Here is a 72,089-nt window from a genome sequence, read left to right as displayed (position 1 = left end):
GTGTTTTGGGTCTTGATATTTTTGTTTATGTACTGTGTATAGCTCTTCAGTATGTATTTTAATGATTGTGTTTTTACATTGTGTAAAGCACTTGCGTTAAAAGTCCTATATAACTAAACTATGGCCTGCTTCTAAGCATATATCAGTATAGTCGGAGTGAGCGGCGTTACGACACACACTTGTGTTTCTCCACAGGTGGAGGCGCCGTTCATACCAAAGTGTAGAGGCCCCGGAGACACCAGCAACTTCGACGACTACGAGGAGGAGGACATCCGCGTGTCTCTCACAGAGAAATGTGCAAAGGAGTTCTCAGAGTTTTAATCATGGACACATCAGAGCAAATATACACACATGTACTTCTCTATATATGTGTATATATGTGTGTGTGCGTCACACGACACGTCAAATAAGGGTATCTTTGCACTCTAAAGACATGGGATGAGCAAAGAGCACATCACCCTTCCTTCATTCCTCCATCCATCCATCCATCATCCGGCTTTAGAGAGGTCAGAGGTCACTCTTAACCGTCACACACTGGCACATCTCACTCCTGTAACTCACTCTCGTCCTCTGTTAAACTAACTCGGTTGTTCGGCGTTACGTTCCCCATTTGAAAGATGCTTTAGTACGATAGTTAAAATACGGACGTGTGTGAGAGAAGCAAACACACACACACTCGAAGGCCGATTCAGCATTGTTCCTCTTTATTTCGTTGTTCACGGCAGCGTCTCTCAGTGTTGTGATTGGAAAGCTAGGCGTTGCCCATTGGCATTTCTGGTGTTACACGTCGTTTTCTTTTCTTTTTACCTTAGACCAAAACAACTGACAACTTTCTTTTGTTTTGTTTGTTCGTTACATGTGCAAATCTGTTGAATTCAGAGTGTATTTCTGTTATCTGAAGCACCGTGTGTGTGTTGAAAGCATGACCAAACGCATCATGGAGGTGGAGATCCCGAAGTTACAGTGATCTCGATCGCGGCGGTACAGCGAAGGTCCAGTCTCATGCATATACTGACAGATGTTGTTAGCAATATGAAATATATCTTATTTTACCACTTCATTATGCAAAGGTTTTATTCTCAAGTGTAAGATAGAACCGGTTCACTTTGATCATTTTAACAGTGCTGTTTATTATCTGATATTTAAAACTAAGAGAAACAGCCAGTGTATTGGTCCGGTGTGCTGTGGGATGAGGATCGGGAGCCAGCAGCTTCAGTCCTGCACACTTCCAGGAGGAGTTCACTTCAGAGGTACAATCTCATGATCACTCACAATAACATCAGGCTGAGTGACACCGGGAAATACAGTCTGAAAGCCTTGACACGTGGGAATAAATGATGCGTTACGGTGAATCGACAGGATTTGACCATCTCTGTATAATGGGTCTATAATCAGTCTCTTCACTCTCGAGCGTTAGTTCAGTTCCAGCTCATCAGTCACTGTTCGAGTGATTGCGATGCGAGAGAAATCACTTCCAGTTTAGTGTCCTATTAGTTTTCTTCTATTTCCCACATATATCCCTGTCATGATCTCTGTGAACACGGATAGGCGAAGTTACTCGTACTCAAACTCTTGCGCCATTGCTTCAAAAATGCACCTGCCCACAATGCATTGTGTCTTAAATAATACATAAACAGTAGATTACTGTTGAAAATGGGCTGTAAGTTAACAGCAGTTGCTTACTGCGCAAATTATTGCCCAGAATGCTTTGTTTTCTACAGTACATTACTGTTTTAGTGGAAAACACTGTTACTTTCAGAATTTGGTCGTTTTTACAGCAATTCTTTCCAGTTTACAGTGCTGGAGAAACCAATTAAAAGCTTTGTGAACCTAAACAACATGCAAGTGAAACAAATGAGGGAGGATATAATCCCTGGCCTCAAGCACATCACCAGTGACCGCTCACCCAGGACAGACTGCCGTCTTTCTGGCTAAAAATAAACATTTATATACTTTTAACCACAAATGCTCGCTTTAATTTCCCAATTTCGGTTCCAAAAAGGTTCTCATTTTCTCCTCCAACTTCAAAATCGTGACATCGTTGTTTTACCTTCTATTTTATTTTGTGAATGGCGTTTGACTTAGTCTTTGCACGTTGGCTCTGTAAACACTGGGTCTGCACTTCCTCCTACGTCCCGCTTGACCTTTCAGCGTGATTACGTAATGTCTGTCGCATCACAGCTCGTGTAAGACCAGCATTTGTGGTTAAAAAGTATATAAATGTTTATTTCTTTATAAAATGTCAGATAAATTGTCTAGATGAGACTCTTATTCCTCGGCTGGGATCGTGTCGAGACTTTGAAGCTGCACTGAAACTCACATCTGGACCTTCGACCCGTTGGACCCCATTGAAGTCACTATATGGAGAAACACCCTGGAGTGCTTTCCTCAAAAACCTTCATTTCTTTCGACTGAAGAAAGAAAGACATGAACGTCTTGGGTGACGTGGGTGTGAGTAAATTATCAGGAGATTTTAACTCTGAAGTGAACTACTCCTTTAACTCGAACCCTGATGATGACTCTCCTTCCTGTAGCTTTCTAGTGATCCTGAAGCCCTCGATCAGGTGTGTGTGTGTGTGTGTGTGATCCTCCAGGACTGAAGCTGCTCACCCCTGGATATGATCATCACAGCGAGGCACTTATCAGTTACACATCAGTTACTTATGTTCACGTTTTTGTCACCGTTTTGAAATCGTTAATGTTGAAGCCGTTTTGCAAAGTTCTCTCTTAACTGAAAGTTGTAAAACTGCCAAAACTCATGTTTTTTTCTTTCCGTTGTTGCTGTTAAACTTCTGTCGTTCGTTCTTCTTTTGTTCTTTTCTTTGACCGAATGTAGTGTTGAAACTTCTAGGTATGCATATTGTTTGAAAAGTTTGAGGTACATTCTCACAGACATATACTAAGAAACTGAATATGTTACAAAGACAGCGAGAAAAGCCGAGGTCAGCGAGCCTCTTCTTTGTATCACATATAATCCAGTTATTGTTCAGCTCATACTGCGTATATGCATTATTTCTTATAAATGTTTTTATTTATACACATATTAGAGAGATGCTAATAAATTTTATTTTTAAGATTGGTTGTTCTTTTCAATGTGTGCAAATGATCTGTTGCTTTTACATTACATCAAGTGGGGATATTTATTTTGCCTTTAAAAATCACCTTTTCAATCATTGTCAAGATAGCATTGTCTCAAGCTAAATATTACATTTTAGTACATGTTGGCATATATCTACAAAACTACTCCATTTAAATCAGTCGGTTTAATACAAGTCTACTGGAGAGATGCTGTTTATTCACATACAAACATTGATCATGCACATATATAAAGCACATGTAAACAGAAGATGAAACATGATGATTGTGAGCCATCACTCTTTATTAAGTCTGAAAACCATATACGGTAATCCTTGTTCACAATCATCAGAAACATCAAGTTCTTCATCCTGAACGAGCCACAGATGCAGGACGTGACGTCACAGCAGGTGGAGGTGTGGACCGATGTCTTTCTGAAGGCACACACACACACAGATGACTGAACACACTCCAGAGTACATCACGGGGACAGATATCCACGAGTGAGTGATGACTGGGCTAATCAAGGGGATAATCCACCAGCCGGAAACTGAAGTCTCCCCGGGCGCCGCCATTGGCTAGCAAGCCTTCTCCTGCTGTTAGCATCCCATTGACTCCCATTCATTTTGGCGTCACTTTGACAGCGAATAACTTTACATCTGAGGCGTTTAAAGACTCCATTTGTCCATTATTTATTTCTAAAGAAACACGACAATGTATAAAATGCTCCATTACCTTGTATCTTACGTTGTGGCCCCGTAGAAGCAGTTTTTGTAAAAATAGGCTAATGATTGCTTCATAACACGCGACTCTCTGTCGCATAGAAGAGAAATGACCGTAAAGACAGATGTAGAAGCTCACGCGCAATCGGGGGACGTGGAGGCATAAAGTCAAGGGAGAAGCCCATAGAGAGTCATAAAGTTGCTCCTGCTGCTCATGGACAGCTAATACTCACGATCTCCGGCTCTGCAAGATTCAGAATGGAATGATTCAGATTCCTCTTGGCACCGCTACTAGAAGACGTACAACTGTCAGTCAGGTTGCTCACGTCACAACTACGTCTTCAAGCTCAGTTTGAGCATGCGCAGTGCGCTCAGGGGCGGACTTAACCATTAGGCCTTTTTCACGGAAGTTAGAGCGCACATCCGGTTCAGCGTTTGTTGTGTAAAGCGACTTCCGGTCGAAACAACAATGGCTGAAGCAACATCGAGGTGTCACTGTAGCGTCCCTCATTGCACAACTAATAAGCAGCGACAACCATATTTGAGTTTTCATGCTTTTCCAAGCGACGACTGTCAGACAAAGAAGTGGATGCATGCTATTAGACGCGTAGAAGGCCCACTGTTTAAGATCCTTAGAGGCAGCACATTTGTTTGTAGCCGGCACTGTACCGACGCTAATTACACTGCCGCTACTGGTCGTAAGCGCCTCAGAAAAGGGGCTGTCCCCTCCCGATTTATGTGGAACAACTGGGGAGAAACTTCACGAGAGTCGGTTTACAAAAGAATTCGAGTTCAAACCATAGAAACCTTTCCTATTCCTTCCTCTAACGACACACAAGACGACGAAATCGATAGTGAGGTAACAGCTGGAGCAGATCATGACTATGCATTCACTCCTCTTCCAGGTATGTTTAAGTTATGCATTTCTGAAAACAAATTATGAAGCAACTTTCCCGTTCTTTTTTTATTAAAACTGTTATTGAAGCCTTTAGTACATTTATGTTCCTTCACTTTCAAGACATATCATTTTAGTTCATTTTGACACAAATTACTGTTACAGGAAAATATCACCATACTTTATTTCTCCACATAATGCTGCCACACAGGGACGTGCACAGGGGGGTTGCCCGGGCAACTGCCCATATGCCCTTCTCACTCAAGTTGCCCTTCCGAGAAAAAAATTCAATCGTACAATGGATGCAGAATTTCACGTAGGCCTAGATTAAAAAAAAATCGCAAAGCCTCATTTACTTCCATTCGGGCACCGAAAGTGAAAGTCAGTATGAAGGGCAAACGCTGCACGCGACCATAGACTGCACGCGACCGGCGTAGGGCCACGCAAATTACTTAAGGCCACGCCTCCATCTCGTGTCATAGTCATAGCGCGCCGTCAAATGTGTAGCTACAACATCCACGACAAAATGAAGCGAAACTATCCTTCTGGTCACGAAAAGAGGAAGAAGAAAAAACCCATGAGAGTGAATTGCGGGAACAACAATCAGGTAAACTTGTGTTCTTCTCTCCTCTCTAAGTTTGATGTCAGCATAGTTTGATGTTTTTCGGTCTTGCTAACCTAGCTGGGCAGGCAGTGCATCTCTTGCATCACTTTGTGCCTGACAAAAGTGAGAGTAAAATACAATTATTTATTACGTTTGATTTTGATAAACGACAAAGTGCAACGGTGTTTGTTTACTGCAGCTCGGAAAACATAATCGCGTCGCGTGTGTTATCATGGGTTCATATGCGCGTGCAAGAAATGAAACTCGCATTTTTCAAGCAGAAATATGTGGAGACCAGACATACTGTACAATACATGCACGTGAATGATGCCACTCCCAATCAAAGTACACATTATACTTTTAAAACAAGACACTGGTTATCTAGTCTCAGTGTAGTTAAAAACTCTAAACAACTGCACTAATTATGCAAGATAGAAAGCAATGTATTGACAATTTGACATTGATTGACTATTGATTTATAGGCTATGTTGAATTTAAAATGTTGATTAGCTGGACATACTGGTCAAAATGGATGCAAATCCCTCAGTAAATAATAACCATAAATCAAGAATTGCTTCAACATGCATTTATACAAAATTAAAAAAATCATACTGATGCCGAAAATGCCCAGGCTGTAGAAAGAACCAAAGTTAATCCCAAAAGCCAAAGCTCAGGGTTATAATTTATTATTTTCTTCTTATTTATGTTTACGTTAATATTCACTTACTTAATAATATTCACTTATTATCTTAACATTCTATAGAAAATACTCTATTCAATAAATACTGTGTGTTTGAACCTCATTCTGTTCTATATTGTTGTACTTATTCTTTGACTGTTTTGTTTAAAGGAGGGAGGATTGTATTGGGAGCACTGAAGTGTCAGGTGTGACTGTGGCAATGGCAAATGGTTTACATAGCTCACGGCATCACGGGTCAGGTAGAGGCCCCTTAGCAGAATTAGGCTTAGGGCCCCAGGGGGAGGTCAGGATCGGCACTGGGTTTAGCAGTCGATTCTGTTCCCTACCGGAATTCCTGTTCCCTTTACGCAATCATACTAAAAATCATGCGTAGTTGCCCAGATGAGCAAAAAGCACAATTGAATGTACGGGAAGCCAAAAGGTTAAAAAAGGATTGTTTTTTCCGAAATCTAAGCGTTTTTTATTTTTATCAGAAGCGAGTTTTTCCCCATCTGTCAAGAATTCAATCCACATTATTTATTAAATTTTTTTTTTTTTTTTATTAAAAAACAATAAACAATAATATGAGGAACTCTTTTTCTCATGTGTATTTTGGTGACATTTAACATATTGTTAATACATTTTGTATACTGTTTACAAAGTTGCATATCATAAACCTGTCATCTTTGACGTTTGCAATCTTTATAAATAATAATAAGACCATAATATGAGGCATTGCGTTTGGACATAAACACGGTCAGATAAGGCAATTTGTTTGGGCAAAATTCAACTGAATATATTCCTTCATATACCCCGTGAGTTTTGGGGGTAGTGCCCTTTTTTCAGGTCAGAGCAACTGCCCCACAAAATTCCTGTGCACGTCCCTGCTGCCACAACTGAGCAGTAATAAAATTAAGATAAACAAAGTCTTAAAATGATCTAAAATGACTACTACAATAAACATTTGTTTTGAATCATAGTAAATTCCAGATAATTATACATATGAATTTGTAAATCAGACAGGTTGTATCACTGCACAACAACTTTGAGATATGGACACAGGGTCTGAGTGGGCAAAAGTTCTAATTTTGGGTATAATATGTAGTTATAATAATATTTGTTTACGTAAGTAATTAATAATTGTTTTGCCACTATGTTAAACTGTTATTTTTTTTGTATGAATCTAGGTGCACAGGATGCAGCAGCTGCACGAATACAGGATTTGGAAGCTGAAGTCAGAAAACTGGAAAGTGAGGTCATGCAGCTGAGAATGGGCCACTCTCTGTCCCAGTTTCAGAGATTCTGTGCTTCAGATGAAGACATACGTTTTTACACCAGGTTTCCATCTGAAGAGGTCTTCCAAGCATTCTGGAAGGCTATTGAGCCCTCAGCATCCTTGCTAGTCTACTGGTCTAAGGCCCAGAAGAAAGAACAGGCAACTGCAGCGGAAGCTTCTCACAGTCATCACCGCAGCTTGCCACTGATTGATGAATTTTTTTTGTACTGCTGTCGTGTTGCTGCAGGATTGAAGGAGAAAGTGTTGGCTGACATTTTCAAAGTAAGTGTCTCCACTGTTAGCCGCATCATCATAACTTGGGCTAGCTATCTTTACCTTGTCCTTGGATCATTGCCCATATGGATGAGCAGAGCGCAAGTGAATTACACCATGCCAGACAAATTTAGGCAGTTTTGTCCAGAGGTAAGGGTCATCATTGACTGCACAGAGATAAGATGCCAGAATCCATCTTCACTCACGCTCCAGTCTGAGGTGTTCTCTTCATATAAAAACACCACTACCTTCAAGGGGTTGATCGGTATTGCTCCTTGCGGAGCAGTTACTTTTGTATCCAGCCTGTACACAGGTTCCATCTCCGATCAAGAGTTGACGAAACAGTCAGGGATTCTTGACTTGCTGGAGCCAGGTGATGCTTGTATGGCTGACAAAGGATTCACCATTGAGAAGATGCTGGCAGAACGGGGGGCCAAACTCATCATACCACCTTTTAAAACAGCAGCTCAGTTCAGCAAAGAAAATGCAGAGAGAACACAAGCGATAGCTCGTCTTCGAATTCTTGTTGAGAGAGCCATCAGAAGAGTGAAGGAGTTTCACATCTGGGACACCACTGTACCTTTAACCTTGTCTGGAACAGTTAACCAGCTGTGGACTAACTGCTGCTTGATGAGCAATTTTCAGTGGCCGCTTGATGTTAAAGGTCACAAAGGGGTATGTCCGTCATAGCCTTTTAATTTTAAAGGGTTAGTTCACCCAAAAATGAAAATTCTGTCAGTAATTACTCTCCCTCTCCCTTTTCCCCCCGGTTTCACAATTTCACAGTCTCAGACTAAAATGCATGTATAAATGCATATTATATATATGTATATATATATATATAAACTACTTAAATGTTCTAATTGAACTAAATCCTGGCTAAACTCTGTCTGTGAAACCAAGCCTTCATTTCTTATCAAACCTGCAGAGAATGTGGCTCCTCACGCTTCCTCATCGACCTATAACACCTACACCTCACGATAACCTCCCTGTTTCTCACACTCGACACTGAATATTGCATGAAAAAATGAACAATCACATTAATATTATTTTAATGACACATTTTCTTACTATTTTTATCTATTTAACTTGTTACTCCTCAGTCTACAATGTAAATAAAGGTAAGTATAGAAATACCACGTTAGCAAAAGCATGCTAATGTGTTCGTTACTTACCTTCGTAATTAAAGATGTAATTTTCGTGGAAGAACTTGTACCCTTTGTTGAGTTTTGAGTGCGGAACGATTGAATGAAGCTCCACAAGTCGAAAAACATCCGCTGATGTAATTGCCGGTAGATTCTTCAGGGAAGTTGTGAAGAGTAACGTTAGCGCTCCTGACTCCATTTCACCGGAAGTCGCTTTACACAACAAACGCTGAACCGGATGTGTGTTCTAACTTCCGTGAAAAAGGCCTATAGGCTTTATGCCGAGCGTCACGTGACCAAGCCGGAAAACAGATCACATCGCTTCCGATTCAGGTCTTTTGTATGTGCTTCATGATTTTTTTTGCGGTTTTACTCAAGATAACTTAAAAGGAGCACGCAAAAATGAGCATAACCAATGTCCCTCGCATGTGCAGATTGATATTTAAAAGTTTTTTCATTTTTCTTCTTCACACTAACGTTTAGATATTTAAATAGCATAAAACACCAATAACAAAGTGAACTCAGTAGGTTAGCTGATTACCTTAAAAATCCATAGATATCGTAGTTAGTTCTTACGGCCATTAACACTTTCTCTGACAAGCGGATGCAATGAGACCTGTTTTCCGGTTTGGTCACGTGACGCTCGGCATAAAGCCTATTGCCTTGGGCCCCGAGTTACCTAGGGGCCCCCAAAATGCCCCATTAAATTATGCATAAGTTTTTATTTATTTTTTACTTTTCGCAAATTATATATTTCTATAAAACATTTGCGAAAAAAGGCATCAAATCATTAGTGTCGCAGACAGGAGGGGCCCCCACCTCACTACATTGGACTATTCCATTATCTCACTTTCTGCGTGCGAAAGTGACAAGGCTAATGCGCCAAAAAACTGACGGAGAAAAATAAGTGATTAACAGACAGTGTACAGAGTGACAGACTGAGTGTACAGAGTAGTAGAGTAAAAATGAAGCGAAGCTACCCAAGCGGTGCTGAAAAAGCAGGAAGCGGGAGGAAAGCAAAACGTTTTTAGCAAAATTGCAGAAGGTAACAAACTTTTTTGTGATGCCCGCTGACAATGACAACAATGCTAACGATATGTTACAAGTCCATGGCCGTAGCCAGCTATGAGGTGACCGAGGTCTGGAACTCTGTCATTTTTTTACATTCAAAAATAAAATGTCAAGCTCTCTGAATGATTAATCAGCCGTTTAAACCACCTCATATGAGTGTTTGCAATTCAAGTTGCTGCGAGAAGCTAGCGCAGTGAACGGGGCTTGAGAGCGCGCTGTGAGTGAGGGCGCGCGTGCAGCCTCCGTGTTGCCAGATCCACCTAATGGAAAGGTGGCAGTAATCTCCTGGACCGGTTTTTCTGATTTAATGTGACACTTTAGGAAATTATTAAGGTGGAAAGTTGCATTTTAGGGTTAGTGATATATTTACCTTATTTCCAAAACACAAGCTTTGAACTTATTTCGGATTATTATTATGTTTCGTTTTTCTTGTTTTTCGTAGCAATATCTGGCAACATTTTACTGTCGGCATTAATTTAAAAAAAAAAAGCTTATAGACAAACTGTAATTGCATAAAGCTACCACATTCAGTAAGACAAACGCAATGATCATCGTGATTATCTGTAAGAAATGTATAACACTATCAAAAACTATAGCATAATACAGATCTGTATGAATGAAATTTGCCAAATAACTTACTGGCCAGCAGGAAGACGGCTCATGCTGTTTAGTTAACCTTTCACAAAGTCATCATAAAAACATTAATTAAAGCAGTGTTTCTCAACTAGCAATCTATTCAGTCAGCATATTTGTGTTTGATCTCTGTGAATTACAGAAATATAAGACTTGCAAGACCTACTTTTTTTTCTATATTTCTTTGCACAAAACTATCCAGAAAGTGCCATGTAATAGTTTATAAAAAAAAAAAAAAAATCTGAATTCTCTTTTAAAGATCGGATGGGGGGCCCCATACTACCTTCGCCTTGGACCCCCAATTTGCTAAATCCGCCACTGAGTGCGCTTGGCAATCAGGAAGCGAGTGCTTCTATTTGACTCAAGGGGGTAATCCATCGACCGGAAGTTGAAGCCGGCCGGGTGCCGCCATGTTGTAGCAGAACTTCACTTGCGTTAGCATTTCCATTGACCGTAGAAACAGATTTAGTAAAAATAGGCTAACGATTGCGTCATAACCACTCGACTCTCTGTCGCGCTGTACAGAAATTACCGTACAGACAGGAGGAGAAGCTCGCAGGCAATCGGGGGGACGTCCCGTCAAGAGAGAAGCCCATAGATAATGAGTCCATAAAAGCAAAGGAATTCTTACTCCTGCTCACTCACGCCAAAGAACTCTTTGCTCAAGTTCCCCGTCTCTGCAAGATTAACGTTGGCAGTTTTCACGCACAGCTACTAGAAGATTAACGTCTGTCAGACAGGTTGCTCACGTCATCAAGCTTAGTTTGAGTCGGTCTGAGTCTGCGCGTCAGGAACGGAAGTGCTCAAAAAATCGCTAAAAATGGGCTTCAACTGTCTCAACTGAGTTCCAATGAGATGGCTCTGTCCACTTCTTATACTGTCTATGGTTTGACTTCACTTTTCTCCGTTGAAGCAGTCTATGGGGTCGCTGTGTCCATTTCTTTTACTGTCTATGGGGCTAATAAACAGTTCATGTGACAGTAAAAGCGCGTTTCCGCCACAGAATAAAACAGTTTAAAAGATAATTCTGACCTTTTTTGTGTCAGATTTGCGAGATGTAGAGTCGCAATTCTTTATTTTTTATCTGTGGTTTTCAATCTTACACAGTTAACCTTGCTTTCTAGAAACATTTACTGGTCAAACATAATTCTACATAAATCTTAATTGCTGCTGGTAACTTTTTAATGCTGATGGTTGTTTACCTTTGTGTGTGTGTATGTGTGTTATTTATTAACCCTGTAAAGCCTGATATATGAAATAATGGTGAGAAAAGTCTAATGTGCTTTATGTTTTGTATCCCCGTGGGTAACAGGCTTCTACAGCTCATATACAGTATTAATATGGAGCTCATACTCGTGGGGGGGAAAAATTCAGATTTTGTATATTTTCTTTTTAAATGTTTTGGAGAAATGACGAAAGCACAGAAGAGTTTTTTTTTTTTTTTTTTTTTTTTACATTTAATCATATTTAGGAGACGCTTTTGTCCAAAGCGACTTACAAATAAGGAGAAAATAAAAGCAATCAAATGAAAAAGAAATGTAGTGTTGCGACAAGTCTCAGTTACTCAGCGCAGTGCATCATGTAGGCCTACATGTAACAAGGTTTTCTTTTGTTTTATAGAAGAATAGATGCATTAGTAAGTGTTAGTGTTAACGGGTCAAGTCAAGTGTTGACAGAAGAGATGTTGTGCCTCTGAGATGATGGCCACGAGGTGGCGCTCAGAGTGCAGAGAGAGAACCGTTGATCTGCACAAATGCATCAAGTCTAAACCCCAGTTGTACGTGCGGGGCATGATGTCACTGCGGTACATTGTTAAAGGGGTCATATAATGGTACATGCAAGTTGATTGTACTGAAATGTGTGTTGGCAGTGCCTGTACACAAACATCATAAAATGATAAAAATTTGGGCGGGTGGACCCGCTCTCTGAAAAGAAAGCAATCCGTGAGCGCAGAGAGGAGAGAGACATAGCTACTTTTGCAGTGAGAGCAGCACGTCTCGGTGAGTGCGGCTTCTGTGTGGGATTTCCCCGGACAGCACTGTGCTCATTCACTGTTCTGCTTGATTGCAGGAAGGCACTCGTTCTGCTGCTTGGCTTGTGCGACTGCGAGAAGGCTTCTTCGAGAGATGAAGGAGAATAAGGCCTTGTCCACACGGACACGGGTATTTTTATAACCAGAGTTTTTCCTCTTGAGTTTAAAAAAAAAATCCCGTCCACACATGCTCGTCTCAGTCTACATGAAAATGCAAAAACACGCTATAAAGCGCGGTCAAGAGCATGCCACACCAGCTGGCGGCGATATAACCCTTAACCGTAAAGCCACGTTGGCCAATCAGAAGCCTAACAAAAAGTTATTACCGGTTCCGGTAGGCGCAAATCAAACGTCAAACACAGGGGATAACGACGCACACTCTGACGTCGCAAGGCAAAAACCCCGGTTTCACTGTCTACACGACAACACTGTAACCGGCGTTTCTGAAAATCCTCATCCTGGCAGGGGTTTTCAAAAATGTTCGGTTTCAGTGTGTTTTCGTGTGAACAAACGGCCGAACCGCGTAAAAAAAGTCACGGTTATAAAAATACCCGTGTCCGTGTGGACAAGGCCTAAATCTGATTACTATGGCAGATCGCCGCTCTGTTATAGCTGTGCAGTGGCATTGCGCTTTTGCATTAAAGGCTTCAAAATTCGGAGAAAATAAGTTTCCCTATAGCGTCTAACGACGCAATTCGAGTAAACATTTCGAAAGGGAGCCTTGTGGTTTTGTAAAAAAGTCTCGGTCTTGGCGACAATCTTTCTGAAACATGTCTAAAATAATGAACTGAGACTCAGCGAATACTTATCACACAAACATGAAACATGTCTTGAGAAAGCTTTAACTGTGTAGGGTCTGCGTGCGCTGCGACTAGTGGTCGACCGATATAGATTTTTTGATGGCCGATGCCTATATCTTAGAGAGCAGGGTGGCCGATAAAGCCGATATATATATACACTCACCGGCCACTTTATTAGGTACCCCATGCTAGTAACGGGTTGGACCCCCTTTTGCCTTCAGAACTGCCTCCATTCTTCGTGGCATAGATTCAACAAGGTGCTGGAAGCATTCCTCAGGGAGTTTGGTCCATATTGACATGATGGCATCACACAGTTGCCGCAGATTTGTCGGCTGCACATCCATGATGCGAATCTCCCGTTCCACCACATCCCAAAGATGCTCTATTGGGTTGAGATCTGGTGACTGTGGAGGCCATTTTAGTACAGTGAACTCATTGTCATGTTCAAGAAACCAATTTGAAATGATTAGAGCTTTGTGACATGGTGGAAGTAGCCATCAGAGGATGGGTACATGGTGGCCATAAAGGGATGGACATGGTCAGAAACAATGCTCAGGTAGGCCGTGGCATTTAAACGATGCCCAATTGGCACTAAGGGGCCTAAAGTGTGCCAGGAAAACATCCCCCACACCATTACACCACCACCACCAGCCTGCACAGTGGTAACAAGGCATGATGGTTCCATGTTCTCATTCTGTTTACGCCAAATTCTGACTCTAACATCTGAATGTCTCAACAGAAATCGAGACTCATCAGACCAGGCAACATTTTTCCAGTCTTCAACTGTTCAATTTTGGTGAGCTCTTGCAAATTGTAGCCTCTTTTTCCTATTTGTAGTGGAGATGAGTGGTACCCGGTGGAGTCTTCTGCTGTTGTAGCCCATCCGCCTCAAGGTTGTGCGTGTTGTGGCTTCACAAATGCTTTACTGCATACCTCGGTTGTAACGAGTGGTTATTTCAGTCACTGTTGCCCTTCTATCAGCTCGAACCAGTCTGGCCATTCTCCTCTGACCTCTGGCATCAACAAGGCATTTCCGCCCACAGAACTGCTGCTCACTGGATGTTTTTTCTTTTTCGGACCATTCTCTGTAAACCCTAGAGATGGTTGTGCGTGAAAATCCCAGTAGATTAGCAGTTTCTGAAAAACTCAGACCAGCCCTTCTGGCACCAACAATCATGCCACGTTCAAAGTCACTCAAATCAACTTTCTTCCCCATACTGATGCTTGGTTTGAACTGCAGGAGATTGTCTTGACCATGTCTACATGCCTAAATGCACTGAGTTGCCGCCATGTGATTGGCTGCTTAGAAATTAAGTGTTAACGAGCAGTTGGACAGGTGTACCTAATAAAGTGGCCGGTGAGTGTATATATATATATATTTTTTTTTTTCATCAATATTTAATAAATTAAAAATAAATTAGAAAACAAATCCTTAAAATAAACATGCTTATACTTTAGATGGCAACCTCTTGAGTCTACAATCCTATTACAGTATTTTTTTCAAATAAAGTGGTTGTTTAAAAATATGTGAATAAAAAGGATTTAAAATTAAGCATATTTCAAATTAAGGATTTAAAGTTTTTCGACCACGTCTCCAAGCTGATCTTCTGTTCGCATTCACTCACTTCACACAGACCGACCGTCACTCGCAGGAACATGTTTATGCAGGCTACAAATGCACACTTCACAAGAGATCACAGCTGGATTCGATTAAATCCGCAAGGTTTGTGAAATTAAATGTTTCTGAATATCTAATAGATTTGTTTAAAAGATGCGCATTTGCTGAATACTGATGGTAAATGACAAAGTAACCAAAATAGCCTGATTGCCTTTTCTGTTACAAATAATATAAAAGCACTAGCTGCGACCACTGTGAGGTGATATCAAATGCACAAGGAAGAATAACAATCTTTAAATAATCCACAAGGTAGTTTCCAACAAAGAAGACAGTCCAACAAAACGTAAATCCTGACAAGACCCGACGAAGACACACATGCGGAACTGACCTTAAATAGTGAGAGGATAAGGAGATGATTGATTAGTGCACAGCTGAAACTAATGAGTGTCCTGCGCCTAGACTCGACCACAACGCATCATGTAGTCAGGAGGATCCCAGCCGTATCCAGATCAGATGGAGGACCTGCTCCTAGACACGACCACAACACATGATGTAGTCAGGCGGATCTGGGCCGTATCCAGATCAGATGGAGGACCTGCGCCTAGACACGACCACAACGCATGATGTAGTCAGCCGGATCCGGGCCGTATCCAGATCAGATGGAGGACCTGCGCCTAGACACGACCACAACGCATGATGTAGTCAGCCGGATCCAGGCCGTATCCAGATCAGATGGAGGACCTGTGCCTAGACACGACCACAACGCATGATGTAGTCAGGCGGATCTGGGCCGTATCCAGATCAGATGGAGGACCTGCGCCTAGACACGACCACAACGCATGATGTAGTCAGCCGGATCCGGGCCGTATCCAGATCAGATGTAGGACCTGCGCCTAGACACGACCACAACGCATGATGTAGTCAGCCGGATCCAGGCCGTATCCAGATCAGGTGGAGGACCTGTGTCTAGACACGACCACAACGCATGATGTAGTCAGCCGGATCCGGGCCGTATCCAGATCAGATGGTGGACCTGCGCCTAGACACGACCACAACGCATGATGTAGTCAGCCGGATCCGGGCCGTATCCAGATTAGTTGGAGGACCTGCGCCTAGACACGACCACAACGCATGATGTAGTCAGGCGGATCTGGGCCCTTTCCAGATCAGGTGGAGGACCTGCGCCTAGACATGACCACAACGCATGATGTAGTCAGGCAGATCTGGGCCGTATCCAGATCAGATGGAGGACCTGCACCTAGACACGACCACAACGCATGATGTAGTCAGGCGGATCTGGGCCCTTTCCAGATCAGATGGAGGACCTGCGCCTAGACACGACCACAACGCATGATGTAGTCAGGCGGATCTGGGCCGTATCCAGATCAGATGGAGGACCTGTGCCTAGACATGACCACAACGCATGATGTAGTCAGGCGGATCTGGGCCCTTTCCAGATCAGATGGAGGACCTGTGCCTAGACACGACCACAACGCATGATGTAGTCAGGCGGATCCGGGCCCTTTCCAGATCAGATGGAGGACCTGCGCCTAGACACGACCACAACGCATGATGTAGTCAGGCGGATCTGGGCCGTATTCAGATCAGATGGAGGACCTGCGCCTAGACATGACCACAACGCATGATGTAGTCAGGCGGATCTGGGCCGTATCCAGATCAGATGGTGGACCTGCGCCTAGACATGACCACAACGCATGATGTAGTCAGGCGGATTTGGGCCGTATCCAGATCAGATGGAGGATCTGCGCCTAGACACGACCACAACGCATGATGTAGTCAGGCGGATCTGGGCCGTATCCAGATCAGATGGAGGACTTGCGCCTAGACACGACCACAACGCATGATGTAGTCAGGCGGATCTGGGCCCTTTCCAGATCAGGTGGAGGACCTGCGCCTAGACACGACCACAACGCATGATGTAGTCAGGCGGATCTGGGCCCTTTCCAGATCAGGTGGAGGACCTGCGCCTAGACACGACCACAACGCATGATGTAGTCAGGCGGATCTGGGCCCTTTCCAGATCAGGTGGAGGACCTGCGCCTAGACACGACCACAACGCATGATGTAGTCAGGCGGATCTGGGCCCTTTCCAGATCAGGTGGAGGACCTGCGCCTAGACACGACCACAACGCATGATGTAGTCAGGCGGATCTGGGCCCTTTCCAGATCAGGTGGAGGACCTGCGCCTGGACACGACCACAACGCATGATGTAGTCAGGCGGATCTGGGCCCTTTCCAGATCAGGTGGAGGACCTGCGCCTAGACACGACCACAACGCATGATGTAGTCAGGCGGATCTGGGCCCTTTCCAGATCAGGTGGAGGACCTGCGCCTAGACACGACCACAACGCATGATGTAGTCAGGCGGATCTGGGCCCTTTCCAGATCAGGTGGAGGACCTGCGCCTAGACACGACCACAACGCATGATGTAGTCAGGCGGATCTGGGCCGTATCCAGATCAGGTGGAGGACCTGCACCTAGACACGACCACAACACATGATGTAGTCAGGCGGATCTGGGCCCTTTCCAGATCAGGTGGAGGACCTGCGCCTAGACACGACCACAACGCATCCCTGAAGTGTCAGCTGAGATTGTGTCAACTAGACTCTCCCCGTTGAAGGCCTCATCGACACAAGAGCCATCGGCACAGATCCTCAACAAACCCGTCTCCATACCGGCGTGATGACTCTGATCTTCAACCAGATGGAACTGGATAATATTCTGAATGTTCTGATCCAATCTGACTTCTGACCTGTAATGTTGCCTGAATCATAATCATACACTGTTCGTTTGTTGGCCAGAGGAGAACTGGCCCCCCGACTGAGTCTGGTTTCTCCCAAGGTTTTTTCCTCCATTCTGTCACTGATGGAGTTTTAGTTCCTTGCCACTGTTGCCTTGGCTTTTGGCTTGCTTAGTTGGGGACATTTAATATTCAACAATATTAATGATCTGCCTGCATTTACACCATTATACTGAACTGAGCTATACGATTACATTCACTGTTTTCTCCAGAACAGCTGTATAGATAAATGAACTAAATTAATAACTTTTTTAAACACAACCACAGAAGAACATACTTAATAATACCCTGTACATTTAAATTAAGTTCAGTGAAACCATCACTGAACTTACTTAATAATACCCTGTAAATTCAAATTTAAATAATGTTCTTCTGTGGTTGTTTATTGTTGTTGTTTGATTATTATATTTGTTACTGCTGGCTGTAATCTAAATAGCCCCTCGGGGATAATAAAGTTACCTTGAACCTTGCACCATAAATGCAGATTAAAATGTTTTTACTTTCTCTTTCTGTAGTGAATAATCGACTGGGGTTGGAGACTTCTTCACCGGCCGGCATAACTCTAGAGCAAAGTTTGCACTTGCTTGTGTGATATCCACTGGATCGCCTTTTATAATATTTCCAATATTGTGCGAAAATTTCTTTTATCAACAATTGCTTGCAAAATGATGGACAGAGATTTGGATTTTGCACGTGTCATTTCCCATGATAAAATCAAGGAAATTATTAAATAAATGAGTAAATAAATAAGTACGCTAATCCACAGAAGGGGGGCCTCGCTGATTTGATATCTAAGGGAGTTTTTCCTTGCCATTGTCGCCTTTTGGATTGCTCACTGGGATATTAAGGCACAATATTTTCAAAGAAAATTGATTAAAGAATGTAAATATTTATAAAGAATGTAATAAATGATTGATTCAAATGTACTTTGTCTCTGTAGCCATATACTTCCATTTACTCTATCAAGCGTTTCCTACACATTAACTTGGTGTTTTTTAGAAAAAGTAGGTCAAAAAAAGTGGTCCTTCGTGGATGGAGCATTTAAGTAGATATCATTTAATTTGTAGTAGGCTATTATTCAACAGTCATTTTTTTATTCTTTTGACATACTAAAATTAGTATGTGACTGACTTTGTCAGACTTGAACGGTAATAATACTTGAGTGTTTCTTGTATGGCATGTAAAGTATACTTTCAATTCCATACAATAAACACTCAAGTATAATTAAATTACCATTAAAGTTGGACAATGTTTTAACTGTTGTCCTGAAGTCAGGCACTTTTTAATATTTCAAAAGTATTGCTTTTAGTCAGTGATGCTCTTCTTGGAACAGGCAGAAATTATGTACTTTGCTGAAGTGTGCATAGACAATGGTTGAGACAATGAATACACATTGGTGCTCAGTTTAATGCTTTATGTATTTAACCTTAAATGTATAAAAGCCAGAACAATTAACAAAATAGAGGTTTACTTAGACCACCACCACCAACATCTAATCACACCCTTCTGCTCTTAAGCTAACTAATTTACACACAATGCCGAAAAGAGATATGAAGATGAGAATTAACACACAAAGGCAAAAAACAGTATACGATTATGAATATGAAGAAAACAGCCAATTTATGTAACTGCTTACATTGCAATCAGAATAATTGAAAGTCAAAGACTGCTATAACCATCCTATATGATCATACAACTTTCTGGTTACTAAAGACATCAGGTGAGAATCAACATAGAATGAACAAAAACACACTCATTTCTAATCCCATAGGAAGACAGATTAGTACAACGCTTACCTGGATAATAAAGTAATTGAAATAACACAACATTACACAGAATCTTTTTAAGTTGTCCCACACGGGATTCTAACCCACACAGATTTAAGTTGTCCCACACACATAGTTCAAGTGAGAATCAACTAAAAAAAGAGAAGATTTTTGTGTATAAATGCACTGCATGTTATATTTAATAAGTTCAGATGAGATCATTCTCAGAAAGTCTCTATGTCTGGAACAGAAGAAACTTTTACAAATAACCAATTAGCATGTTAAAGGTCCACTGAAGTGCCTTGTAACGTGCAGGGTTTTTTTGATGATTTGACATAAGTTCCACTGAAACAGGAAGCTAAGGCGGGACATTTTCTCCTCCCCATTTTTCAAATAGCCAATAGTGTTTAGTTTACCTCACAGACTGCAAGTCGTACCTGACTAGCCTGGCTCCGCCCTCCTACATATTTCCGCTCAATTTTCATTTTCCTTCAGTACTACATCTGGGATTGTGCTGTAGTCTTTGGTTTTCTGCAGTCAATTTTTTACCGGGCCAATCAGCGAACAGAGGGAGTGTCTGAGAACGATGACGTTGATGTCGTGTGTTATTTTGAGTTGTAGTTCAGTAATGGCAGCGGAGAAAGATGCGAGCGAAGCCATTCGGTCCATTGTAGTAACACTGCCGAATATCAAGAAGTTAAAGCCAGAGCAAGAACAATCTTTGCTTAGTTTTGTTAGTGGCCATGATGTTTTGGCCCTCCTCCCCACTGGGTTCGGGAAAAGTTTGACATATGACATACGTCACGACCAAACGTTAGCGATTGGTTATGGCAGATCCAGAGTGACTCTGGCACAGCTCCATTGACAAGCGTTAACTTCTTTGTAGGCGGGTACTCTATTGAAGTCTAAAACTATTGGATCTCCCCAGACTCTGTACAAATGAAATGAAATATACGAGAGTCTGGTGGGACAAGGCTAGTACTTGGCAGAACAATGGAAGCGAATCTGAGCGCTGATGATACGTTGGATTCAATAGAAGAGATGTGAATACATTTTAGCCATTTCATTACTAACCAATGGACAGTTGGAAAACGGAATAAAACTCGACCAACCCAACACACATCTCCGACCAGTGGCGTACTTTTGTTTTAAAAAGTGGGTGGGACAGGGATGTGGGGGAGAGGAGGTTGCTATACAATGTAAAGATATGTACGATATGTGTACAATAACAATTTAAGGAAAAAATAATATTACGATGTCCAGAAATCAATTTCAATAGTACATTGGGTTTAATTTGCCATTTAATGAGATCTACTAATATATATTGTTAGTGCTAAGAATTTTCAGTCTAGTGGCAGAACTCCAATTTTCGTTTCAATTGATCAAAGTTTGGCCGAGATATAGCCTCTGAACCAATTTTGGCTCAAGCTTGTTAAGTTCGCGGCATCATAACTTTTGAACAAAGATTAATAAAAAAATATATGTTTGGTCATTTCTGTGCAGCTCAGTCCAACGATCATTTGATCAGATTTCAGAAAAATGTAACAAATTTTAAAGGAGGAGTAGCAAATAAATGGAATTCTCTACTTTTCAAAATGGCTGCTACTGTAATGGGTGGAGTCTTGATGTAAGATGTTGAATGTGATCAGCATGAAGAGAGGAAACTGGTAAACTACATTTTTATTTTTTTATAGAAGAAAGGGTTCTAAAGTTACAACCTTTAGAAAAGTGAATTTTTGAACTGGTGGTGATTCTAGAGACTTAATTACCATCACTAAAATTGTGCCAAATTTCATTTTCTCATGTTCCGTTCATAGGGCTGCCATAGACTCCCATTCAGTAAGAAAAATAATAGTGCGGAAAACTAACAGATACAATAGGGCATACAGCCCCTTCGGTGGGTCATTCGCGACACATCATTGCTTCTTATAGGTCAGATATGATTAACATTATTTATTTGAACCCTTCACCGTGTGTTTTAATAATTTTTCATTTTTAAAGATGAATAAATGTACTTGTTTTCTGATCTGATATCCAGACCAATAGTCTCTTACACCATGTCCTAACTACGCAAAGCGACACACGATAAAAGGCGTATTTTCCATGTTAATCAGAGTTTTTGTCCTAACCAGCCCCGACGGCGATGGTGACAATTCATTTTTTAGAAGCGGTTCTATTTTTCTGTGACGTCGCGCTGGAACAACAAACACAAAGTGTGGCAATAATAATCTCAGGGACTGTTTATGTGCTTTATTTAATGTTAAAAGCCTGTAATGTGACTCTGAATATCATTTAGTGGTCCAGCTTTGTAGCTGTAAAAGCAACAATGGATAATTCACCTTGAAATTAAACAAATTGAAACAAGAACGTATTTTTAAAAATGTTTAAATGGTGTAATATTTGTGAATTTTATTATGTACATATCCATTTTCTTGCGAGTGCAGTAAAGAGAGAGTGACGCTGGAATCTTATCGCATCGCTTCTGATAAGGACACGATTACTGACTATTGACCGGTAAGATCCTCAGAGAGCGATAAAAATGAAAGAATGGAAAGAGTGTGTCAGTGAAGGTGGTTGTGAATGTGTGTAGATGTGTGTTAGCTTCAGGATCAGAGAATGACACCGTTCCTCTGTCATAGTCCAGATTTACTCTCACACGATCAAGATTCTGATCAACTATAAAACCAGAATCATAAGACCATCCGTGCTGCACAAACCAGACACCAGTCTTATAGAAAACACCTTTTCCCTTCCTCTGGTTTGATGCTGTAGTTACTCCAAGACTCCACCATGAACTCTGTTTAACCTCCACATCCCAGCAGTGTGTTCCTGAACTAAAACCCTCTGAACCCAGAACACAGGAATACTCGTCAAATCTCTCTGGATTATCAGGAAGATCTGGATTTTTCACACTACATGTCACACTGGTCAGATCATCAGACAGGACGAGACGTGGATCTGCAGTGTTTGGATCCAGAATCACAGGAGCTGATGAGACACAATCAACAGATGCTTTTATTCTGATGTTATTATTATGAATTATGACACCCGTCCTTGTTCAAACACATCAGACATTTTACTCTGATCACTGTTAGTCACTCTCTGTATGATTTATCAATACTGAAAGTAAAAGTCAGAAACAGTGAGTGACCACAAACTGAAAAGCTATTCATTTGATTTACGCTGTCATTTATATTAAATTATAGCGAGAAGCTACTTTTAATACAAAATATTACCATTGTACAGAACTTTATACAGTACAGCTTTCATATTTAAAGGATATTAACAATATAATTATGCCAAAGAAATAATGTTTATACCAATATAATTTTCCTTTGCGTTTCTCTTGTATGAATTACAAATCAATTCACTAAATGCTTATTAAAAATAAATAAACAGTAGGTATTATTCCACGATAATGCAATGAAATAATAATAATAAATATAGCTTCAAGCTGCAATTAACAGGGTTCAAGCAGTTTAAGACCTTCATGCCACCTTTGCTGTTAAGGTAGGCCAACCCTTAATGTAGGGCTGACAGCCTGACACCATAAAATATCCATAATAAAGAATATGCTAAAACACATTCCCAAAAAAATTAAAGGCTTAAACAATACTACATAATACAGACCAAGCATGCTTACACACAGACATGCACACATTTTGTTTTAGATACAGATATTTGAAATATATGATGGTAAAAATATGATTACTGCAAGTGTACTTTGTAAAACACCATTTTCAGGTTTCACATTACTCATAAATGTAGCACAATTGTCAAAACTAATGTTTCAATAGATATGAAGTGATGGATTTTGATAAAATAGGATTGTCTAAATATGAATTATAGAAACACATTAGTGAGTAGTAAGAAAAAAAGACTATTATAACCAGCAGAGGACCACTCATTAGATTGCTTTCCTTTAAATGTGTCTGTTTTAAAAGTGTCAGTTTGTCTCCACTAAAGCAAGGCAAATTGTCCATGTTAATTCTATAAAACATGCTTAAACACAGACACACACACACACATTTTGTTGTAGATATCGATATTTGAAATAAATGATAGTTAAAGCTGCTGTCCGTAGCTTTTTTTGGGTTAAAAATGATCCAAAATACATATTTGATAAAATACATAATCAGCCAGTGTTCAAAACTCTCTGCTTGCCTTAGCTCGATGCAAAACGGTTAGCTTGTAATAATGTTTTTAATTTTAGTGGTACTGGTGGATTTCCGCGGGAGATTCGAGCATGTCTTTGCGTCATTACGTCACATCTGTACACATAAAGAAGGAGTCTCGGCTAGTATAAGCTATATTGCGTGTGAGGATGTTGGAGGTAGAGATTTATAGCCTTTTCTCACAGCACTTGATATAATTAAACATCAATTTGATGGCGGATCCAGAAAGGTTCAAACGACGATCATCATCAGTGACAACTAGAGATTCACCCGCTGTAACATGCAAAAGACTTCGTTCGGACTTCGGAGTGGCTACAGAAAAAAAGAGACTGCAACCGGACCCATGCGAAAACAAGGATAATATCGGAAGGACATTACATGATGTAGTCACACAATGCTTGCTGACGTTGTTAACATTAACAATTAGAGAACATAGTATAGCTACTTTGCACGGTTTTGCGTGAAATGATAACTTATAAGCAATTGTTAGATTTAATCAGCGCGATTTACTGCAATGTCAGAACCAGAACAAAAGTGAATGTTTCTTACTAGTTCAGATGACATTTCCCGGTGAAAATTCTTATGTTGGTCATACTTCCAAAAATAATAATCTGTGATTCTGAATGACAATATCCACATCGGCGCGGTGACTGCAAGGTTTAGTGTGACTGACACTAAAACAAGGATATTTCTTAATAAACAAACTTTACACTGCATTCAAATACTTTATATAACTGAAACTTCACTATATTGAGTAAAAACACTGAAATTGCAACCTTTAAATTAACTCAGAGTGCTTGCATTTACTGCTAGCTCACAATATCACACACAAAGTCAAATCCAAGCTAACTCATAACATTTGAGGACACCAATTACCTTAATTCATTAAATTTTTTGGAAACCAATAGTTATGAGTACTCTATTTCAGTTGATGTCACTAAAAGAAGATATACATTGCGGTCAAGAAATTAAGTGATAAAAGTGATTAATTAAGTGATGATTGAGCATTAGTGACGAACACCTGCTTAACAAGCAGAATCATTAAAGGAACGAGAAATAACGAAAGAGAAACACAGAAACTACAACTGACTTCATCCACAGCCTTTGATGAAATCAACTGAAGATAAAAGAAGATGTTAAAGGGATACTCCACCCAAAAATAAAAATTCTGTCATCATTTACTCGCCCTCAAGTTGTTGCAACCCTGTATGAGTTTCTTTCTTCTGATGAACACAAAGCAAGATATTTTGAATAACGATTGGAACTTTGGCATCATTGACTTCCATAGTACTTTTTTTCTACTATGGAAGTCAATGGTGCCAAACAACTGTTAGGTTCCAATCTTTCATCAAAATATCTTCCTTTGTGTTCAGGAAGATATTTCCCCCTGATTGCCCATGAACTTCTACTTCTGTCTATACGGTAATTTCGCTACTGTGCGACAGAGTCGCGCGTTATGAAGCAATCATTAGCCTATTTTACAAAAACTGCTTCTACGGGGCCACAACGTAAGATACAAGGTAATGGAGCCTTTTATACATTGTCGTGTTTCTTTAGAAATAAATAATGGACAAATGGAGTCTTTAAACGCCTCAGATGTAAAGTTATTCGCTGTCAAAGTGACGCCAAAATGAATGGGAGTCAATGGGATGCTAACAGCAGGAGAAGGCTTGCTAGCCAATGGCGGCGCCCGGGGAGACTTCAGTTTCCGGCTGGTGGATTACCCCCTTGGGTGTGAGTACTACCAGCCCTCAGAGTTTCAAGTCTATCCGACTTAGGCTGGTGACACACTGGCTGCGTGGCGTGAGCGTCTCAGCTGCGTGGCGTGTCCATTTTTATTTCGGCTCCCATGTTAACAGGTTAGAGCTTGCAAACGCGTGCATGCTAGAAATAGAACTGACGCCTATTTTTCACGCGACACGCAAGCGTGATGTAAGCGTTTCCAGGCAAAATAGAATAGGAAAATGTGTTTATATGTTATTTTGTACACTAATACATATTAATAAATTACATTTTGATGGTTGAAAGTCTAGGTTTTGACAAATTCAGATATACATATAATTTAAAAATAAATAATGATCAATTTTCAAATTTTGCATCTGTCAATACAGAACGAAATATTATGTAGTCTATTTTGCAGTCAATACTGCTGACAGTGTCTTTATCAGTAGGCTTTATATTTATGCTTAACATGAAGTATAGGGCTTCCACAATACATCCTCCCTGCACATCACCTAGCAGCAGCAGCGCCGCGTCAGACACGCTTCTGGTGTGCAAAGACACAGAAAACGCGACGCAGCCGCCACGCAGCTGACACGCAAGATACGCTCAGGGGCGGACTTAACCATTAGGCAAAGGTCGGCAATTGCCTCGGGCCCCGAGCTACCTAGGGGCCCCCAAAATGCCCCATTAAATTATGCTTAAGTTTTTGTTTGTTTTTTACTTTTCGCAAATTATATATTTCTAAAAAAAAACATTTGCGAAAAAAGGCATCAAATCATTAGTGTCGCAGACAGGAGGGGCCCCCCACCTCACTACATTGGACTATTCCATTATCTCACTTTCTGCGTGCGAAAGTGACAAGGCTAACCCCGGATTTCCACCAACTGCAGAACGGCTGCGGATTGGCTCCGCTGCGTGTCGGATCCGTGCTCCGCCGTCCTTCAATACCTACCAGATACGGATTTGTTGCGGAACGGCTGCGGCCATGACTGACAGCTGAAGTCACGAGGACACACGATATCTCGCGAATTTACGTTTGATCGCGCGATATAACAGGATGTAGTTTCTATAAACAGAACCACAAAACCAGCAACAGTTTGTTTCCATCCAGAGGAGTACAGGGGAAACAACTATGTGCTGACCTGCTGATCTCCCTTTTTTGTGGAGATTATTGTGATTCTAATACTATATTTATAATTAAATATAATCAACTTATAAAATGCTAAATGTTTATTTGGGTTCCTTTTTGAATGTATTGGGAAAGTAGTAGGCTGTGTAAATAAAGTTAACTATTGTTCTTGTTGGAAAAGTGAAAACTATATTTTTATTTTGGAAATTACCGGATGTTTTATTTAGTTTCTGCTCGACTTCCTGCGGCGCTCTCCGGCATCCGGCAAAAATAGAAACTCTGCGTATCTACTCTGGAGGGCTGCGGTCGCCGGAGCTGGGACGGAGTCGGAACGCAGCCGTTCCGCAGTCAGTGAAAATACACACATTGACTTTAATGGAAACCTATTGACTCCGCCGCCGTTCCTGAGCGGATCCGCAGCCGTTCCGCAGTTGGTGGAAATTGGGGGTAACGCCGGTTTCACACTGCACGCGTTAGCAGGGCGTAAGCAGCGCAGGAGCAGTGCGTACGGTGAGCGGAAGCAGGACACGAGAATTTTGCTTTCATACTGGCAGCGTTTGAGGCGCGCGGCGTGTTTACAGACAAAGTACTCTATAATGGGTAAGTTGGCATTGCTTTATTTCGTTTTCAAATACATTTAAGAGAAAAGACTTGTCAAGAAGCTTATTTCATTAATAGGCTATATTATATAACTGTTGGTTCATATTTGTTTTTGTTGACTTTGTTTTCTGTTTAAATTGATGAAGGTCATTTGATTGACTGTTTAAAACACAATAGATATCATCAATGCGCTTTTGGGTCAAACTGCTGTGTATTTTGGCCATGATCAATGCATTGTCACTTTAATTCAGCGTAAGCCGCGCGGCAAAAATAGACAGGACGCCGAAACTATCGCGGCACTGCTGCTCCTGCTCTGCTCCTGCTACGCGCTGCTGCGCCGCCTCTGCGTGCGGTGTGAATGCTCTAATCTGTTAACATCGGCGCCGAAAAAAATACGCGCTGCTTACGCTCTGCTAACGCGTGCAGTGTGAAACCGGCGTAATGCGCCAAAAAAACTGACGATGAAAAATAAGTGATTAACAGACAGTGTAGGCTACAGAGTGACAGACTGAGTGTACAGAGTAGTAGAGTAAAAATGAAGCGAAGCTACCCAAGCGGTGCTGAAAAAGCAGGAAGCGGGAGGAAAGCAAAACGTTTTTAGCAAAATTGCAGAAGGTAACTTTTTTGTGATGCCAGCTGACAAATGACAACAATGCTAACGATATGTTACAAGTCCATGGCCGTAGCCAGCTATGAGGTGACCGAGGTCTGGAACTCTGTCATTTTTTTACATTCAAAAATAAAATGTCAAGCTCTCTGAATGATTAATCAGCCGTTTAAACCACCTCATATGAGTGTTTGCAATTCAAGTTGCTGCGAGAAGCTAGCGCAGTGAACGGGGCTTGAGAGCGCGCTGTGAGTGAGGGCGCGCGTGCAGCCTCCGTGTTGCCAGATCCACCTAATGGAAAGGTGGCAGTAATCTCCTGGACCGGTTTTTCTGATTTAATGTGACACTTTAGGAAATTATTAAGGTGGAAAGTTGCATTTTAGGGTTAGTGATATATTTACCTTATTTCCAAAACACAAGCTTTGAACTTATTTCGGATTATTATTATGTTTCGTTTTTCTTGTTTTTCGTAGCAATATCTGGCAACATTTTACTGTCGGCATTAATTTAAAAAAAAAAAGCTTATAGACAAACTGTAATTGCATAAAGCTACCACATTCAGTAAGACAAACGCAATGATCATCGTGATTATCTGTAAGAAATGTATAACACTATCAAAAACTATAGCATAATACAGATCTGTATGAATGAAATTTGCCAAATAACTTACTGGCCAGCAGGAAGACGGCTCATGCTGTTTAGTTAACCTTTCAAGTCATCATAAAAACATTAATTAAAGCAGTGTTTCTCAACTAGCAATCTATTCAGTCAGCATATTTGTGTTTGATCTCTGTGAATTACAGAAATATAAGACTTGCTAGACCTAGTTTTTTTCTATATTTCTTTGCACAAAACTCTCCAGAAAGTGCCATTTAATGGTTTATTTTCCAAAAAAAAAAAAAAAATTCTTTCTCTTTTAAAGATCGGATGGGGGGCCCCATACTACCTTTGCCTTGGGCCCCCAATTTGCTAAATCCGCCACTGGATACGCTACGCTCATGCCACGCAGCCAGTGTGTCACCGGCCTTACGGTTTGGTCTGCCCGATCACTTTTAGGGGAGAATGCTGATCCTTAAAAAAAAATTTAACACTTTACTTGAAGGGGTGTACACAAGACTAACATGACACCTTCATAATCATGACATGACACATGTTATGAATATGAAGGAAGTTGTATGCATGTTTATGACAACTGTCATTAAGTGTCATTCGCTCAGTTATGACATTTTTAATGCAAATATGACATTGTTTGAAATGTCTTTGTTATGACACCTTGACATAAACCAATACATCATAACCTGTCAGTGTCTTTGTCATGACAACTTGACATTACTAAGACAACACAACCTGTCATAAACATGACATTGCAGATTAATTATCAAACTTAAGAAACCACTTAGCTTTATTGGTTAACATTACATTAAACTGTCAGGTGGTTGGTTTTGACATTGGCTGTCATGAAGCCATTATAACTGTTTAATGACAAATTCAATTTGTACCACTGTAGTTGAGGTCACGAAAAATATTCATGACACAGTTATAATGGCCTTATGACAGCCAATGTCAAAACCAACCACATGACAGTTTAATTTAATTTAATGTCAAGTTGTCATGACAAAGACACTGACAGGTTATGATGTTATGGTTTATGTCAAGATGTCATAAAGACATCTTAAACAATGTCATATTTGCATTCAAAATGTCATTATTGAGCGAAAGACACTTAATGACATGTTGTCATAAACATGCATAAACGCTACTTCATATTCATGACATATGTCATGTCATGGTTATGAAGGTGTCATGTCAGTCTTATGCACACCCCTTCAAGTAAAGTGTTACCAAATAAATAAATAAAAATTACAGATGAAAATCAAACAATTAAAATTAAATGCAAATTAGAAAAGTTGTTTTCAACTAATTTAAATAACTTGAAATAATAAAACTGAAATAAAATAATTTAAATTCGAAGCTAAATAGAACATTTTTAAAGCAATAAATGACAAAAACATACATTACTTAAACTTAACAATAAAACTTAATAAAATATTAATAAATAATTGAAGTCATAATAAATAATTAAACAAAAATCCTCATATGGAAAACAACTTTTTTGTGTATAAATGTTTTTGTCAGTCTGATTAGACAGCTGATTGGACTGTTTATTTTCTCAGGGTTTTAAAAACTGCTGAAATCACTCCGGTGTCTTTTATTAGACTGAAAATGTAAAGTCAAGCACATTGAATTCTGGGATTAATTTTTTTTCTAAAAGCAACCTGCTCATTTTGGTGCAGTAGTTCATCTGGTTATTGACACATAATGCTGAAATATGTTAACATTCCCCCTCATGCATCATTTCCAGTGTGTGTGTGAGAACACAGCGGCCTCATTTATAACCGTTGCGTATGAACAAAACAGGCCCTGAAACAGGCGTACGCCACTTCCGACGCATAAGTGGTGAAAATTTGCGCAACTGCATGCAAACTTTGAGCCATACGTACGAACATCTGGAGACGGAGCAGTTTGGCGACATCAATGGTGAGCTGAGGGACTGACGGAAGATGAAGGAAAACCATAAATCGTCATTATGAGTCCTAATCATAAATACAGTGCATGTTCACAATAACAGTTTAAATATATAAATTAATGATTTAACCCCCTGGGTCGGCGGTCGTGCCGGCGCGATCACCTCGCTTTTTTCTTATCAGTGCAAAAGAGACTCAAATAACTCAGTCTATTTTTGTCATACAGGCAAGTGTTATATATCATTCAAAACTGTTAAATGTCTACTTTTATTTGTGTACACTAATAATAAAAACAAAATGTTCTGCTTTTCGTAAAATAAAGAAAATTAACATGATGCACGTTCTGCCGTCTCTCTCAGTGTGAAGTTCATTCTGAAACGTGACAGAAAATGACCTGTAACTGTAAGCGAAAACTTGCCACCCATACGTTAGAGATATATTTTTAGAAAGCTTAATTACAAATATTCTCTGTTTAAGTAATCCGTATGAAGCGTGTTAATCCGTTCTCAAGCGCGTCCTCATTATCTTTAATGTGACCAAACCCACAAGTGCACGAGCGATTCACATGCTAATAGTCCACGTTAAGGAACACGAACCTGTAAACGCCCTCATTACCTCAAAACAAAGAATCTAATGGCGCTTTTCCACTGCTGGTACGGCTCGGAACGGCTCAGTACGGTTCGGCTCGCTTTGCTTTTCCACTGCGTGGTTCGACTCGGCTCAGCACGGCACGGCTCGGTTCGCTTTAGCTCGGTTTGCTTTTCCACTGCAGTTAGTACCGCATCAAAGTGGGTGGGATTATAGCAGTGCCCTAGATTTATGATTGCTTAAAAAAAAAAAAAAACTTGGAGGCAAAATATTTTTTAGTGATTATGTGAATTACACTGCGCAAACCAAAGTAATACTACCCACCAGATGAAAAAGGGTTGGCTCTCAGTCTCCACAGTAGCCTACATAAAATATTCATTTTATTTTATTCGATTTTTCGTGTTCGCATTTATGAGGAAAAAACAATGTTACGGACGTGTTCTCCGTTACGGACGTGAGCGCTCTGAAAGCGGCACTAAGATGCTTTAAAACTTTCACAGACACATCAAACAGAAAGCACAAAACCTTTCTTTAACCTGAATTTCGTTTTGTATTAATTGTATCTTAATTTTAATCAATGTTTCATCAACCAATTGCCTGGATTTGATAAATAAGAAGTAAATATAGCAGACGATAGATAGGAAACGGAGGCGCCGGCGCGTGAACTGGAGCTCGTCACATAAATGAACCGAAACTCAGCATATAAGGTAGCCTACTTGCCTCACATGTCTACTTTTAAACAGAACAATTCAAAACGAAAGAAAACAGACTACAGACTGCTCTCTGCTTATGTAATCCTTATAAAATGTGCATTTCTCTCTGGTCAGCATCGTCAACTTTATCTTAGGCGACAAAGAAAACACTTTTTTATTAATAAACAATTAAAATATCTCCTTGCTATACTTTACATATTCATAATCATTACTTTTGCTGGTTCTTTGTGAAGAACAGTGGTGGCTGTTACTGGCTATTTAAATCTAGCGGGTTTGACGTCTCGCAAATACAATGATGCTGGTAATGACGATTCTGTCTGACCAATCAGTGATCTGCAGTGTGTTCACGTCAGATTTTAGTAACGGTACGGTACGCTTGGAACCTCGACAGAGGTGGTACCATTTAAAGCAAGCCGAAGCGAACCGTACCGTGCCGGACCATGCAGTGGAAAAGCGCCACAAGTGAGCCGTGCCGAACCGTGCCGTACCGTACCATGCAGTGGAAAAGCGCCACAAGTGAGCCGTGCCGAACCGTGCCGTACCGTACCATGCAGTGGAAAAGCGCCAAAACTTCATCAGTCCTTTGCTTTTCATCAAGTTTGGACGACACGCTGTGAGCTTACATTGGATTTACCTCAGAAGAAGAAGAACGCGATTTGAAGATAAGAATGATTTTTAAGGTAAGAAATGAATTCCCACTTATAATAGTTAGTGTGTTATTGTTGCATAAACTTCACTTTTTACTAGTTGAACTGGTGCCAGACTAAAATGTATTAATTAGACGGAAACATGTTGAAATATTACCTATAGACAGGTAGGCAACCTTTCGATGCTTAATAAATATACATGTACGAGACAAGAATGTTTTAAGTAAAGCTTAAACAGAAAAATGAAACAAACACAACACAGTGATACAGAACATAGAAATTATTAACAGCATTTAAATCTCCTTTGTAAATGCTTCACAAGGCATAACTAGTCCTCACTTTAGATGAGCTCACAAAAATAGTAAACTGACAACTACTAAATGCTTTATAACTACCCAAATTAACCATGAATTACAGTATAAATACATGTTAATAAAGCATTTATTAACACACTAAGTAACTATTACTATATGTCTGAATAATGAGGTTTATGAATGTACATTTAAATAGTTTATTAATCATTTACTTACACTTTCTAAGTAATGTTATGAACCACTGACAACTTTTAAATAACTGGTTTATAAATAATGCAATACTTCATTTAGAAGTTATTAATTAATCATTAACAAAGTATGAAAATACAATTATTAAACACACTATAGATATGCTTTTAAATCAAGACTAAAGCATTTATAGCTGTATTTATAAACTGCTTATTAATGTCTGTTAATGCTTTATAAATGATGAATTAACTGTATACTAATGCTTAACTAATGATTAATAGCATGCAGTTATTATAAAGTGTTACCCATGTTTTTACTCCAATCTCATTTCATAACGTCATAACAAATGGAAACATTTGAAGAAACATATGATAATCCATATATGTTTCTCTAGTGTAGTGTACTGAAGTGTTCCTTTTTATTGATTTATCGTTATAGGCCACCTGCATTTCTGTAAAGTATTTTTTTTCTTGTTATTATTATTTTATGCAGCCCTACAAGGCACAACAAACCTGGTGTTCATTATTTATATATATGTAAAAACATATATATATATATATATATATATATATATATATATATATATATTTTGTGAATTTTAAATCCAAAAATCACAATTAGATTTTCTTCCCCAAATCGTTTCTACTGATGTAGTTTCTCCTGACCAGATAACACTGGTGAGTCCTGCTGACTTAAACATGCACACGAGTCTCTGTACATGAACATGGTAAAATGAAGCAAACATCTCGGAAATGGGCACAAAGGTGTGTGACTGTTCACGTCTCTCTGTTTAGATCAGTGTGCTCAATAATGCGCCTTTTTGTCTTTTGTATCTTAGGTCTATGTTGTGTTCTAAATAAATCCAAACAATCAAAAAGCCATTCTTTTTTAAATCTCTCCTCATTCTTTGTTCTGGTTCCCTCACAGTCCCACCTGATAAGGCCCTTATGGGAGGATCTTTGTCTTCCCATGTGTGAGAAACCTCAATATTCATGATGATTCACATCTCCTCGCATACAGTTTTCTTACAGAAAACATGTCTTACAAATTTTAAATCAACATATTGTTTTATGTGAATGAGTACGCAGGATGATTTTCAGATCGTTTTGAAGCAAAAACTCTAGACTATGTGATACAATTTTCAAAAGTCTTGTGAACAAATAGTCAGTATGGGTTTTATGTTGGGATGCACCGATCCGATACTTAGTATCGGTATCGGCTCGGATACTGCCATTCTTTGCCGGATCGGGTATCGGTCAGACGAGACCGATCCAAATCCAATATTGTGCGTATACAATTGTTAAGCCCCACAAAAGGCACACAAACATTATAAAGCACCATAAAGTTTTTGAGCACTATATTATAAGTGTTCAGAAGCCATTCTATAGTATACTGTGAGGTATAAATTAATATTTAAGTCGTTAAATTCAAGTTCACGTAAACTCTTCCCTCAGCTGCGGCTGTCAGTCATTCTTCATTCAGCATTCAAAAAGCGCGTCGCGTTCGGTTACGACAGTCAACACGATGAAACTCTCTTCAAGATGATTCAATGAAGAATGGTTATTTGCCTGCAAGTCTCTATCAAGCGACTATTTTGCTGCTTCTAAAGAAAGATAGGAATCCACTAGAATATGGTTCATATCGTCCCATCTCTTTGTTAAGTTGTGACTTGTGACTATACTATCTTAGCAAAACTTTTATCTATCCATCTTGAAAACTCTATGGGTCAAATTATTTCACCTGACCAAACTGGCTTAATTCAGGATAGATATTATTTTTCTAATATTAGGCCTCGTTTACACTGTCAGTGAAATGTGACCCAATTCCGATTTTTTACTCATATGCGACACAGATCGGATGTGTTCTATGACAGTGTAAACAGGAAAAAAACGCATGCATTCGGATATTTCGAGATCGGTTTCAGGCCTCGTTCATATGTGGAAATAAATCAGATATGTGCCAATGCGACTGTCATGTAAACAGGCAGATCGGATTTTCTGAGGCATTAGGCTGCGTCTCCGCGGTTTAATGACGAGAGAAACCCCGACGCGCATCTGCGAAGGGACGGATGGCCCGACGAAACATTGTGTGGTCGTATAGTAGAGGAATGTGGACACATGTTGACACAACATATCAAAGGTTGGCTTGCTCATCCTAAAATTTCGGACCCACTGCTCCTCGTTAAAGCCTGCCACGATCTCATGAAAGTGCGTTTATTGCACGGATTTTTTTCTTTTCACGTGGCATTTATGCCAAAAATAGTTTTTTGCGTGTATGATACGCACTTTATGGCGTTTAATACGCACGTTTACAGTGCGTGTCATATGCAAGCAAAAACTATTTTTGGCGTATAAATGGCACATGAAATCAAATTCGTGCTATAGACACTCACTTTCATGAGATCGTGTTGTAGGCTATGTTCCCACCAGTCCTGAGATCTCGCTGCGCGTTCGTCCATCTGTGCAAGAAGACCCCTTTAAACATGCGCGATGTTTCGGATCTATGTCAAGTGTAAACACATGACTCGGATATGGGTCACAATTTAAAGAATGTGTAAACGGGCGGTCAAAAAAATCGGATATAGGCAACAAATCAGAATTGGGCATCAAGACCTGCAGTGTAAACGAGGCCATAGACACCTTTTTAATATATTGTATTCTTCCCATTCAAACAATCCAGAGGTGGTACTGTCACTCAACGCTGAAAAGGCGTTTAACCGTGTTGAATGGAACTATCTTTTTCAGGTCTCAGGAAAATTCGGATTTGGCCCTACATTTATCTCTTGGATTAAAATTGTATATGCGGCCCCTAAAGCTTCTGTACATACTAATAATGTTCTTTCAGAGTATTTCAAACTACAACGGGGCACAAGACAGGGTTGTCCACTTTCCCAATTGTTATTTGCCATAGCCATTGAACCCCTTTTGCAATTGCCCTGCGGTCCAGTGCACAGGTCTGTGGTATCACACGTGCAGGTGTAGTGCATAAGGTTTCTTTATATGCAGATGACCTTTTTTTTGTCTAACCCTCACACTTTAATTCCTCAATTTTTTTCTATTCTAGATATCTTTAGTAGTTTCTCAGGATACAAACTAAATTTCTGTAAAAACTGAACTGTTCCCATTGAACTTATCTTCCCTTCAGATTTCATATTTGAATTTTCAATTCAAGGTTGTCAGAATCTCTCAAAAAAAGGTCTGCCAAATTTTCAAACCTATTTGTAGCAATGTTCAGGGAAGAAGGAGGCGGGAACCGGCGGACAATCAAAATAAAACTTTATTTTAAATGAAATAAACACAATACCTGCCAGCAGTCCCTCACGGAACTGCTGGCTACCGAAAATAAAATATAAATACCTGCCAGCAGCCCCTCACGGACGACTGCTGGCTACCAAAATAAAATACAAACAAAAGCAGGCCTGTTCCTCTCTCGATCATCCACTCCGTCGCTCCCCCTTTATGCTTCCGCTCCTCCGTGAGAGATGCGAGACCGGTGTGCTTCACAGGTGCTGCTCATTAGCAATCGCACCACCGGCCTCGCGACGTTCTCTCACGTCCCTCGGCCGTCCTGCTCACCACATACCCCCATCACCCCTCACAGGCCGGGGGGTACACCCGAGACTGTGCCTACTCCCCCCCCCCCCCCCGGCGGCGGCGATCCCTGGGGGTATGGATCGACAAGCCGAGGGAAACGGAGACGGAAGCATGAGGAGCGACAGATCGAGAGAGGGGAGAGAGGAGAAAAAAAAACTTGGTCCGGTTCCCACAACGCGCTGTCAACTGGTCCCCCACCAGCTGGGCGATCTCCTCCGCGGTGCCTGGCGATGACGCTGGGTAGCCCTCGGTGGACGGCTCAACGCTCCTCCGCCGCCCGGTGGACGGCGACGGCTCCTTGGGCTCTAGGGCAGACGGTAGGAGTCCCCCGCTCCCTGCTCCTCCCCTTTTCTGGTGGACGGCAGCAGGCTCCGGCCCACGGCGAGCGGCAGCGACTCCCCCGCTCCCTCCCGGACGGCAGCCGCCCCTCCAACTCCCAGGCGGCCGGCAGTGAGCTCGACCGTCCCCCCGGCAACTCACTCCAGCGCACCGCCTCGAGCGTACATGGCCGCGAGTCCGGCGACTCGCGCACCATGCTCGATGGCACCGCGGATTCCCCACAGCGGCGAGGACTCTCTGACAGCGCGTTCCTCCCTCTTCCCGGGTTTCGGCACCAGTGTAGCAATGTTCAGGGAAGAAGGAGGCGGGAACCGGCGGACAATCAAAATAAAACTTTATTTTAAATGAAATAAACACAATACCTGCCAGCAGTCCCTCACGGAACTGCTGGCTACCGAAAATAAAATATAAATACCTGCCAGCAGCCCCTCACGGACGACTGCTGGCTACCAAAATAAAATACAAACAAAAGCAGGCCTGTTCCTCTCTCGATCATCCACTCCGTCGCTCCCCCTTTATGCTTCCGCTCCTCCGTGAGAGATGCGAGACCGGTGTGCTTCACAGGTGCTGCTCATTAGCAATCGCACCACCGGCCTCGCGACGTTCTCTCACGTCCCTCGGCCGTCCTGCTCACCACACTATTATTGGGCAGCAAACATTAGGAATCTTTTATATTGGGTGCAGCAGGATTTGCAATTAAAGACGTCTCAGTGGGTCCGATTGGAAGCTGCCTCTTGTAGTCCAGCAACTTTTAACATCCTTACTATGTGCACCGGTTTCCTTTAACCAGAGCCACTTATCAACTGCCTGAAGGACATAAAGAACTGGCTGGACAGTAACCTTCTAAAACTCAACAAAGACAAAACAGAACTCATGGTGTTTGCCCCGCTGTCACTTCTTAAAAATGTTGATGACATTATACTGGATGTGGATGGCTGCTCAATCTCTGCATCTCCTCAAGTACGCAACCTTGGCGTCATCATGGACTCCACTCTCTCCTTCCAACAACACATCAAAAACACCATTAAAACTGCATTTTACCATCTTAAGAACATCTCCAGACTCCGACAGTGTCTCTCCAACTCTGTAGCCGAGACCCTCATTCACTCCTTCATCACCTCCTGACTTGACTACTGTAACGGTATCCTGTTCGGTCTGCCTAGCAAGGCTACTGACAAGACTCCAGTATGTACAGAACTCTGCGGCTAGGATGCTCACTCACACAAAGCTTGGACTTCACATCACTCCCATCCTAAAGAAGCTTCACTGGCTGCCAGTTAAGTCTCGGATCAAATATAAAATCCTCCTCCTGACGTAATATCTCTCCATGGACTTGCACCTCAGTACCTTATTGATTTACTCCATTCCCTACACTCAGCAATGGTCCCTGCGGTCCTCTGACAAGGACCTGCTCACTGTCCATAAGTCCAGGCTCCGGACATTTGGTGATAGAGCTTTCTGTGTTGGTGCTCCATCACTCTGGAACAAGCTTCCTCATGCCATCCGCTCTGCTCCCTCTCTAATAACCTTTAAAAACCAGCTTAAAACACACCTCTTCACTGAGGCTTATGGACTTTAGCTCCCCTGGCCTCTCACCTCTCTCCTCCTATCCCCTCCCTTCTCCTCCCTCTTGCTTTTGTTAAGCGTCCTTGGGTTTTGTGAAAGGCGCTATATAAATTAAAGTTATTATTATTATTATTATTTAAGCATGCTACTTTAGTAAAAAAAAAAAAAAAAACAGTTGTTAAACATTCATTAAGGATTTGGTCTCAATTACGTTTAACATTAGACCTTAAAGACCCTTGTACTATAGCACCTGATTTTTGCAATATATCATTTCCACCGTCTTTGATGGATGGGTCTTTTAACATTTGGAGGGAACATGGCCTATCTACAGTTGGTCAACAATACATAGATAACAATTTTGCATCCTTTACGCAACTTCAAGAAAAATTTGACCTACCCGGCTTCCAACTATTTAGATACTTTCAGATACGGAACTTTATTCGTAAGCAGTTTTCGAACTTTCCCTTTTTGCCAACAAAAAATATACTAGATGATATATTAGACATTCATACATCTTTGAAAGGTGTTATATCTAAAATCTTTACTATAATCAATACAAAACAGTCCCCCTCAATGCGTCCACTGAAAGCGCTCTGGGAGGAGGACAATATTTGGGACCTAATTCTCGCCCGAATACACTCATCATCTATAAATACTAGGCACACCCTCATTCAATTCAAGGTAGTGCACAGAGTCCATTGGTCTAGAACTAAATTGAGCAAAATATTCCCTGCACTCGACCCAACCTGCCTTCGTTGCACAACTGAACCAGCCACATTATCGCATTCTTTCTGGTTTTGTTCAAAATGATCTGATTTTTGGGGGAAAGTCTTCAGGTGCTTTTTTTCTTTACCAATAGACCCCAACCCCTTAACAGTATTGTTTGGAATCTTGCCAGAATATGTTAATTTAAACACATTGCAGGCTGACAGTGTAGCCTTTGCAAATCTACTGGCTAGGTGACTTATTCTTATGAATTGCAAGGCAGCAGCTCCCCCTTCTTACCGCCAATGGGTTTTTGACCTTTTGTATGCTCTCAGGAAAAGATTCACTTCACAATAAAACAAAAGCCAAAACTTTTCCTGAAAGTCTGGAGCCCTTTTCTGGAATATTTAAAGGAGACAAATACATCTTAATTTTTTATTTATTTGTGTTTAACTTCATTGTCATTTTTTCCCAATTCCTTTTTTTTCTTTTTTTTTCTGTCTGTATAACTATACTTGCCTGCTGTTTTCTTTTTTTCTTAATCTGAATTAATGTATTGTTGTATGTTATATGTGTATATGCATCTATATTATTTATACTATATTACTAAATTTACGTTATTGTCACTTTATGTCAGTCATAAGATGAACCAAATAAAAGCAAAAAAAAAAAATGTGTTGCAGTTTTAAAAATAAGTTTGTTTTTAAATTGGAATTTCTCAAAAACATGATTTTCGGAGCCCCGAAATTCAGCAAATCTTTGACATAGCCTTACTCAGTCAATATTAAAGATATCAAGGTTTTATTTTCACAGAATGTTCTTTACAGTGTGTATGTACAAAATTCCCCACCGCACGCATGCGCGAGTCGAACTTGTTCAGACTTGTCTGATGTATGCAGTGTTGCCAACTTAGCACCTTTGTCGCTATTTTTAGCGACTTTTTAGACCCCTTCAGCGACATTTTTCAAAAAAGCGACTAGCAACAATTTTAGCGACTTCTTGGACAAACCTCAGTAACTTCCAAATGTTGCCAGTACTGTCCTGCGAGCGCAAGGTCTTGCTTTCTCCCTGTTGTCACTCTCTCTAGCTGCGTCTCCCCTGTTCAGTGACTGGCTGAGAGGAGCGCACGGCCGCTGACAGACGCGAATGAGCAGTGTTTTTTCCACAGACTTATCACTTATCTGCTCTTTTGTTTTATATTTAAATAATTTAGTTTGACCATTTTACTTTTATTTATTTTCTTGTGCTTATTACTTGTAACACTCACTATCACAGAGCTTAGTTCATCCGGTTCCCTCTCTCAATTCAGATAATGTTCCACATAGGCCTATAAAAAATGTAATCATTCACTATATTATAGCTACTCGTTCTATTGTCTGACAACAAAAAAATAGGAAATGAGAACAGCTTTATTTAATATTCGGCTATATTATATTAAATAGAGCATTAATTTAGAGAGAAAACGCACTAGGCTGATACTGACAGAACGCAAGTACGACGCGATGACGTAATTAATACGCTAATTGACGTATGACGTCATCTAGCGACATTTAGCGACTTTTAGGGAAGGCGTTAGCTACTTTCCTTTGAAAATAATAGTTGGCAACACTGGATGTATGCGCAAAAAGTTTAATTCGGCAGCATCCAGCGCACGGAGTTTTCCTGGCATTGTTTCGTTTCTAAAAGTCTTTCTTCTTTGTGTGGTATTACTGTGCGTTCATAACTACGTAAGTAAAGATAGACAATGTCATTGTAGATGTTTTTTAGAGAGTGTCAGAGCGTGATTCAGTTTATTTTACCTCAGAAATATTATTGTGTCAAGATACAATCAGGCGCAGTGTTCGCGCGTATTCAACGAGTCATCATGTTATATTTGTTAACGATGTTAATTCATATGGGAAAGGAAGTTGCTTGTCATGTTGATTCAAATATTTGTCTTATCGGCATATTAATAATGGTACAAAGAGTGCACGGGAGTGCTAGAGCAGCGCACACACTTTGTAATCTGTCACCTCTTGTTAGCTGCAACGGTCTGCATTTAAAGTATATGTATTTCAATACGGTTTACTTTAACCTAATACAACTTAACCTCTCCATGTATATGTATACAGGTACTATCTGTGTATATTCTGTCATGTCATGTTATCATTTATATTTATCATCCTTATTTTGTTCTCTCACAGAAACCACTTTTATATGTATATCCACGCAAACCTGTCTGCGACTTGCACTTTTGTGGCTTAATAAATATTGAGAATGGACAAGTTCACTCTGGAGTAGCTGCAGTTCTTTCTAACCGAAGAATTAGGCCAGTTGAGTTCCAACCATCCCACTGCGCGCAGAATATCCCACAATGTAGGATGATCTTATGTAGAAAACAGTGAATCACAAAAAAATTGCTTTAGCTGGGTTTTCACAGGCAGACAATCTTCCGCTGATTGGGATTTATAAAGGGAATTTTGTGCAGGTTCTGGCGTACGCACGGTTTTAGAAGTCAAAATATTATTTGACGTATACGCCATTTTTGGCTTTCGGGCGCACGTACATTTTTAGTAAGGATCCTACGCACAGTTTTATAAATGAGACCCCAGATCTTCTGCAGTCAGACTCACTGTTTTGGACAATGTCCTGCATCTTCTTCCAGACTCTGAACGGCAGGTTGCCCAAGTAATGTGGCACATCAATCAAAGCTCCTGAACTCATCTGTGGATCCGGCTGTAAGCTCTGGACTCTGGAAGAACATTCAGGAGTCAGAACTGCAGTGGCTTTGGATCAGAACCAGAGAGACCAGAGACAGGAGCAGATCACTCACCTTTCCATTGTGACTGGAAACTTCTGTAGAACAAACACACAATTTATCATTGAACTCAAGAACTCAATCAATGAACCAATGATCAACCAATGATCTGAAATCAGACCTTTAGAAAGCAGATGTCATTGGCTTTCATCATCTCCTCCATGTCTTTGATTGTGTGTGAAAGAGCTGAGATTAGTCTGTTCATCTCCTCCAGCTTCTGCTTCTTCTGCTCCTCTTCCTCCCTCAGTGCAGTGATTGTAGCTTTTTCTTCGTCTTTGAGAAAATTACGAAGCTTCTTAAACTGCTGTCTAATTTGAAGCTCTGTGTACTCAGCTTGAGACTGAAATCAAATCACCCTCACGTCAATCATCTCAATCAACACAACACAACACAGCATTCACATCATTAATATCCCAGATAAACTTGGATCCCCGACATATACCGGATCCAGAAGCAGATCTCTGCTTGTCATTTACACAAATAATAAACTGGAATCCATTATATTAAATATATCAGATTATATAGTGATCTTACAGCTGTAATGAAAATGACCCTTGGTTCTGTTTCCTCACCTTGAGGTGTTGATCTGTTTTCTCAAACGTTCCTTTCATTTGTTCATTGTGTTGAAGTTTCTCTTGTAAGGACTTCAGTGCCGTATTGAGCTTCTCCTAAAATTTAAAGTGAAAATCGTACATTTACATGACCAAAATAGTATGAATCTACACATTGTTTACATAAAGGTAATGGTTTATATTTTTATTAGTGCTGTCAAACGATTAAAATATTTAATCGCGATTAATCGCATTAATGTCATAGTTAACTCGCGATTAATCGCACATTTTTATCTATTCTAAATGTCTCTTGATTTCTTTTTGTCCCATTATTTTTATTCATTTTAATGCTCTTATCAACATGGAAAAGTGGATCGGCTTGCTTTGTGCAAATGTTTTTTATTGAAAACAACATTGACAATACTGTGTTCAATTTCACACTAACATTCTCACTTGGAGCAAATAATCTCTCACACAATGTAACACTGTCCATCAATAAAAGGGTGAAAGAAATCCTGACGAGGTCCTGATATTGACGAGGGGGTGGAGAATTCGCATCAGCTGTGTGTGTGTGTGTGTGTGTGTGTGTGTGTGTGTGTGCTGAAGTGGTATTTTAGACTGGACGTGCTACGATGACGATAGCTCAGGTCACAACGACAAAACACACAGATCACTTTGGTCTTGTCAATGGAACCATTTGGCAACTTTTTAAAATTAAACTTTCCATTCAGAATCTATTGGCATCCATTTCGGCGTCTCGCGCTCGTCATCCACTCAAAACGTAACGTTAGCCTACTATTTGGCCGGCGCGCACGCCCAAACAAGTGTGTGCCTCGTGCCTGTTGTTTTGTTTCCGGTCTAGCTCTAGATCCGCTTGCGCTTTGGTCGACGAAGCAACAAAACGTCCTCGCACGGCGCAAGCCATTGAAATGAATGGGTTTCATAGCGCAGCGCCGCGCATGCCGCGTCCTGTTGCAAAAGCATGTGAAAAAAACTACAAAGTTTGCTAGGCCAAAAAGACCGTTAATCGCGCGATAAAAAATTAATGCCGTTAACCCTCTGGGGACCAAGAACGCGCCCGCGCGTTTTGCTGTTTTTTTTTTCACATAGCAGCAACATAGACTTAAAATACTCCGTCATTTATGGTCATATAAATAAAATCAATACATGATTATAAACTATAGAGGGTCTTCTTTTTTTGTGTACACTCACATTAACATCAAAACCTTGTGTTTTTTAAAAAATAAATAAAATAAACAGGGTGCGCTTTCAGCTCACTCTGTCTCCGCAAAAATCTTTCTGAAACATGTCTGGAAAATGAACGGAAACTCCGCTAATACTTATCACACAAACATGAAACATACGTCTAAAGAACGCTTTAAATTTCTACTTTTAAATAAAACAATTCACATTTAAAACAAATATTCTCCTGCAATGTAATCTGTCAAAAACTAAAGAGAAGTACAGTTTCTCCTGTCTCAGCTCATTATCGTTAATTTGTTCACACCCACTCGCAGAGCGCGCTATTCATAAGATAATGTGTTGAGGCCATTTGCAAAATAGATAAACGCCCCCAGGCAAATGCTGTAAACACACAATATTTTTTAGTCAGATTAAGATTCGTCTTGCGCGGCTATGAGGAATAATCCTGGGACATTTACCACAGAAGGGCTGGTTTATTTTCACTTCGAGGAGGAGCAACAGATTCAGCTGAGAAGTGTAAGTGTTTTGTGCTTTGTTCTAATCGCGATATAGAATAACGTTAGTGTCTGTAAACGGACAAATAGCATATCCTACTGTTTAAATGTGAATTATGTTTCTCTGTGTGTGTGTGTGTGTGTGTGTGTGTGTGTGTGTGTGTGTGTGTGTGTGTGTGTGTGTGTGTGTGTGTGTGTGTGTGAATGAATGAATGAACGCACAGATACGCACTGTTACAGACGAAATAAAAGAACATTTCTTTGACTAGTTTTGGATAAAGTTTTTCAAATCAAATAAGCATCAAATAAGCTTCAAAATAAAGACATCAAATAAGCTTATGTTTTGTCAATAAACTAATCAACTAAGATGTTTGTTCCAATGCAAGCTATATCAAAATAATGAATCCTCAACTTTGAAATATGTATGATCAAACTAAGACATTTATGGAAAAAGACTATTTTCTTTTCAAGATGTTTCCAACTCTAACTTTGAACTGAAATAAAACCATGTCTATATGGTGAAGGGTGTGTGATAGAAGTGTCCAGAGTATGCACCCTGTATTTTAAAGAAGAACATTTAATTATTTGCAATACATTATTCATTCACAAAGAATTCAGGGACATTATTCATTTCCCTAAAGGTTAGAGTTTTCCACATTTTTTAAATTAAGGCATTAAGATTTTTTATTCCTCTTCTTAGTCAACTTTAGCATGGGCGTTTTCACTTATTCTAAGCAGTGTGTGTGTGTGTGTGTGTGTGTATATACACTACCGTTCAAAAGTTTGGGGTCAGTGAGAATTTTATTTTTATTTTTTGGAGGAAAGAAATCAATACTTTTATTTATCAAGGAATAATTAATTTGATCGAAAGTGACAGTAAAGACATTTATAATGTTACAAAAGTCTTTTGAACTTCCTATTCATCAAAGAATCCTAAAAAAAAAAAAAAAAAAACTGTACAACTGACAGACCAACAACTGTTTCAACATTGATAATAATAATAAATGTTTCTTGAGCATCAAATCCTCATATTATACTGATTTGTGAAGGATCATTTGACACTGACGACACTGACACTGGTGATGCTGAAAATTCAGCTTTGATCACAGGAATAAATTACACTTTACTATATATTCACACAGAAAACAGCTGATTTACACTGGAATAATATTTAATACTATAACCGATTTTTGTTGTATTTTTAATCAAATAAGCGCAGCCATGGTTAGCAGAAGAGAATTCTTTTAAAAGTATTTAAAATCGTACCGACCCCAAACTTTTGAACGGTAGTGTATATATAATTAAAAAGCAATTTTAACCAGAAACCAGTCCTTTGTTGTGTATCTTTGGATTATGTTGTGTTGTAAATAAATCCAAACAATCTAAAAGCCATTCTTTTTTAAATCTCCTCATTCTTTGTGCAAGGCTCCTCATAAGGGCCTGATAGCACCTAATAGGGCCATTATGGGAGGGTCTTTGTCTTTCTCAGGTGTGAAATGCCATACATATTAATGAGAGATCACGCCTCCTCGCATAAAGCTTTCTCACACTAAACACGTCATACACATTATAAAAGACTTTATTGACTTATCTGAATGAGTAGTCAGGATGATTCTCACATAGTTTTGGAGCAAATATTCTAGGCTATGTGATACAATTTTCTAAAGTCTTGTGAATAAATAATCAATATGTGTTTTGTGGCCTTATTTCAGAAACTTTTATTTTTAAGTTTTTCAATAACCATGCATAAATAATATTCTCTCAAAAATACAAACATGTACATACATGTTGTTCAAATATTATGGTAGACCCGTTTGTGCTATATAGAGTGAATTTACACCGTTGCCATTAACATGTTTATAAATAACTGAAAAAAGCACAAATGTCAGTGCATGTCAAAACATCCCAAGGGCCTCAAAAAACCCTTGGTCCCCAGAGGGTTAATATGAGTTTGCGTTAACGCCGTTAATAACGCGTTTAACTGACAGCCCTAATTTTTATATTAGTTTTGTTGCTTCAGTGTGAAATTTATCTATTGCAGGATTAATGTTTTTTTTCCCCCATATTTGTGTATCATGTATAAGGCTGTGACGGTGGCAGTTTTTTACCACCGTTGTGGTAATGGACCAGCTTCCGGCAGTGGCACTTGTTTTTTTGGGGGGGAGGGGTGTGTCTGTAATGTATATATATATATGTATATACATATATCAAATAAATGCATAATACAAAAATAATAAACAAATAAGGCTCAAACATCCATTTTGTAAAAGACGTGCATGTTTATTTAAGCACTTCCGTCAGTGAAACGATCACACTACAGCCTGTAAAACATACATGAAGAGGGAACGAGACGTTGCGTTGAGATAACGCTGTGGGAACGCTCTGCGTGATTGTGTCGTGAAGCACTTGTGAAAAAAGTCCAATGGCGTATAGGCCGATATAAAGCGCACCCAGACCAAACATGGTCAACTTCTGATAGGTCGAAGCAAGTCAATCACAGGCACACTGGAAGTATGGCAGGGTGACGCAACGTCTCGTTGTCTCTCCAGGAAACCGATGTTACTGTTGTAAACGACACGTTCCCTTCCAAAGGAAATCGCTTTGTTTCGAGATGACGCTGTGGGAACATCTATACCAACATAGTGACTAGTGCCTGTCTTGTGTGAAATTGGGCGAGCACAACAAAGACAGAATCACCTGGGACCCAGGAGTGAAGCCCAAATCTAAGTTGGAAACCCGACGAGTGTGTGCGGAAAAAAACAGCTTGCCGCATCACACGCCTCTTGTAGGGATAACCCTAATACAATACACTGCCAAACACGGTGCCAAACATGGTGACCCGTCCACGGGCACCGAGCGACCATCCATGATCGCTCCCCAGCCTGTGAGGGAAGCATCCATCGTAAACATTAAGCGACGACAATGAGCTCCCAGCACAGGACTCTGGGACAAGATCCAAGGCTTCGTCCACATAACTAGGGTACATAAGCATTGCCGCATGAAAGGGGTTGCCCCTCAGGGAAAACCCTTTGGTCCTGAGCCACCACTCCAAGGGTCTCATGTGCAACAGGCCAAAAGGTATCATGTTGGACACTGCTGCCATCAGACCCCACAGTCTCTGAAACTGTTTCACAGTGAGTGACCCACAGTATTTTTTCACAGCCAACAGGATGGACTCTATGCGTGCCGGTGAGAGGTATGCCTGCATCGACATTGAGTCCCAAACCACGCCTAGAAAAGTGGCCCTCTGTAGTGGAGAAAGCACACTCTTTTGGCCTTTAGCCATAACCCCAACTCTTTCATGTGGGTGAGAACGACATCTCGATGCCGAACCGCCAACTGATGCGACTGTGCCAGAATCAAGCATTCGGCGATATAGTTCAAGCTGCGAATACCCTGCAGACGCAGAGGCGCCAAAGCTGCATCTACACATTTCGTAAAAGTGCGGGGTGATAGTGCTAGGCCGAATGGAAGAACTCGATATTGGTATGCTTTGCCCCTGAATGCAAACCTCAAGAACTTCCTGTAATATGGAAGGATGGATATATGGAAGTAGCGTGACAAACCAGTCCTCGGATCTGATCTGTGGTATGATCTGTCTCAAGGTTAACATTTAGATTTTTAGCTGCATGACTGACTTGTCAGCACTCACAGATCCAAACTGGGATCCTTGCAGGTGCTCAGATCCGTCTTACCCCTTGAAGGCTGCGGTTGAGAGCGCCTGCCCGACCCCCAGTCCTTTAGTGGGGGCTCAGGAGCAGACACTCTGCTTCTGTTGAGATATGTTTGGCAGAAGTTCTCACCCTGCCAAAAATCTACTAAGAGTACCAGTCTCTCATGACTGGTATAAGTGTTACTCGCACGACCAATTTGGTCCCCTGTATGGCGAACCGACAGGGAACAACTGCTCTGAGACCCTCATCAGAGGGGGCGAACATCACAGTGCCGCTATGTTTCCGGGCGAACACAGAGATATGGGCTCGTCGGAGACCATTGCGCCCCAGCGGACACAAGGTGGCAGGGTTTGCAGAACGGGCCCCCGAAGGCATCAAAGGGAAATGGGCCCCTAATAGTGAGGTGTTAACCACTTCCCTCCGGAAATTAAGAGAACCAGCCTCTCGAGACTGGTCTCTGGTCCTGAAGCAGCGCACCGGCTGGGAACAGCCGATCTGATTGCTCAGAGACCCTCCTCGGAGGGGGCGAGAATCCCAGCGCTGCTACGTTTCAGGGCGGATACTGAGATAAGGGCTTGCCTGAGGCTAGAACTCGCTGGAGACCATTGTGCCACAGAGGTTATGGGGTTGGCAGAACGGCCCCTGACGGCACTGAAGGGAGATGCGCACCGTATAATGAGGTGTTATTAATTTCCCCCCAGTAATTTCACCATTTATTTCCTCAGAATTAAATACAGCCAAAGATCAACCAGCCAAGTAACCACGGTCTGCATGAAAGGCTGAATAGTATTAATACCGACATCTAACTCCTCAAAGATCAGATAAGTAAATATTTAATTTTCTCTTAAATGCAGCCAAATATCAACCAGACAAGTAGAAACAGTCTAGGTGAAAGGCTGAATATAGTGTATTAATACAGACATCAACTCAGATGAGTATTTAACATTTAATTTCATCACAATTAAATGCAGCCAGAAATCAATCAGATAGAGAACTTGTTCTACCAGAAAGACTCAGGGGGCAAAATACCGTAACAAGTATACAATTATTAACACCCCAGCAAGCAAATATTATGATATAAAGTTCTTTGGCATGTCCCCGACCGTAGCTTGCAATCCGAGGGTACGAATCTGCATTTCCTGCCTGAAGACGAAGGCAGGGGCGCAGCCGACCCCCTGGGAGGTATGGGAAGGGACCATCCTAGTGGTTGTGGGGAGGATGGAGGTGAATAAAAACGTCAGCATCTGCAAACTCAGACATGTGTAAGTACCGATCTTTTATACTACAAGTATTAGAACACGATTGGATGGATGAGAAGGTAATAAATGACGTAAAAATTGAGTCCTCCCGGCAGAACTTACGCTAAAGCTTTTATTTCTGGATGAAAGGTTGAATATTTTTCAAAATTAAATTAATATTATAATCTCAAACACAAAAAGAACCATAAATAATAGTCTACAAACACAAAATTAGTTTGCACACAATCATAAGAGAAAGAGAGAAAAGGGAAATTCCCGTCTGCTCAGTTCCCTGCGCATATATTGTTGACCCATTACACTTTGCCTCAGCAAACACAAGATCTAAGCCAATAGATTCTTATTGCAGAGATGCAAACCTATAATCTACGCGCTGCCTCGGCAAACACGAGATCCGAGCCACTAGACTCTTGTCCAGCCCCGTAATCTACACACTGTTTCGGCACCAGCAAGATTTTTCATTTTAATTTCATTTATTATACAGGAAAATTTAAGAGCAACAATTTAGTTACAGTAAACGGGCCTGACTCAGTTTAAAAACTGGTTTACAGCAGGTTCCTGTTCTGCAGCAACATAGAACAATAAACACAATTTCAACACATTTATACAGGACATTATTATTGACTAAACAGATACAAACTGTAGTAAAACATTAAAACATTAAATACGGAAAAACAAGACTAAAAACAGTACATGAACAATCAATGTGTACAAGTATTAAGAAGAAACAGTTTATATGACTTTTTGAAATATGTGAAGGACGATAATGTTCGAATGTGATGGGGAATGTCATTCCAGATTTTAGTGTAAATATAGAAAAACGACTTCTGACCATAGTTATTTTTGTATGGTGGAACTGGATGAGTGCCTGTGAGACTGACCTAGTGAGTCGTAGTGGTCTCATATTGTGTGTCGGAAAAAGACCTGTAAGTGATACTTATTCTGAAAATAAAATGCAATAGCATGATTGTTTACGTAGTTCTGATAAGGCAAAGCATTTGTGCGTGTCAGCGCACTGCAATGATGAGACCACTTTGGAAGATTACTGTGGATCTTTAGTGCTCGGTAATACAGTCGTGCTATTGGTTTAGGAATGTCCTTAGTGGTAAGAGACCTGGGCCCGTATGTATAAAGCCACTCAGAGTAAAATTTTAGTCTCAAGTCTGTCAAAATTCTAAGAATGACATAATTTTACTCTTATTCCTAAACTTAACAATAAGTGTGATTCATAAAAGTTCCTAAGTGCTAAGACTTGGTCTCAGCTCCTAAATTATTTAAGAGAGCTGGAGAGGTCTCCTAACCTAGTTAGGAGTAACAAAATGGCAGCAGAGAGGTTAGGCCATGCACTTTTCAACGAAAATATGATATGATATGATATTGTAGTTAAATGAGTTGATCAAACATAGCAATGAAATTAAAGTAATAATTATATTTTTGGCGACTGGAGAAATGCAGCAGTGCACCTGTGACGACTCGGGCCCTTCAGTCCACAGTTATAGGTTCTAGAATAGCACTATTGTGACACTGACCACACCAAATATTACAGTGGTGGCCAAAAATGATGTGCGGAGTTTTAAAAAAAAATGACCCTACAAGTTTGCTTAAACCATCAAATTATGAGGAAAATATGGCAAAATGACGTGACAAACACATTTATTAACAGCCCAGCAAGCAAGTATTGTGTTATAAAGTTCTGTTGCGTAGGTCCCGTCCGTAGCTCGCATTTAAAGACGAAGGCAGGGGTGCAGCGACCCCCGGGAGGTATGAGGTATGGACAGATGAAGGACCCCCAGGATTGGATAGATGAGAAGGTAATAAGTGACGTGACAATTTAGTCTTCCTGGCAGAAATTAAGCTAAAGCTTTTATTTCCATTGTAAAAAATCGTTAGTTATCTATTTAGTTCATTTATCTATACAGCCACTCTGGTGGAAACAGTGATGTCATCGTCCAGTTCAGTTCAGTTCTCATATAATGGTATCAATGCAGGCAGATCAATATTATTTTTAAATATTAAGTGACAAATAAGGGCAAACTACAGCTACAGGTTTTAGAAAAACAAAACAAAAAAGATAGAGGGAAAATTCTTAACTGATGATACTTATATCTTAACAGGCTTGGGAGAGATTAAATAGATTAATGGGTAGGCCAAATAAAAAGGATGATAACTGTGTAAGTAAAAGTTTTATTAATGATTTAAATAACTTTTATGGTAGATTTGACACTGTGGAAGGCAAGACTGAATGTGATGAGATATAATCTCCCTGCAGAATCATCAATAGTTATCACTGAGGCTGATGTCATGGCAAGCCTTTGTAAACTAAGGCCTAATAAGACCACTGGCCCAGATGGTTTAAAAGCAGGCCTTCTTAAAGATTGTGCTCCTCAACTAAAAGGAGTTTTTGCAAGGTTGTTCCAATTACTTTTGGACACAGGTAAAGTGCCAAAATTATGGAAGTACTCAATAACTAGGCCTGTGGCAAAAAAGCCAAGGGCAAGCATGCCAAATGACTTCCGGCCCATTGCAATAACTTCTATATTGTGTAAAACTATGGAACGAGTTTTAGCTAATCATCTAACTTCGACTGTCACCTCTAGGTTAGATTCACTTCAGTTTGCATATAAGAGTAACAGAGGTACAGATGATGCTGTACTGACACTGCTTAATACAGTTACAAAACATCTCATGCATCCCAAAGCATATGTCAGGGTTTTATTCGTGGATTTTAGCTCGGCTTTTAATTCAATGAAGATTCATATTCTCTTAACAAGACTGGTTGATCTGGATGTTAATACAGGTTTAGTCCGCTGGATTAGAAATTTTCTTTCTTGTCGTACACAGAGGGTCTGTGTTCGAGGGACTGTGTCTGATATGCTAACTTTAATTACAGGTTGCCCACAAGGCTGTGTCCTTTCCCATGTGCTCTTCTCTCTTTTTACTAATAAGTTTACGATTAAAGAAGAACATTTTAGATTGTTCAAATACGCTGATGATATGGTCTTAGTGGGCATATTGGACAAAACTAATTTGTTATATGATGTTGCCTATCTGGCTCACTTTAAGGCCCTGGAGAATTGGTGTCATTTTAGCCAACTAGAAATGAACGTGGCAAAGACAAAATAATTGGTTATCTGCCCAAAAGCAGATATGTCAATCCAGCCAATTTCACTTGTGGGTCAACAAGTTGAAATTGTGAATAAGTTTAAATATCTAGGTTCAATTCTTGATTCACACATGAATTTTGCTGATAATTCAGACTACCTTTTTAAAAAGTGTTCGCAACGTTTATTTCTTCTTAGACAACTTAGTGGCCTTGGAGTTAGTCAGCATATTTTAGAACTTGTGTACAAATCCATGGTAGAGAGCCTGGTATGATCATTTAAATTGCAGATCTAAGAACAACTTGCCAGAATTGTGACAATTGCAAGCAGAATAGTTGGCAGACAACAGAGCCCACTAGTACAGCTCTATGCTGAAAGGGCGAAGAAGGCAAGGACTATTCTTGCAGATAGTTCTCATCCTCTCTTCAGTCAATTTGAGCCCATGAAATTGGGTAGACGCTACAGAACCCTAGCAAATAAAAATATGTTTAAGAGGTCTTTTATTCCAAATGCTGTTAAAATTCTCAACTCGGCAAGTAAATGATAATCCAAATGACTATAGTATGAAATGTGATTATGTATTTATTTTTTATGAATTGTGATCTGTCTGTTTTATGTCTTTGTCTTCTATTATGGTCTGTATATTTATTTTAATGGCTGGTGAGCCAAAGACAATTTTCCACCTTAGTGGCCAATAAAGATATTACAATTAAAAAGCTCACTGGAGAAAAAAAGTCATATATTGTCTGCAACATAATCATTTATTAATATTTGATTTTCCTCTCTTGTTTTTTCACCTGTTCATAATTTATTTGTATGACAGCTTGGCTAAAAATTATGTCAATTTGAAATGTTTCATTGTGTTATCACAAATAAACAATTGACTCCAGGCACAACTACACAATACGCTTACAAAATATTGAACACATTTTTAATACTATTTGAATAAAGGGTGAATCTGACAATTTTCCTTCAATATTAATTTGTGATAATTTTGCACAATGCAAAGCCATTTAAAAAAATACATTTAAATAAAGTTTCAGTGTCTTAATTAAATTATTTTATTATAATTACATTGAATAATTGGTGTCATGCTGCTGTGACCTCACCCTTGCAGGCTCACTATTGGCTGATTCAGAGGGTGAGGGCGGCCATTTTCCGTTGACATCATTGTAGTCCTTAGTTTGCAGCACTTAAGCCCTGGGCCCGTATGTATAAAACTTCTAAGAAATGATCTTAAGAATAGTCTAAAGCTTTGACTTAAGTGTAAAAAAATACTTAGTAAAGAGTAGGACTTTTCTAAGAGTAGGAGACTTTTATAAAGCAGCTAAAACCAACTTTCAGTAAAGTATAAGACTGATTCTTAAGTGCTGACTGAAGTGGGACTTAAGTGCTGCAAACTAAGGACTACAATGATGTCAACGGAAAATGGCCGCCCTCACCCTCTGAATCAGCCAATAGTGAGCCTGCAAGGGTGAGGTCACAGCAGCATGACACCAATTATTCAATGTAATTATAATAAAATAATTTAATTAAGACACTGAAACTTTAATATTTAAATGTATTTTTTTTAATGGCTTTGCATTGTGCAAAATTATCACAAATTAGTATTGAAGGAAAATTGTCAGATTCACCCTTTATTCAAATAGTATTAAAAATGTGTTCAATATTTTGTAAGCGTATTGTGTAGTTGTGCCTGGAGTCAATTGTTTATTTGTGATAACACAATGAAACATTTCAAATTGACAATTTTTAGCCAAGCTGTCATACAAATAAATTATGAACAGGTGAAAAAACAAGAGAGGAAAATCAAATATTAATAAATGATTATGTTGCAGACAATATATGACTTTTTTTCTCCAGTGAGCTTTTTAATTGTAATATCTTTATTGGCCACTAAGGTGGAAAATTGTCTTTGGCTCACCAGCCATTAAAATAAATATACAGACCATAATAGAAGACAAAGACATAAAACAGACAGATCACAATTCATAAAAAATAAATACATAATCACATTTCATACTATAGTCATTTGGATTATCATTTACTTGCCGAGTTGAGAATTTTAACAGCATTTGGAATAAAAGACCTCTTAAACATATTTTTATTTGCTAGGGTTCTGTAGCGTCTACCCAATTTCATGGGCTCAAATTGACTGAAGAGAGGATGAGAACTATCTGCAAGAATAGTCCTTGCCTTCTTCGCCCTTTCAGCATAGAGCTGTACTAGTGGGCTCTGTTGTCTGCCAACTATTCTGCTTGCAATTGTCACAATTCTGGCAAGTTGTTCTTAGATCTGCAATTTAAATGATCATACCAGGCTCTCTACCATGGATTTGTACACAAGTTCTAAAATATGCTGACTAACTCCAAGGCCACTAAATTGTCTAAGAAGAAATAAACGTTGCGAACACTTTTTAAAAAGGTAGTCTGAATTATCAGCAAAATTCATGTGTGAATCAAGAATTGAACCTAGATATTTAAACTTATTCACAATTTCAACTTGTTGACCCACAAGTGAAATTGGCTGGATTGACATATCTGCTTTTGGGCAGATAACCAATTATTTTGTCTTTGCCACGTTCATTTCTAGTTGGCTAAAATGACACCAATTCTCCAGGGCCTTAAAGTGAGCCAGATAGGCAACATCATATAACAAATTAGTTTTGTCCAATATGCCCACTAAGACCATATCATCAGCGTATTTGAACAATCTAAAATGTTCTTCTTTAATCGTAAACTTATTAGTAAAAAGAGAGAAGAGCACATGGGAAAGGACACAGCCTTGTGGGCAACCTGTAATTAAAGTTAGCATATCAGACACAGTCCCTCGAACACAGACCCTCTGTGTACGACAAGAAAGAAAATTTCTAATCCAGCGGACTAAACCTGTATTAACATCCAGATCAACCAGTCTTGTTAAGAGAATATGAATCTTCATTGAATTAAAAGCCGAGCTAAAATCCACGAATAAAACCCTGACATATGCTTTGGGATGCATGAGATGTTTTGTAACTGTATTAAGCAGTGTCAGTACAGCATCATCTGTACCTCTGTTACTCTTATATGCAAACTGAAGTGAATCTAACCTAGAGGTGACAGTCGAAGTTAGATGATTAGCTAAAACTCGTTCCATAGTTTTACACAATATAGAAGTTATTGCAATGGGCCGGAAGTCATTTGGCATGCTTGCCCTTGGCTTTTTTGCCACAGGCCTAATTATTGAGTACTTCCATAATTTTGGCACTTTACCTGTGTCCAAAAGTAATTGGAACAACCTTGCAAAAACTCCTTTTAGTTGAGGAGCACAATCTTTAAGAAGGCCTGCTTTTAAACCATCTGGGCCAGTGGTCTTATTAGGCCTTAGTTTACAAAGGCTTGCCATGACATCAGCCTCAGTGATAACTATTGATGATTCTGCAGGGAGATTATATCTCATCACATTCAGTCTTGCCTTCCACAGTGTCAAATCTACCATAAAAGTTATTTAAATCATTAATAAAACTTTTACTTACACAGTTATCATCCTTTTTATTTGGCCTACCCATTAATCTATTTAATCTCTCCCAAGCCTGTTAAGATATAAGTATCATCAGTTAAGAATTTTCCCTCTATCTTTTTTGTTTTGTTTTTCTAAAACCTGTAGCTGTAGTTTGCCCTTATTTGTCACTTAATATTTAAAAATAATATTGATCTGCCTGCATTGATACCATTATATGAGAACTGAACTGAACTGGACGATGACATCACTGTTTCCACCAGAGTGGCTGTATAGATAAATGAACTAAATAGATAACTAACGATTTTTTACAATGGAAATAAAAGCTTTAGCTTAATTTCTGCCAGGAAGACTAAATTGTCACGTCACTTATTACCTTCTCATCTATCCAATCCTGGGGGTCCTTCATCTGTCCATACCTCATACCTCCCGGGGGTCGCTGCACCCCTGCCTTCGTCTTTAAATGCGAGTTACGGACGGGACCTACGCAACAGAACTTTATAACACAATACTTGCTTGCTGGGCTGTTAATAAATGTGTTTGTCACGTCATTTTGCCATATTTTCCTCATAATTTGATGGTTTAAGCAAACTTGTAGGGTCATTTTTTTTTAAAACTCCGCACATCATTTTTGGCCACCACTGTAATATTTGGTGTGGTCAGTGTCACAATAGTGCTATTCTAGAACCTATAACTGTGGACTGAAGGGCCCGAGTCGTCACAGGTGCACTGCTGCATTTCTCCAGTCGCCAAAAATATAATTATTACTTTAATTTCATTGCTATGTTTGATCAACTCATTTAACTACAATATCATATCATATCATATTTTCGTTGAAAAGTGCATGGCCTAACCTCTCTGCTGCCATTTTGTTACTCCTAACTAGGTTAGGAGACCTCTCCAGCTCTCTTAAATAATTTAGGAGCTGAGACCAAGTCTTAGCACTTAGGAACTTTTATGAATCACACTTATTGTTAAGTTTAGGAATAAGAGTAAAATTATGTAATTCTTAGAATTTTGACAGACTTGAGACTAAAATTTTACTCTGAGTGGCTTTATACATACGGGCCCAGATTGGAAGACAGTAAGATCCGAGATCGAGTCACAGAATCTTTACTGCAGACCAATAATCTACGCGCTGCCTAGGCAAACACGAGATCCAAACCACTAGACTAGACTCTTGAGCAGCCCCATAATCTACACGCTGTCTCGGCACCAGCAAAATCCGAGATCGAGTCACAGAATCTTTATTGGAGATCAATAATCTACGGGCTGCCTCGGCAAACGCAAGATCCCGGGACAAAGAATCTTTATTGACTTTCTTACCTCGAGAAGAAACCCAACAGGGGCAGAGCTAAAACTCTCGATAGTGCATATGTAACATGTCGGGAATTTATGAATGAACGCAGTCAGCCCCCTTTTATAGAGTTGACCGTGGATGCTCCACTCCCAAACAGACAACACATAAATCGTGTCAGTCCACTCGTAATGAAGCGAGGGCAGGGAGGAACACACGATCCAAAATGCTGTTTGTTCGCCATTATATTCCTGTCTAGATATATAATATGCTTGTGGACAAACAACAATAAATAGACAGAGACAGTTTCAAACAGAGCGCTTGCTGAAGGCACAGAAGCTGACAATGTTTGGTCTGGGTGCGGTTTATAGCTTCCTGCCATGACGTCACGGTCCAGGTATCGTTCGTTCATTTGTTTTTGCTTTCATATATGAAAACTAAAAAACGAGAAATCAACTCCTTTTTTCGTTTTTTTTTGTGAAAAACGAAATTATGACTTGATATTTGGTTTTCTCGTTTTTGCACGGAAATTTAGAGAAACCACTTGATTTTCCAATTTCCCCATTTCCCCCTGTGGGTGGGGCTAAATCTGATTGGCAGGATATGCATTCATTGTTTTTCAAATTAAGAGTTTTCCAAACACTGTATTTGTTAGCCCAGGGTTCCTCAAACTCGGTCCTGGAGGGCCACTGTCCTGCAGAGTTTAGCTCCAACCCTGATCAAACACACCTACCTGTGAGTTTCTAGCTTGCTCAGGTGTGTTTGATCAGGGTTGGAGGTAAACTCTGCAGGACAGTGGCCCTCCAGGACCGAGTTTGAGGAACCCTGTGTTAGCCTGTAAAATTAATAGTCTATATGCATGCTATTTGTGACCCAATTATTTGCCTTTCGTTATCTTATTCTATTATACTGAGCTTTTTCTTCCCAAAAATGGACTTTAAAGATACAAGTAGCCTAAATGTAGTTTTTTTTAGAAAATCCAAGAAATTATCCATTTTAAAAAATGAGCTTTAAACACAATGCAATGCATCCCGCACCTAAACAGGAGGTCTGGTTGAATCATGCGGCACAGACTGGGGGAGGGGCCACAAATCCGTGAGTACGGATTACAAACCCGTGAATACGGATTGCGAAAGCGTGAAGGCACGGTTTACAAATCTGAGAGCACGGATTAGGAACTCGTTGGTACGGTTTATTAATCCGTGGGCACGAATTGTTAAACCGAGGGAACAGTTTAAGAATTCGTGAGTACAGTTTATAAACTGAGCGGACGGATTTTTTATTTTTATTTTCCACAGGTGACTTCCCGGCCTCCGTAATACGCAGATGTGTTTTGCCGCATACATATTACGTGTGTTTGTTTTTATTTATGCTGTATTATAATTACACTGGGTCACCAACTAAGGACAGATTGAAATCACTGTAAATTAACACATCCCTTCTTGACTTTTCAAGCCAGTGTAATGGTACTTAAGAAGCCTTTAACATTATGTGCTCAACATTAAATCTGTAACATGTAGCCAACATTAAGAATAGGGTTAAGCCGGTGAGGACATTTTCCCATTGATTAATTTATGACAACACCAGTGTTATTTGTTAATCTCTTCTGTAGATTTTGATCTTTATAAGTTGTTATGATATATTGCTAATTAAAAAACAACATTAAAATAGTACAATAATTTAAAAAACCTCGCGTATAATCAAACTAATAAGACGGGTGACATAAAATACCCATATTATAACAAATAAATAAAATATATTTGGAAATCGCCCTTTAAAACGAAGGCTCGGTTTGTGGTTCACAATTATTTGATTAAAACAACAAAAACAATAAAACAAAGACAAAGTCACTTATATTAAACATATTTTTAATTGTGTTTTTGTTAAACGATCTTAAAACAGGGCTTTAAGTGTAAAATACCGAACTTGTCCTTTAACATTCTGGTCCCGCTTCAGATGCCACGATGCCATTAAGCGGTGTCTCTGGTCGTAATCAGTCCTTCACTGACCAACCAGCGTTCATTAGCATAATGCTAGCGTGTTATGGGCAACAACAACTCAACCTGGAAGAAATCGAAAGGACATAAGTACTCGTTCATTCAACTTTCGAACTATAACCCATGTTGAACTTGCAAAACCTACAATAAAATCTGAGATTTCTCAACGGCAATCGGGTGAAAGAGACAAATTTAGCCGTCTAGCTCCATAGACTCTAGAGATGCGCGGATGGGCTATTATTTCATCCGCAACCGCATCACAAAACTCATCATCCGTCCGCCATCCATCCGCACCAACTTTAATTCTCCTTTTTTGAGTTTGTCACGTACCTACTTCACCGGCGTTGCCATCACTGATAATAACAAGCAGTCTCTGCATAGACTCGACAAGCTGCCTGATGAAAATTTGACAATTTCAAAGTCTGCTCGATTTTTTTTTTTGGATGTAGGTATAGTCGGATAACAATATTTAACAATGTATACATATATTTTTCATTTGATTGGTTCTACCGCCCGCCAACCGCCCGAATTTAATAAAAATATTTTTTTTCCGTCACGAAATCCGCCCGATCCGCGGTTTATCCGCGGCTGTAACCGCCAAACGCACATCTCTAATAGACTCCCATTCATTTTGCACTCGGGCGATCGCCCCCAGTGGAATTCTGGTGGAACTACAACCAAAATTCGGTACAATAGGACTTAATAGGGAATGGCCAGGCTCTCCATAGACGGGCTCTGCCTAAACTCAGAGCCATAGAGAGAAAGAGTTGTGACACTCCCATAGACCCCCATAGGAACTTTGGAATGCGGAAGTAACGCGTGTCGTGGAGCGGCCGATAGTTCCAAACACTGATAGTTTCTCCATTGAACCCCATTCATTTTCAGTGCTTCCGAAGTACGCTCGCTGGTAAATTAATGAAATTACTGTATTTTTTTTTACTTTTACACACATTAGCCGACCTCTCGTGAATCTAGTCTGTAGTTATATTTTATGTAGCCAGTTTTAGTAAATGTTTATTGGAAGATAATAGGTTAATTGCAGCTATAGCTTACGTGACCAAGACTTCACTAACGTTAGCTAACTTACGGTAACTGATGTATATAATATATAATATTTTTAAAAATATTTTATATGTATATATATATATATATATATATATATATATATATATATATAGCCTATATATAATATTATATATACATACACACACACACAATTCATTTATTTAAATGGGTTAGGGTTATGCATATATGTGCTTATATGTATTTAGGAACATAGTTAATTCACAACTATCTCTCCGGTTTAATTTTATGAAGAATATTTTTCGGTTGAATATTTACCGAACATTGCTGTATATAGTCGTTGCTTTCTATGTTATGGGAGCAGTCTATTTCCCTCCTAAATCATTCATTTGTACATGCACAGCGTAATTATTTATATTTTATGTTGGTTGGAGTTCTGAACGGACCGCAGACCTCTTTGCGTGATCACGAAGCGGAATTTATAAGCAAGATCACGGGAATCAATAGCCTAATACAGCCCAGTTGTGCTAAAATAAATATCATGAGACGTCCATAATCAGATGAATGACATGGAAAAGTTAAGTTAGAGCCGCTAAAGCCAGTGGTACTACCCATGCGAACATGAACACTAGCGTTTCCCTCCAAAAATATAGCCTAAAACTTATCTAAGTTGTCACCCTGCCTCTCCAAATGCAAAACTGACATTAACAAAATGCAATAACAGCTGAAAAAGTACTTGGGTGTGTGTTTTATTTTATATTTACCGTTTAATAATGCAATCGCTGCTATCTGTCCATAGAAGAACATGACAGCCCGCGTATGTTTTGGAACTATTGGGGCTTACATGAACCACGTGACAGCCGTCGCGGCGACATCAAAGCGTGTCGCAACTCTTTCTCTCTATGGCTCTGCCTAAACTTAGGGTGTACTCACACTAGCCAGTTTGAACCGTGCCCGAGTGCGTTTGACCACCAAAGCGCGGTTCGTTTGACTAGTGTGAGTGCTCCGAACCGTGCCCGGGCGCGGCTCGATTAGCCGGCCCTGGCCCGCTTGGAAGAGGTGGGCCAGAGCACGGTTCAGTTGGACTCGGGCGCGGTTCGCATGCAGTGTGAGCGCTAACCGTGCAGGAGCACGGAACAGGACGCGTGACGTCATGGTTTTGCGACGCTCCAAAACCAACACAGTCCGTAATCAAAGCTGCAAAGTCCTTGCTGCACTTCAGCTGGTACCTTGCAAACCTCCTCATACGAGCAGCACGATTACGTGAAAATTTTCGCGCCACTAAGGCGACGCATCTGTTTAACAACAGGCTGTGGACCACTGTGGACCAAACGACACAAAATTATCCACAAAGAAAACAGAGCGATGGACTCCATTGTGTTCAGAGAGCGCCGCTCTTCTTGTTTATCCCGAAACCGTCGCACGCACCATAATGACGTAAGCGTGCTCCGGCACGAATGCTGAAACCCTATGTGAGTGCAGGCCAGAGGGGGAGTGGGGAGGGGGGACAATCGTACTCGGGCCTGGTTCATGGCAACCGTGCCTAGTGTGAGTACACCCTTAGTGTTTTTCCCCCACTGTGCCTGCGCGAAAACAGAAGTTTAACCATTTCATCTGCAGAAAAAAAAAAAACGAAAGGAGGGAGATCTTTCAGTTCTGTAGTTCAAACTAGCTACAAATTACTGTTGCTTACCTCCCAGTTCGTGTTGCAAAATGGATTAACCATAGCCTATATTACCCACGTCTTCCAAGCCACCTGCAATGTATACACCGTGCCTCTTTTATTAATTTGTTAAACAATGTTTTTGAAATAAAACTGTTTGTAATTTTCATTGATGACTAATTATTGCAATGTTCGGACATATTATAGACTGTTAATAGTTCATTATATGCCTATAATTAATTGTAATCGACCTAAATGTTTTAGACAATTTTCAATGAGAAGGAGTGGCTTCTATGTAATATTTTATTATCCTCACAGCACGTTGGTTATGCGGTGATGTGCTGTGAAATTATTGCGTGGCAAATTTATTATAATAGTGTTGTGTCCACATAAACTGTTATTACAAGAACTGAAGACTAGAGGGAGGTAGAGAAGGGCGATTGATCAGTGTAGATACAAGAGAGACTGTGAGATGTACATGTGAGTTCGATCTGGATTAAAAGGAGTGAGCATCTAAGAATTCTTGTGCCATCGCATCTTTAATTGTTTTGTAAAATTAGGTAACAATACAACAAATAGCAGATCAATTTAATAATGAAATTAGCCTTCCCTAATAATGATAATACAATAATACTAATAATAATTTAATGCATAAATTGGAAATGCTAAATCATCTTGATATTGATAGCTGATGATTGTTTTGACAATATCTCTGGATACATGATATCATCTATAGGCGCAACCCAGGACGGGGGTTTACCACACATCTTTCACACGTATAGTGTGAGCAGTCAAGTCGCAGCTCGATGATCGGACCATATAGTGTGAACACGTACATCCTGAGCTTTGGCTTTGCATCGCATCATGTGATTTTCTCATTTAGTGTGAGTAGGTATCTTGCTGAAGACATCGCACAGTGTATGCCCGCCTTTAGCTGGGAGTGAACCTAAGGCATTACACTCATCAATCAGGACTTTAAACTTCCCCTTCAGTAACAGCATTTCATCTGATTCTGAACTAAATTCTCTCACTGTCTTTCTATTATTTACAACTCTGCTCATGCGCTCCATTCCACGCCATTTTTAAACCAAAAATCCAGCATCTGCAGACACTCTACGTTACACTATAAGGTCTCTCTTCAGCCTGAAGCATCACTGTAAAATGACAATGTTTGAAACTCAATATGAAGCTATTCATATACACAGAAAACAGTTTTTTTTTTCCTTCTATTGTGTTGTTTTCCACGTCTTGTTAGATTTGACTTGTGTGCTGTCTAGTTTTATGTTTGAGTTAAGTTATGTTTGTTCTTTTTTCCCTTGTGGGGTTGTGTTTTTGGTTTAGACAATTTAATCTTTGCTTCATGATTCCTTTATCTTTCCCTTTATGATTCCTTGTTTTGGACTGTGTACTTCCCAGAGACTCCACTACTACACTAAAATGTGAATCTTAAAGTAAAGTCTTATGTTATTTTTGTAATTTGAATATTTACTGCACTTAGAAACTTTTATACTCTGGAAAAATGTAAACACTTTGGAATAAATGTGTTAACACAGGTTTTGGTACTTAAAAATCCTGTTACTTTGAAATCAATACCTGTGGCTGTAAGAATTCATATAAACATAAATATAAACAGGGCAGCACAGTGGCTCAGTGGGTAGCACTATCACCTCACAGCAAGAAGGTCCCCAGTTCGAGCAGAGGCGTCGCAATAAGGCAGGCAATTGCCTGGGGCCCCGCATTTTAAAGGGGCCCCCCGAGGGCTGATCATTTAAACAATCAGAAATGTTAATATAAAGACACAGCAACATCTCTGCATCCCCCTTAGTGGTGCCCCCTCTCTCATTACGAGAGTTTTTAAATAGGCGCAGCGCTTACTCGTGGTAGGTAGAAAATGCATGATTTGATTTGTTAAACATGAAGAGGACTTATCCGTCTGGCATGGCAGCTCGCTCTAATATTAACCTAGATAAATGTTCACTATTATTAGGCGCATATTCAAGTTTGTGTGGAGTGTGGCGCAGGTGCAATCACTTGCATTTTCCTATCAACAGTGGAAACAACTTAAAATACTCCATCTATTCTGGTCATACAGAAAAGTCAAGTCAAGTCACCTTCATTTATATAGCGCTTTTAACAATTTAGATTGTTTCAAAGCAGCTTTACAGTGATAATAGGAAATTAAAGTAACAGATTGTTTGGCTTTACAGCAGCTCTAGAATAAAGTTATTGTCCAGATAAAGTTAGTTTTGATTGATTCACTTCCGTCGGAACGATAAAGGTTGTTGATTGTGGCCTGTGGAATGTTGGTCCACTCCTCTTCAATGGCTGTGCGAAATTGCTGGATATTGGCAGGACCTGGAACACGCTGTCGAATATGCCGATCCAGAGCATCCCAAACATGCTCAATGGATGACATGTCCGGTGAGTATGCTGGCCATGCAAGAACTGGGATGTTTTCAGCTTACAGGAATTGTGTACAGATCCTCCAACATGGGGCTGTGCATTATCATGCTGCAACATGAGGTGATGGTCGTGGATGAATGGCACAACAATGGGCCTCAGGATCTCGTCACGGTATCTCTGTGCATTCAAAATGCCATCAATAAAATGCACCTGTGTTCGTTGTCCATAACATACGCCTGCCCATACCATAACCCCACCGCCACCATGGGCCACTCGCTCCACAGCGTTGACATTAGCAAACCGCTCACCCACACGATGCCATACACAGTATCTGCCCTGTACAGTGAAAACCGGGATTCATCCGTGAAGAGAACACTTCTCCAAAGTGCCAGACGCCATCGAATGTGAGCATTTGCCCACTCAAGTCGGTTACGATGACGAACTGCAGTCAGGTCGAGACCTCGATGAGGATGACGAGAATGCAGATGAGCTTCCCTGAGACGGTTTCTGACAGTTTGTGCAGAAATTGTTTGGTTCTGCAAACCGATTGTTGCAGCAGCTGTCCGGGTGGCTGGTCTCAGACGATCTTGGAGGTGCAGATGCTGGATGTGGAGGTCCTGGGCTGGTGTGGGTACACGTGTCTGCGGTTGTGAGGCCGGTTGGATATACTACTAAATTCTCTGAAAAGCCTTTGGAGACGGCTTATGGTAGAGACATGAACATTCAATTCACGGGCAATAGCTCTGGTGGACATTCCTGCAGTCAGCATGAATGAATGTGTTTGGTATGCTCTGGATTGGCGTATACGACCGGGGGGGGGGGGGGGGTTGGGGGGGGGAGAAATAGGCCTTTTGTGCACAAGTCTGTGAAAAGTCTAAGATCTTTGAGTTCAGCTCATGAAAAAGGGGGGCAATAACAAAAGTGTTGCATTTATAATTTTGTTCAGTGTAATTAGTTAATGAACTAATAAAATAATAATAATAAAGATTAAATTAAGATGCTAACTATATTTTTCTATATAGCATTGCTTGTTCCACCACACAAAGGACTGTTTTTAAGGTGACAATCTGATATACAGTACATGTGAAGATTGTACTGTATCTTGAAGATCGTTGTATTGTATTGTATCTTCTGTTATAAAGATGAAGATTGACATTTCGTTAATTAAAAAAAATTAGAAACTTATGTTTTGTTAGATGTTCTGTGTTTTGACTACTTTTTGTATTTTTATGTAATTATATCTCTAGGTAATGAAGATATATTAACAAAAAAAAATCCTATATTATATATAAAACATATATAAAATATATTTTAAAAAAGGGCCTCATTGGTTAATTTTCCCTGGGGCTCCTACTCAGTGTTGGTTCGCCTCTGGGTTTGAGTCCCGGCTGAGCCAGGAGTCCTCCATGTACTTCAGTTTCCACCACAGTTCAGAAACATGCAGCATAGGTAAATTAGCGATACTCGAGTGTCTGTGTGTGAGCCTGCAGATGGACAGGTTCAGGGTGTTTTGAACGTTCAGAAAACATTCAGAAATAACGTTTTCATAGCATTTACAAAATGAGTGAATGGGATGTTCCTTTAACGTTCACATTAACCAAGAACAAAAACGTTCTTAATACATTAAAATAACTGGACGTTTTCAACGTTTTAAAAACATTCCGAAAGAACGTTTTCATAACCTAATGGGAATGTTAGCAAAACATTATAAGAACATATTTTTGTTAGGGTCCACCGCAGTGGCACCGTTGTCAAGTTGTAAGACACCGATTAGATCAAGTTTATATGCAAAGATAAAAGACACAAAAACACAAAATTACACTGTCTTACCTTATATGATGAAATCATTTCACTGATGGGTCTGAATTTATGATTGTCGTGTTTCTTTGAATCTCTGCACACTAAACACACCAGCTGTTTGTCATCCAGACAGTAGAGTTTGAGTTTATCACCGTGTAAACGGCAGATCTCCTCAGATCCTGATGAACGCCTCTCATTTCTCTCCTTCAGGAATGACTCACACAATTTTTGTAACTCAAGATCTAAAGGAGGAAACTCTTTTGAGGATCTCTTCCTGCAGACAGGACACTCCTGAGCTTTCTTAGTGCTCCAGAACTGTTGAAGACACACTTTACAGACACCGTGACTACATGATAAAACAACTGGAGCCTTGAAGATTTCATGACACACGGGACACGAAAGTTTTTCTGCAGATGGTATTGAAGCCATTTTCACTGTTTGAGCTCCAGCAATCTAAACTTTACTTTCACTTTCTGAACGATGTTGCAAAAAAATTTATAAAAAACACGAAAACCACAAAGATCTGTTGTCCTTCTTGAATCCTTCTTGAAAGCTTTTTTGTTCCACTAATCATTGATTTGTGTTTGCTTTTGTCGAGACACAAGAGTCAGCTTGACAAAAATGAATGATAATGAAGTCTCTTCCTGGTAGGTTTTGTAAGGGGGTGGAGTTTATGTTTGTAGCTTAGCACAAGGATTCTCTGATGACTGGCAATTTATTGACTGGTACGCCATTAGGATAACCATCCAACTCAAGATGCGGTGAGAACTAAATACACAAAAATAAAGCAAAAACATACAATATAAATATACAAAACATAAATCTTGTCTTTGTAAACTTTTTTAACAGAGATAAGTTCCCTTTAACAGCTTAACTATAGTCTTTGTACAGATATTGCTCTCTTCCACACAGCAACACAATCCACATTTTACACATTTGATATACAATATAAATTATAAACTTACTTTATTGGCTGCTTATTACCAAAGGAGAACTTAATCTTGAATCTGATGAATGTAGATTAGAACATGCATTACTATTTAACTTGCTATACAGTGCACTGCAGACATCTCTCTTCCTGATAGTGATGGGTCGGTCATGAATGATTTGTTCGTTTCGAATGAATCTTTAACATGGGCGTTGGAAGCAAAAAAAAAGTGGGTGGATCCTCCCCCAGAAAATGTTACTGGAGTAAATGCCATTTCATGTACAGGTCCTTCTAAAAAAAATTAGCATATTGTGATAAAGTTCATTATTTTCCATAATGTAATTGTCACGGTGTGGGTTTTGTGTTTTGTTCCTTGTTCTTGTCTGTCATGTGATTCCCTGTTTGTCATGTTATCCTGCCATGTGTCTTGTCTTTTGTCATGTTGTTGCTCAGTGTCCACAGGTGTTCCTCGTCTATGTCTATTAGTCTCCCCAGGTGTCTCTAATTAACCACGCCCCCTTGTTATCTTGTTTAGCTTGTTTGTCTGTGTATTTAAACCCCTGTGTTTCAGTTGTTGGCTGTCGGTTGTTGTTTAATGTTACTTGTAGTGTGTCCTGAGTTATTTGTTCCTAGTTCTGAGTTTACCTGTTTGTTGGATTATTAAAGTGCTTGCGTTTGGATTCCCTCTCTGCTTCATTCCTGCTACTTCGTAACAGAACAACCGACCAAAGATGAACCCAGCAGCACAGATCCGTGAGTTCGCTGGACAGGTCGCGGCCTTGGCCCTAGATAGCCAAGACCTGTTTCAGTTCACCTGGGGGTTTGTTTCAGTTGCTGCCTCTTGCTCCCTGGGGGACGAGGAGATAAAACTTTGTTACCGGCTGGGAGCTAAGGAGGTCAGCCCGAGGGAACTCCCCGATTTAGCCGGTCTGAACTGGAGAGAGGCCCTCTCCATTTGTGAGGAGAGCTTCCTTCCGTGGTACGCCAGGTCATCACCTGATCTCCACGTTCAGCCAGAGACCGTCCAGCCAGAGCTTCACGTCAGCCACGTCCAGCCAGAGCTTCACGTCAGCCACGTCCAGCCAGAGCTTCACGTCAGCCACGTCCAGCCAGAGCTTCACGTCCAGCCAGAGACCGTCCAGCCAGAGACCGTCCATCCAGAGACTGAGCTTCACGTCACTTCTGCCGATCCAGAGACTGAGCTTCACGTCACTTCTGCCGATCCAGAGACTGAGCTTCACGTCACCTCTGCCGATCCAGAGACTGAGCTTCACGTCACTTCTGCCGATCCAGAGACTGAGCTTCACGTCACTTCTGCCGATCCAGAGACTAAGCTTCACGTCACGTCTGCCCTGCCAGAGACTGTTCACGTCACGTCTGCCCAGCCAGAGACTGTTCACGTCACGTCTGCCCACCCAGAGACCGTTCACGTCACGTCTGCCCAGTCAGAGACTGTTCACGTCACGTCGGCCCAGCCAGAGACTGTTCACGTCACATCTGCCCAGCCAGAGACTGTTCACGTCACGTCTGCCCAGCCAGAGACCGTTCACGTCACGTCTGCACAGCCAGAGACCGTTCACGTCACGTCTGCCCAGCCAGAGACCGTTCACGTCACGTCTGCCCAGCCAGAGACTGATCCTGCACCGGAGCCCACTGATCCTGCACCGGAGCCCACTGATCCTGCGCCGGAGCCCACTGATCCTGCGCCGGAGCCCGCTGATCCTGCACCGGAGCCCGCTGATCCTGCACCGGAGCCCACTGATCCTGCGCCGGAGCCCGCTGATCCTGCACCGGAGCCCACCGATCCTGCACCGGAGCCCGCTGATCCTGCACCGGAGCCCGCTGATCCTGCACCGGAGCCCACTGATCCTGCGCCGGAGCCCACTGATCCTGCACCGGAGCCCACCGATCCTGCACCGGAGCCCGCTGATCCTGCACCGGAGCCCACTGATCCTGCACCGCCGTGGCCGCCCGAGGGGTCTTCACCGCCGTGGCCGCCCGAGGGGTCTTCGCCGCCGTGGCCGCCCGAGGGGTCTTCGCCGCCGTGGCCGCCCGAGGGGTCTTCGCCGCCGTGGCCGCCCGAGGGGTCTTCGCCGCCGTGGCCGCCCGAGGGGTCTTCGCCGCCCTGGCCGCCCGAGGGGTCTTCGCCGCCCTGGCCGCCCGAAGGGTCTTCGCCGCCCTGGCCGCCCGAAGGGTCTTCGCCGCCCTGGCCGCCCGAAGGGTCTTCGCCGCCCTGGCCGCCCGAAGGGTCTTCTCCACCGTGGCCACCTGAACTGCCTGCTCCACCCTGGTCGCCTGCACAACCTGGTCCGCCCACGCTTCATGGCCCAGGTCCACCATGACTATGTCCTGGTCCCGTTCCCCTGTGCGGGCCTGGCCCTCCATCCCTCCCCCTGACCGCCTCCGCTTCACCACCCTCCTGAACTATTGTTTTTTGTTTTTATGGGCGTCGGGAGCCGCCCATAGGGGAGGGGCTATGTCACGGTGTGGGTTTTGTGTTTTGTTCCTTGTTCTTGTCTGTCATGTGATTCCCTGTTTGTCATGTTATCCTGCCATGTGTCTTGTCTTTTGTCATGTTGTTGCTCAGTGTCCACAGGTGTTCCTCGTCTATGTCTATTAGTCTCCCCAGGTGTCTCTAATTAACCACGCCCCCTTGTTATCTTGTTTAGCTTGTTTGTCTGTGTATTTAAACCCCTGTGTTTCAGTTGTTGGCTGTCGGTTGTTGTTTAATGTTACTTGTAGTGTGTCCTGAGTTATTTGTTCCTAGTTCTGAGTTTACCTGTTTGTTGGATTATTAAAGTGCTTGCGTTTGGATTCCCTCTCTGCTTCATTCCTGCTACTTCGTAACAGTAATGATAAAAATTAAACTTTCTTATATTTTAGAATCATTGCACACCAACTGAAATATCTCAGGTCTTTTATTGTTTTAATACTGATGATTTTGGCATACAGCTCATGAAAACCCAAAATTTCTGTCTCAAAAAATTACCATATTTCATCCGACCATTTAAAAGTCCACCTTCAAATAATTATGTTCAGTTATGCACTCAATAGTCAATACTTGGTCAGGAATCCTTTTGCAGAAATGACTGCTTCAATGCGGCGTGGCATGGAGGCAATCAGCCTGTGGCACTGCTGAGGTGTTATGGAGGCCCAGGATGCTTCGATAGCGGCCTTAAGCTCATCCAGAGTGTTGGGTCTTGCGTCTCTCAACTTTCTCTTCACAATATCCCACAGATTCTCTATGGGGTTCAGGTCAGGAGAGTTGGCAGGCCAATTGAGCACAGTAATACCATGGTCAGTAAACCATTTACCAGTGGTTTTGGCACTGTGAGCAGGTGCCAGGTCGTGCTGAAAAATGAAATCTTCATCTCCATAAAGCTTTTCAGCAGATGGAAGCATGAAGTGCTCCAAAATCTCCTGATAGCTAGCTGCATTGACCCTGCCCTTGATAAAACGCAGTGCACCAACACCAGCAGCTGACATGGCACCCCAGACCATCACTGACTGTGGGTACTTGACACTGGACTTCAGGCATTTTGGCATTTCCTTCTCCCCAGTCTTCCTCCAGACTCTGGCACCTTGATTTCCGAATGACATGCAAAACTGAGCAACAGTCCAGTGCTGCTTCTCTGTAGCCCAGGTCAGGCGCTTCTGCCGCTGTTTCTGGTTCAAAAGTGGCTTGACCTGGGGAATGCGGCACCTGTAGCCCATTTCCTGCACACGCCTGTGCACGGTGGCTCTGGATGTTTCTACTCCAGACTCAGTCCACTGCTTCCACAGGTCCCCCAAGGTCTGGAATCGGTCCTTCTCCACAATCTTCCTCAGGGTCCGGTCACCTCTTCTCGTTGTGCAGCGTTTTTTGCCACACTTTTTCCATCCCACAGACTTCCCACTGAGGTGCCTTGATACAGCACTCTGGGAACAGCCTATTTGTTCAGAAATTTCTTTCTGTCTTACCCTCTTGCTTGAGGGTGTCAATGATGGCCTTCTGGACAGCAGTCAGGTCGGCAGTCTTACCCATGATTGCGGTTCTTAGTAATGAAACAGGCTGGGAGTTTTGAAAAGCCTCAGGAATCTTTTGCAGGTGTTTAGAGTTAATTAGTTGATTCAGATGATTAGGTTAATAGCTCGTTTAGAGACACTTTTCATGATATGCTAATTTTTTGAGACAGGAATTTTGGGTTTTCATGAGCTGTATGCCAAAATCATCAGTATTAAAACAATAAAAGACCTGAAATATTTCAGTTGGTGTGCAATGAATTAAAATATATGAAAGTTTAATTTTTATCATTACATTATGGAAAATAATGAACTTTATCACAATATGCTAATTTTTTGAGAAGGACCTGTATACTGGTGAAATATAAATATGCAGCATTAATGCACGTAGGTGATTTTGAACGAATATTTCATGTCGATATACAATGGTTACATAATGTTAAAACTAATCCTGCTATTGATCTCTTTGTAAGACCCTATAGAACAGTGGCTAGGGACAACAAATGTCGGGCGAAATATATCGAACCTAAAACTAACTTTACCACGCTCAACCACCGTGAGTACATTTCACGCATTTGTAATCGCTCGCGTTCAGCGGGGAGGGAAGGGAGGTCGGTTGGTCGGTCGGCCCATATCGGGACCAGCGAGATTCGTTGAGATTAATGAATCTATTTATTTATTAATTTATCTGAGGTGCCGGAACGCATTTTAATGCACAGCTATCCGTGGATTATCCCGCTGATACCATGGTCATTTGCCATTATTGATTATTATTGGTCATTACATGCAACGCAATATTTGACTGGAAGGGTACAACGGTCGACTATTTTCGTCAGTTGCGGCTCGTTGACAAATATAATGATCCAGCAGAAATGGAGTTAAAGGGCTTTTCTCAAGTGGAATGGATTTGACTGACGACGCTCTGAAAAGCGAACAGACATATGCGCTGAGTTAGAGATGGTAAAAGTGAGTGGGTCCAATATCATTGGTCTTAAAAAGTGGGTGGGTCTTGTCCAGGGCTGGACTGGCCATCGGGCATACCGGGCATTTGCCCTGTGGGCCGACGTGCTTTGTGGGCCGTTACATCTCATACTTAATTTTTTTTTTTTTTTTTTTTTTTCTGAACGGCCCATAAAACTCGTACATCGGCGGCCCATTGCGTTTAGTTTTGTTTAATTGGCGGCTCTGGGATCTTTGTGCCGTTATAATGCATTGGACAAAAAAGTCAGCGTAGGTTTTTCTTTTTCTCACAGACCGGCGCATGATGAAACGCGTAGATCAGCAGCCCATTGGTTATTTTCTTGATTGACACTGGGCTGGTCCAATCACATCTTTAAACTCCTCCCCCTTTGAGCTCTGAGTGAGCGAGCAGTGTCAGTGTGTATCTGTCAAAATAGTCAGAGCGATGGAGAAGAAACGCAAGGAATGTGCAGAGAAATAGCGTGAAAAAGAAACTTCAAAGGCACTTTAAGTGTCTGATGAGGATAGTGAGGAGGATAAGGAGAGAGATGAGTGAGTGCAGAGAACTGTGGTAAGCAGAACTAGGCTACTGTCACAACACTTATGGTGTGTTCACACA

At 40.8% G+C, this 72,089-nt stretch overlaps 2 protein-coding genes across 2 annotated transcripts in view; one reads left to right on the top strand and one right to left on the bottom strand.

The window, feature by feature from the left end:
• prkacbb (protein kinase, cAMP-dependent, catalytic, beta b) overlaps window positions 1-583 on the top strand; it is a 20,673-nt gene extending 20,090 nt beyond the window's left edge. The window contains exon 10 of the mRNA XM_056265863.1: window positions 196-583. Coding sequence (XP_056121838.1) covers window positions 196-321 — 126 coding nt within the window. The 3' untranslated portion in view covers window positions 322-583. The remainder of the gene's footprint in view (window positions 1-195) is intronic.
• A 21,325-nt stretch (window positions 584-21,908) lies between these two features.
• Window positions 21,909-66,009, bottom strand: LOC130100391 (E3 ubiquitin-protein ligase TRIM35-like). Its single transcript, XM_056265849.1, has 6 exons — window positions 65,611-66,009; window positions 42,193-42,288; window positions 41,742-41,960; window positions 41,636-41,658; window positions 41,436-41,554; window positions 21,909-22,399 (listed from the first exon to the last, which is right to left on the bottom strand). The coding sequence occupies exons 1-6, from the start codon at window positions 66,007-66,009 to the stop codon at window positions 21,909-21,911; spliced, it is 1,347 nt and encodes a 448-aa protein (XP_056121824.1).
• Between the last annotated feature and the right edge of the window lie 6,080 nt (window positions 66,010-72,089).

Source organism: Rhinichthys klamathensis, unplaced genomic scaffold (assembly GCF_029890125.1).
Source record: "Rhinichthys klamathensis goyatoka isolate OS25496 unplaced genomic scaffold, OSU_Roscu_1.1 h1tg000011l_1, whole genome shotgun sequence".
Taxonomy (NCBI): Eukaryota; Metazoa; Chordata; class Actinopteri; order Cypriniformes; family Leuciscidae; genus Rhinichthys; species Rhinichthys klamathensis.
Note: the sequence above shows the minus strand (reverse complement) of the source record. Positions and strands in the feature narration are given on the sequence as shown.

Excerpts from the sequence above, each read along its gene's own strand:
- LOC130100391 (XM_056265849.1), bottom strand. The coding sequence starts at position 66,009 with ATGGCTTCAATACCATCTGCAGAAAAACTTTCGTGTCCCGTGTGTCAT. Across the intron at positions 42,289-65,610 it reads AAATGATTTCATCATATAAG|GAGAAGCTCAATACGGCACT; the intron begins GTAAGACAGTGT and ends TTTAAATTTTAG. Across the intron at positions 41,555-41,635 it reads TTTCCAGTCACAATGGAAAG|AGTCCAGAGCTTACAGCCGG; the intron begins GTGAGTGATCTG and ends ATGTTCTTCCAG.